Source organism: Betta splendens, chromosome 15 (genome assembly GCF_900634795.4).
Source record: "Betta splendens chromosome 15, fBetSpl5.4, whole genome shotgun sequence".
NCBI classification, from domain to species: domain Eukaryota; kingdom Metazoa; phylum Chordata; class Actinopteri; order Anabantiformes; family Osphronemidae; genus Betta; species Betta splendens.
The window spans coordinates 15,019,706-15,090,279 of record NC_040895.2 but is presented as its reverse complement, the minus strand read 5'-3'; the positions used below and the strand labels follow the sequence as shown (position 1 = coordinate 15,090,279).

At 45.9% G+C, this 70,574-nt stretch overlaps 3 protein-coding genes across 8 annotated transcripts; 1 reads left to right on the top strand and 2 right to left on the bottom strand.

Moving 5' to 3' along the window:
* Positions 1 to 4,492: 4,492 nt before the first annotated feature.
* Positions 4,493 to 14,251, bottom strand: LOC114870593 (adenylosuccinate synthetase isozyme 2). The gene is made up of 13 exons (XM_029175427.3): positions 13,967 to 14,251; positions 11,151 to 11,253; positions 10,755 to 10,823; positions 10,626 to 10,676; positions 10,435 to 10,501; positions 9,138 to 9,245; positions 8,845 to 8,926; positions 8,646 to 8,772; positions 7,636 to 7,790; positions 7,225 to 7,349; positions 7,002 to 7,099; positions 6,723 to 6,872; positions 4,493 to 6,642 (listed from the first exon to the last, which is right to left on the bottom strand). Exons 1-13 carry the CDS (start codon positions 14,153 to 14,155, stop codon positions 6,590 to 6,592), a joined length of 1,377 nt encoding a protein of 458 aa, XP_029031260.1. The 5' UTR covers positions 14,156 to 14,251; the 3' UTR covers positions 4,493 to 6,589.
* Positions 14,252 to 22,485: 8,234 nt separating this feature from the next.
* Positions 22,486 to 38,618, top strand: LOC114870594 (equilibrative nucleoside transporter 1-like). 5 transcript variants are annotated; one of them, XM_029175430.3, is made up of 14 exons: positions 22,486 to 24,168; positions 25,285 to 25,376; positions 30,684 to 30,774; positions 30,927 to 31,008; positions 31,434 to 31,615; positions 32,287 to 32,426; positions 32,925 to 33,059; positions 33,683 to 33,780; positions 34,085 to 34,166; positions 34,610 to 34,695; positions 34,918 to 35,026; positions 35,443 to 35,528; positions 36,644 to 36,843; positions 37,187 to 38,618. In XM_029175430.3, exons 3-14 carry the CDS (start codon positions 30,746 to 30,748, stop codon positions 37,296 to 37,298), a joined length of 1,341 nt encoding a protein of 446 aa, XP_029031263.1. In that variant the 5' UTR covers positions 22,486 to 24,168; positions 25,285 to 25,376; positions 30,684 to 30,745; the 3' UTR covers positions 37,299 to 38,618. The 5 variants fall into 5 exon arrangements, with proteins under 5 accessions (XP_029031263.1, XP_029031261.1, XP_029031265.1 ...); XM_029175428.3 differs by lacking the exon at positions 22,486 to 24,168 and having other exon boundaries at positions 24,229 to 25,376; XM_029175432.3 differs by lacking the exons at positions 22,486 to 24,168; positions 25,285 to 25,376 and adding an exon at positions 25,474 to 25,496.
* An 850-nt stretch (positions 38,619 to 39,468) lies between these two features.
* atl2 (atlastin GTPase 2) lies at positions 39,469 to 50,111 on the bottom strand. Of its 2 annotated transcripts, XM_029127080.3 has the most exons (16): positions 49,956 to 50,111; positions 46,605 to 46,771; positions 46,164 to 46,373; positions 44,957 to 45,091; positions 44,720 to 44,824; positions 44,590 to 44,640; positions 44,462 to 44,518; positions 44,188 to 44,280; positions 43,897 to 44,035; positions 43,689 to 43,816; positions 43,475 to 43,531; positions 43,330 to 43,401; positions 42,626 to 43,057; positions 41,969 to 41,983; positions 41,215 to 41,475; positions 40,840 to 40,992 (listed from the first exon to the last, which is right to left on the bottom strand). In XM_029127080.3, the coding sequence occupies exons 1-15, from the start codon at positions 50,026 to 50,028 to the stop codon at positions 41,368 to 41,370; spliced, it is 1,842 nt and encodes a 613-aa protein (XP_028982913.1). In that variant the 5' UTR covers positions 50,029 to 50,111; the 3' UTR covers positions 40,840 to 40,992; positions 41,215 to 41,367. The 2 variants fall into 2 exon arrangements, with proteins under 2 accessions (XP_028982914.1, XP_028982913.1); XM_029127081.3 differs by lacking the exons at positions 41,215 to 41,475; positions 41,969 to 41,983 and having other exon boundaries at positions 39,469 to 40,992.
* Positions 50,112 to 70,574: the final 20,463 nt, after the last annotated feature.

The window sequence follows — 70,574 nt, the reverse complement described above, 5'->3', positions numbered from 1 at the left end:
TGCACACTTTTAGCTTATTGCTGCGTCTGCTGCTCTTTCCGCGTAAAATATGAAATGTTTGACAACAGGTGTAACTATTAATTAATTCCCTTCTTCTTTGCCTCTTCCTGAACCTCCGCTGTGCGGTTGCATCGAGTCCTGGAGGAATTATCTGGAAAAACTTGCAGCAAAATAAAGAATTAGACAGAATCCGGAATTGAATAAAGAGGGAGCATGAGCTGAGCTGTTTAACGCTCTTTATGCATTATAATATGGCAGAAAATCACTGAGATCCTCTATATTTAAAGGCTACAACTCAATCAGAGCAGCTCTAGTTTCAGACACTGATGAAGCTCATGGGAATATGTAAAATAATAACTCAGCGGCATTAATCAAACGTGTAAATTATGTGTTATTACTGTTTTACTACTATTTCAAAGCTCGAACCAAGACTTTGATCTCAGGATGTCAAACTTTGGAGATTTGCGGTTGCTACAGGTGCCGCCTCCTTATGGGCCCGGTTCTCGGAGCGGCCATTTGCTGCGAGGCGTCGGCTCCTGTTGTTTGTCCAGTTGCCAGATGATCTTGAGCAGCGGCGCCCGCGGAGCGGGTTTGTTCCCCTGCGTCAGCCGCTTGACTGCTGACAGGCCCTTTATTCACAACGAGACAAAGCAGCGCTGCACCTCTGCTCGCACAGGTGTGCGTCTGCCTGTGTGTGTGCGCGTGTGTGTGTGCGTTGACTCAGGAGGGGAGGGGCCGTCGCTGGAAACCGAGCGCGGGGCCCGTCCTCCTCCTTCGGCACCGCAGCAGCACCTCCCGGGCTTCGAGTCAAAACAGGCCGACGCCATAAAACGCGGAGGAGCGCTGGTGGCGTGGCTACATCTGTCAGGGAGGCGGGGGGAGACGGGGGAGACGGGGGGAGGCAGGGCGGCGGCAGCTGCTGAGACGAGTCTGGACGCCGCTGACGCCGACACCTGTCCACGCTGGAGACATGCGGCCAGCAACAGTCCAGCCACAGCCCTTTAATAGATGGATGGAGGCTTCCTTTGTAGCCAGTGACTGAGGAGGTGCTGAGTTTGACTCAGTGACGCCTCATATTATTATGGGCTCCGTCCAAAAGCACCAGCGACCCGGTTCTGGAGCCCCACACACCATCTTTGAGGATGTAACTGGTTTTGGGTCACGTTCTTGTCTTTCCATCATTTAACAGTTTCAGAACCAGACCCGGGCCTCGTGGACTTCTGACCGTGCAACTGCTTTTACTTCATTCACCTGTCGAGTGCTTTTCTTTTATAAAAATAAAGATCTCTGTTGTGTTGCTGTGTTCGTGCAAGAGGCCTGACAGAAACACACCTCACCCAGCGCTTTGTAGCCCGTCACACCCCTTTCCTCTGGCTGACCCCCATCTGTTGCCTCCCTGGGGAGTGTGAGCATGCATCTGTGTGTGTGTGTGTGTGTGTGTGTGTGTGTGTGTGTGTGTGTGTGTGTGTGTGTGTGTGTGTGTGTGTGAGGGGTGGGAGGTCAGGGCTGGGGATAGGCAGGCGTTGGCCCCGGCTGCCCATTGATCAACAGCTGCTCGGCTTCTCATGCTGGGAGGACGGCAGCAGCTGGGTCGGAGAAGACAAAGCTGAGGGCCAGAGGCTGGGACGCGGGTCGGCGTGGAGGTTCAGGCTGAGGGTCAGAGCTACGGCTGAGGCCGGGGATCAGGTCACAGACAGGAGCGGGCCCTGAGCGGAGGGAGGGAGGGAGGGGCGGGCGGTCGGCGCGAAGCTGCCAGAGGAGCTGGACAGCAGCCAGATGCTGAGCAGAGAAGAACCAGGTTAGAAACAGGGATGACAGGATGAAAAGAATACAGACTACAGGGTTCATAGTGATGAGGACGCTGAACAACGCTGCATCAGACGTTCTATGTAAAAGATTTTAAAAAAAGTTTATTTTTGTGTTTTCTTGTGTCATGAGTGAATGAATGCAAGTCTTAGTTCAACATTATAACATCAGGGAAGTGACTATTTGTTATTTGATTTAATGCAGTTAAACCCTCGTTACATATGATGTTCGCCTCCTTCGGACCCTCCCCCTTCTGTCTGAGCCACGGTGGGTCTGCGCGGCTGCAAACGCACACGTGGCCGATATAAGAGCTGACAGCTGTTAACGCGGCCGGTCGTCACACATCTGCTGCGCCCGGGCTCTCTTACACTGCCTCCGCAGTTCAGGGGCCGCAAAGAGGAGGAGGGAGAAACAGAAGCAGGTGAGGAAGCGTCGGGTGGGACTTTACTGCCGCCGCGCATTCCAGAGAGGGGTCAGAGTCACGGGTCAGCGGCGCCGGCGCAGCAGATCAGGTGGAAGTTGACCCGGTTTGCTGCACGGAGCGGGTGGAGGCCTCACGAAAGCCTGGGTCCCAACCACAACTGGACCGGACTCAACACAATGATTGACTGTAACGCTTAAATGCATCCTCGGTGCGCTGGAGGGCGGACCGGAACCAAACACACCACCTGCTGAACTGTTCACACCCGCAGGACCAACAAAGAGACGGGAGGAAGGTAACATGAGCTGAGGGCGAAGCCGTCGGGCAAGTGCATAGTTTCCACCATTTGCTCGGCCGCTTAAAGGAATAGAGCGTCTGAAATAAGAACTAAGAGGATTAAATGTGCACAGCAGCGCTTTTAAACGCGCGTTGTGCGTTTCCACCACGCTGACACCGTCACATTAAAGCAGCGCTGACAGTTGGACCATTAATTAACCTTTAAATGAATTGCTTGTTGGGTCTCTCTCCTCTTGGTGCCGCTCCCGGTTCCGGTCCAGCTGCAGCAGGCAGCTGTTTCCAGTAAAAACACGCACATAAACCTGATTGTGCGCTACCTGCAGGACAGGAAGCTGTCGCTGCCGGTGAACCGGAGCTCGTGAACGTCAAAGGCCTAATTCCTCCCAGCGGCCAAACGAGGATTGATGGGTTAAAATGGGATCCTGGAATACGCAGGTTAATGCTGAAATGTAACACGAAGCAACCACATAAATAGTGCTTGTGCTCGTCACCCTTCATTAACCTGCTGTAACCCTGGTGCACTTGGCCGCATTGAAGCAAATCTAGGGCATCTCTGCAGTCTGCAGCCCAGTATGAACTGGTCTGTCATTCCCTACCAGCAGCATTTCCAGTCTCCAGACATTCACTCCAGACTATCGTCTTATCTTCTCAACAAAGGTTTTAAAGACGCGTCTCACAGATTCACATCCTGCGGCCTCTCACTGTAGTTTTCTTCCAGTGACCTGCTTGAAGGTTGTTGACCGACCCGGGGGAGTCCCTCAAAGCCCTGCCTGGGTGCAGGTCCCTCTGCGTGCTTTGCTGCTGCATGTATGTGAGCGCAGCAGAGCAGCGGGCTGAAGGAGAAGCTCATTTGCTTGTCCATTTACCGGGCTTCCCCTCTGCAGCACAATGCAGCGGCAGCCACCAGACAAAGAGGCCTCACTGTGGCATTCAAATGAAGGAGGGCCGAGGAGGGGGAGCAGCAGCGGGTGGGGGGGGGCGAGTGGTAACGAGGAGGGAGGGGCCACCGGACACAAAATTAGAGCAGACCCGGCCCAAATGAGGGGGCAGCGGTGCCCTCGCGCCGCACAATACACAATACTGGGCCGTCCGGGCCTCGCACCAGATGCCAGTGTGTGTGTGTGTGTGTGTGTGTGTGTGTGTGTGTGTGTGTGTGTGTGTGTGTGTGTGTGCGCGCGTGTGTGTGCGTGTTCAAGGTGACACTGTTCAATCCAAACCATGACCTCACGCCGGACAGCTGTGGGATTCCATCCGTGCAGCAGCGTTCAGTGCGCCGGTCCGGCCCAGAGTCCAGCCGGATCCCACTCGTCTGGGCATTCAGATGTATGAAAATGTGGAGAGGAAGCTGGGTGAAGGCAGGCAAATGAGCTGCAGGTGAGGACGCGGTCAAAGCCAACCTGTGGTCACATTAAAGAACACTAACAGGACGAGGCCCGTGACAATGACTTTTACTGTGTAAGACTTGACTCCGTTGTAGAAAATTCTGTCTGTGAGCCACAACCGTTGACAGAAGGTCTGATGTTGCGCTACGGTCCTCCGTTCAGTCATTTGCTATTAAATAGCTCCATCTAGTGGTCAAACACAAAACAACGCCTTAACGGGTTTATTTATGTCAGCTGATCTACAGGAAACGACTTGATTCATGTGAACACCATCTATTTTAATTGTTTAATTGTGGTTGTTACATTTGTAATTTTCTATTTACTTTAATATTAATCTGATCTCTGATGCAAATTCAACTCACTTTATTCAGAATAGTAAATGGCTTAAGCCATTAACATGTAATAAAAGTAATGTATATAAATCAAAACTACTACTATAAATGAGTTTTTAGCAGCATCTTATTAATAATCCAGATTCTCGAAACGTGTAAACTCTTCCACTTGTGGCCTTTCTGGTCATTCCACTAAAATTTAAAGGGGATAAGGAATCTAAATATAAAAACATGTTGACAATTAGGCCAAATTCTAATCAAAACAATTTTATTTTAAATTCCCATAGTTTCCCAAAACACCAAGTATCACATCAGGACACATGTAAAATGTGATGATTTTTCCAAGCTGAAAATGACGACTTACTAATAAATAAACAGGACACGATGTGTACAGACGTTCAACGTAGACCCAACATGCGCGTGTGTTCCATGTGCGTGTGAAGCCTCAGACATTCAGCAGGTTGGCAGTGAGAGCAGGCGAAGGGTCAGAGGAGCAGTGGACCACGTTCAGCCACCGCTAGGGGGCAGACGAGAGCAACAGTGGCGTTTTATATCAATGAACTCCTTCATCAATGAGTTATTTGCCTCTGACAAAGGCAGAAGTAACTAAGCAGGTTCCAGTAAGGGTTAAAGGGCTTTTACAGATGTTTTTAGTCCCACTGAGTCTACACTGAAAACAAAACCCTGTTAATTAAAGTCCTGAGAAACTGTTGGGCCTGTACAGAAGTCATGTCATCAAAACACAGTTAAGGCTCATCGAACTTTTACTCCAAAGTTACTTTTACTCTGAAGTTTCTACCTCGTATCAAACTCCACCTCATGTTGAAACGCTTTGCTTTGTAATAAAACCACAAAATGGAGTCATTCATAAGCGTCTAGGTTTTTAAAACAAAGACCGTTTCAGAGCACAGGCAAAGAATGTGATCATACCCCTCGACACTGGGAACATTACTTTGGCTCCACAATAAAAAAAAAATAAAAAATAAAATTTCCTCTCTCGTAAAACTAGTTTGGGGCTTATTAAAAGGTCAATCTATGAATTTGACGAGCGGTTTGGTGACATTAAAGATGCTACATTCTGATCACAAGTTATTGTTATGGCACATTTTCTGCTTTTATGTTCAGAGCAACAGTTAAAGGGTCGTTGCAACAGGGACACAGGTTTTTGGACGCTCTAAATAAATCAGTCCTTACTCATCAGTTACATCTTATGGTCCACGAGTATTTCACTTATTTTGACCAACCAGCAATTTATCTCATGCAAAACTAAATCACGTCAGTAATTCCTGCATCAACCTTTGCATATGAAACAGCCAACAAAAGCAATCTATTGTAATGTTACAGTTTCGTCATCTATTAACTGCCTAAAATAGAAACATAAGACTTATTTGCACTACTGTGCCACCTTCAACTATTTTATTTATCCATATTCGCTATCGAGGCACATGGATTCCTGCATTTATGCTGAACATCTTGCAGATCTGTGGGAGTCTGCGTTATGAAAGTGCGGCTCGAGTGAAAGACGGGCTTCGTAGCTGTAGTTAGTTTGACGCGTCTCACAGTACGGATTTCATTTGATCTTTAACAGGACACGGAAAAGAGATGGTCAAACACATTCAATGGTAATACGAAGAGTCCCCAGTAAACATGAGCCTTCTTACAGTACGGAAGATGTGCTTCAACATTCCATCAACTGTGTCCGGTGGAAGCAGACGCCGGCTAGAACTTTAAAACATTTTTTTTTGGTTGAATGACACAAGCAGTTTGTCTGGTGATGAACAACGGACACAAAAAAACACTTAATATTAAAGGATCCCTTTATCGCATCAGAATGTGCAGGACTGAACACCTGCACAGTCAAACAGAGCACATGTCATTCAGAACATTTAAAGTGCAGACGTTAAAACATATGAACTGATATAAACTGGAGTGAAACAGCACGTTTAAAACACAGCATAAATTAAGTTCCCCCAGGCAGCGATCCGCTGTCTGTGTCCCAGTGTTTAAATGTGAAGAGTCCGTTCCCTCGCGTCCACTGTCGGATCTGATGCTAGCTGGTGCTGCGGAGTACGTCTGAATTAAAAGGCGACACCATAAGCATGTTAAAAACAGAAGCAGGAGGGGAGTTCAAAGTGTTAAAAACCCAGAGAGACGTTCATACAGGGACGGACGATGGAGGGAAACGCTAAAAACCCACATGACGCTCGCGTCTCTCAGACAGTAAAGACAGGTAGATAGGCTGTGTGTGTGTGTCTGTGAGTGAGTGTGTGTGTGTGTGTGTGTGTGTGTGTGTGTCTGGAGTTGATTTGCTGCTGTGCATCCTCCTCGCTTCCGTTCTCTCCTCGCTCCATCTAGAACAGCTGGATCATTGACTCTCGGGACTTTCCCACTCCGATCCATTTGACTGAGGGAACAGAGAGGGGACATCACACTACCAGTTCATTTCTCTGTGCTCATGCCGGTGTTCTGTTGTGTAAGTCCTACCAGGCACTCCCACGTGCTCCTCCACGAAGCGCACGTACTTCTGGGCGTTCTCAGGCAGCTCCTCGAAGCTTCTAGCAGCCGAGGTGTCGCTGTTCCAGCCGGGCAGCGCCTCGTACTGGACCTCCACACGGTGCAACACCTCCTGATTGGCTGGCGCAGGATCAATGAGGGAAAGAACATCACACCTTCAGTGCAAACAACACGCTTGTGACATGCAGCCCGGCCCTGACCTGCTCTGACAAAGAGCAGTTTTCTGAAAATGTGAAAGGAAGCCCTCACCTGGAAAGTGAGGTATTGTTTGGTTGTCGACGGTGTAGGCGACTCCCACTTTGATCTCAGGGAACACATCAAGAATGTCCAGCTTGGTGAGCGCTAAACTGGGAAACAAAAGGAAAAAGGGGGCTTTAAGTGCAACCTCCCATCACTCACTGTTATGTTTGTTTGATCACGCGCACACACACACGCGCACACACGCACGTGCGCGCACACACACAAAACTCACGCAGTGAAGCCGTTAATCATGTGTGCGTATTTGATGAGCACCAGGTCCAGCCAACCACATCGCCGCTTCCTGCCCGTGGTCACGCCGACCTCCCTCCCCCGAGTCTGAAGCAGCTCTCCGATCTCCTGCAACGCGACACGAATGCAGACATTTTAGGTGACCAACACTGGAGATGCTGCAGAGGCTTTGTATGAACCTGCTGCAGACGCCACGAGCGTTTAGCCTCTGAGGAAGGGCCACTGGGCTCCAGACAGTTTCAGTTAAGAGGAGGCATCACAGACCGATTCATTCATCAAGTTATTGGCTGCAGTGCAGCCAAACCTCCTGCAGGTGGAGCTGTTTTACAGCACATTGTGGACGTGAGGTGGATCCTGCATGTGACTGAAAGCGCGTCCGTGTGTGTCCTCTTACGTTGCTCTGCTCCGAGGGGAACGCTCCGATGCCCACTCTGGTGGTGTAGGCCTTGACCACCCCGTACACCTCCCCGACGTTCTGAGGCGGCATGCCGAGGCCCGTGCACACCCCCCCCACCGTGCAGTTGGACGACGTCACAAACGGGTACGTCCCTGTGACCACACGGAGAGCAGAGACTTGAGGGCTTTTATTCAGTTATGAGTTAAAAAACAAACATGCCACAGAATAATCCTGTGAATCACTGTTTACTGAGACTGGATTAACTCCAAGTCCAACGCTTGAAGTCAACTGTCTTTTCAATAATTGTGCTGCCTGAGGTGAAAGAACCATAAACCAAGTGAGTTTCCTTGTTCCATCCTTCATCCGACCACACCCAGAATGTTCACGAGGCAATAAGTAAATGACCTCTAGCTCACATATTCACACCAACAGATCAGGTTTCCATTCCTCCAGGTCGGAGGACACCCGTCAGTCACCCCAGTGCTCAGAGCTGGTGGAACCTGGAGCTGCTTTGGTTCATGCAGCTGTCAAAGTGCTCATTATCTCAGTGCTGACGTTAAACATATCCTGTTTGTGTGACATTTGCTTTCATTTACTATCAAGCACAGACTCCTGGTGTCAGAGCGCCTGATTATCAGCGTGCGGGACGCCGTGCCCTGAAACCACTGATACTCCGAGCATGTTCAGACAGCGCTGTCGCGTCACGTGATAATGACAGAGCTGCTCAGTTACATGGCGTTCGTTTCGTTTTGCTGCTTTTAAAGACCGTTTAACAGCCGATGACACGGGTGCGTCTGTGCTCATGCATAACTGAGTGGCACCGAATGCGTGGTGGTGCACGTCAACCGTGGATGCCAGTAGCAGTTAGCAGACTTACCGCAGCGTCTAGACTGAGCTCCAAGCAGGCTTTTGCAAAGCTTAGGGCAACAACAACAGGTCACTGTAAACGAACTGAACTTTGAAAGATTAAAACTGCGGATTAAAAGCACGCTCTCGCATACACTGACCAAAATCTATGTCCAGCAGCGCAGCGTTGGCTCCTTCCACCAGAATCTTCTTAGGAGGACCGTGAAGGGCCTCATACATGTAATGTACTCCATCTCTCACCATGGGCTTGATCTGCTCCACGTAGTCCTGTAACACAAACATGCAGATGTGACCGGAGCACAGGCGATTTACTCAAAACCAGTCGTTTCTGTACCGTACCTTTAACTTGACGAGCTCGCCGTCAACGTCAATCTCCAGAGTTGGGTACATAGCTTTATATTGTTGGGCCAAAACTTTATACCTGTAACAGGCAGCACTGATTAGTACTGACTAAAATATTAGACAGTTAACAAAAATGAGTTAAACTTAAACCAAATATTTCCTCCTTAAAATGAAAGACTCAGCAATGGAAAAAGAAAAAAGACTGTAGGGTATTTATTAATCTGGGACCTAATTAATTAAGAATATTAACATGTCTTCAAAGACACTATTATTGTATTATTGTAACAGACCTTTCCGAGAACTGAGTGAAGTCAGCCAGCAGGTCACATATCCGGAGACCGCTGCGTGCTGCCTTGGCCGAGTACACTGGGCCAATCCCCTTCTTTGTGGTACCGAGGCTGAACAAGTAAGAACAAGAGTGCCATTAACACATTAAGTCTGCTTTTGAGATCCAATACCTTCATAGTTTCAAACATTCTTCATCTCATCCCTGTTCTGTAATGACCAATAGCTTATGTGAATCATGGGAGAGGTTTAAAACATGGAGCCTGGTAGCGAGATCTGCTCAGCTCCCAATGCAAACTACAGAATACAAATAGCCAGAGAGCCTCTGTGGTTATTAGGTTTCATCATTAGCAGCAGCCTCAGTAGAACATGTGTCCAGAAAAAGCATCCAGTCACATGTTCTAAAGATTAGTAGGAGGAACCGTTCACTTAGTACAAGTACAAGTAACAATATCACAATGTACCAACACTTGAAGTATAACAGTGAGTTCAGTGAAGTGAATTCATAATATTCTTGCTATGATGCTCCACACGGCTGAAAGCTCATAGAGACCATTCCATTAAGGTGAAAACACACTGCATCACCGTGTTTCACACACAGCAGCCGACCAGGTGTCTGAGCTGGTAATGACAGGCCAGCTCTGAGCAGAACCGCACCGGATCCCCTCAGGCTCGCTTTAACATTCCTCACATACTGTACGTTGGTATGGTTCGTGTTAAAGCAGCTTTTCTGTATCGGATTTTGTCCCTCTCCACTATAGCTTGGGTAACATACAGAACATACCCACACTTAGCCAGCGCTTTTATGTTGTAAACCTGTGGACAACAGCTGCACCTATAGGTGGAGGCAGCAGTGGACGGCAGACACTTCATCCACTTTAAAGGTGGTACATCGAGCTTGTTAGCAAACAGCGCCTTATTTACACACCCAACACTGAAGAAGCAACATTATCGTTTATGTGGCGTCATGCTTCTGTCCAATGTTTACTACAAACACATCCTGACCCCATATCTGGCTCTTTAACCACTAAATAACCCCGAAGTCCATCGACAACACTTGCACATGTTTATTTTAGGTTTATTGCGCTGCATGTTGATTACGTTGAACAGTGTTGTAGTAAGACTCTATAATACAAACAAGACACAGACCCTAATACTGTACCTACATGAAATCAAACCTAAGGGCAAATATGCTGGGTGTCAAAGGGTTCTGCTGTGTGTGTGTGTATGTGTGTGTGTGTGTGTGTGTGTGTGTGTGTGTGTGTGTGTGTGTGTGTGCTGCAGCATGAACATGGTTCTTACTTCTTGCCTGCTTGTTCCTGTCTCTGTTGTTCCTGTACGCCATCAACCGCTTGGTGGAAGTCAAACACTGTGGAGGGGAGAGAGAGGACACACACTCAGAGGAAGCAAAGCTTGCGCGCACACACACACGCACGCACGCACGCACACACAAATGCACGCAAGCACGCAGAACAGAACCTGGGAGGACTTACCAATATGTGCTCGGTCAGAGATGATCAGCCTCTTCTCCCAGTCCTTTAGACCTTCACACACACAAACACACACTTTATTTTCCATACACCAGCACGGCCCCATTGGCTTAAAAATTGTATCTTGCTCACTTTTTCCTTTGCGTTCATTTTTTTCTGCCTCTTCAAACAGGCCTGGAAGGTGGATCACGACACCATTGCCTAAGAAAATAAAAAATCCCCAAATTCACTTTTTGGATCGACATCACTCTTTATGGATCACATTGCTATTAATGTTATGTGCGAATGTACGGTCAAGTCATGGTCAGATGTAATGAAGAGATGCCATTGGCTAATAAATTTCCTGCAGATGAGCCCACGCGCAGCAGCAGTCATCTAAAGGAAGGCTCTAAAGGAGACGCGGAGCAGCGGGCTGAAGGCAGCCTCAACCAACTCATGGAGACAAAGGCGAGGAGAGGCGGCCTTGGAGCTGTGTGTGAGAGCCTTTCAATGAGCGTGTGTGTGTGTGTGTGTGTGTGTGTTACACACCGATGAAGGCTGTGACCTTGGGGTTGATGATGCCACTGGGGAGGAGGTGAAAGTCGTACTCCACCGAGTCGACCACCACCGTGTGTCCCGCGTTGTTGCCGCCCTGTGGACAGAAGACGCCGACGGTGAGAGACGACGGAGGCTCTGAACTTTCTAAAGGCGAACCGGATGCCTGGTCGAGTGGCAACATGCTACACACAAAACACGTGTTTCTGTCCGTTAGCGCGTAACCACTACTGTGTGGTTGCTTAGGACTCAGACAATAGAAGCGTCGCTCCGGTATAAACAAACAGACTAATACTTCTGCAAAAGGTCCAACTGGAATGGAACACTCAGCCTATGCGTTGAACGCGCTTTCAGCCGACACACCCAGACCTCGCATCCTGCCAAGACTTGAAAAACACAACTCTGCGCGTCAAGAGGGGGAAAAGCAACACAACATTGTGTCAGCATTGAGGGCAGAAGCAGCATCGTTACTGCGACTCGTGTTCTACTGCAAAGGCTGCAGCCGGGGGGAATAAAGCAGCATGTGCTCGGACCACATGGTTATTCCTGGCCACAGCACTGCCCTGAAGGTGCAGAGACCAACAGATGGCGGTGGGCAGTAGCCCGTCTTTTTTAGATACTTTTACGAACCTCTTCACCCCCCACACAGAACCCAACTCCGGTTCTTAGTCCCGTTTTCTGTCTGACAGGAACGTTGACGATTCACTGTGGTCTGAGATTAGAGGACGAGGTCCAGAGGGTTTGATTCAACAGACTGGAGGTGAGATGTTTGGCAGGTTTTTGATACAGATTCAGATACAAACAATTAGGAGATCTTCCTCCAACGAACAACAGTAAAACTAGTCCTGTGAGTCTGGGTCTTTGTCAACGCATGAGTCAGCTTCTCTGCAGCAGAGGCACAGGTCAAAGGTTAACTACTTAAATGATCTTTTCCCGTCAATGCCACGTTCCATAAAGCAGACCTCCTAAGTCCAGAACCTGATTAACGCGCTCTTTGCAACACGCCGTGAGAGCACACGTCGCAGCGGTGGTTTTACAGCCCGTGGCCTCCAAACACGAGCCGTTCACTGCACACGGCCTCTGTTTGCAGTGCATCACAATAATCGGCACAGTGGCGACAGTGCAGCAGAAATATGATTTAGATTTTTAGTTTTTTTTTAATCTTTGATCTCAGATGACAGTGACGGCTGAGGACGCCGTCGCAGGCGCCTCCTGATGTGAGCAGCTCTTTCCACTGCAACATCTGTGGCTGTAATTCACACCAAGCAGCTCTGCTGGCGAAGCCCCTTTTATAAAAAGACCTCCGCCTCGCGCTCCCAGGACGTTCAACGGGCTCCTGACGAACGTCCACGCAGCGCGGCGTCCGAGGGGGACGCCGCAGTTTATTTTTACAGGGCACAGTAAGTGGTTCAGGGAAGCCTGCGTTATGAGTGTCTGCTGGGCTCCGGCCACTAAGCAACAACACGTGGACTGGCAAAGGAGAGCGAAGGATCCGTCAGAAGCCTGAAATCGCTTCGTTCCTACAGCCCCAAGTGTTGAACTGCTTTTCACCAGCGATTACATGAGAAGCCGTTTGCTATTTCTACTTAAAACGTGACCTGCGACCGTCTCCTTCGCTTTGCTTCCTCGTTCAGTCTTTAATCATCATTTCCGGACAGACTCGTGCAAAGTGTCAACAGAAGCTACAGATGGCGTGAATCAAACAGGAAGAACGTCCAACAGTTGCGCCAACACGTACCCAAACTGAACTTCCCTGTTGACTGTAACTGCATGAAGCGTGGACTGACACCAGCGAGGTATTAGTCCATATATGACCAGACCTCAGCGTTCCCACACTGGAGAAATGGCAAATGGAAAACGCGTTAGTATGTGGCTGGAGGAGCTGTGGAATCATTCGGGCCGCTCCCTCCTCCTCCTGCTGCTGCTGCTGCTTCACCTATTCCCAACCGAGCAGTACCAGGATACGAGACAACAACTCATAACACGCACGCAGGCGGGCTCCAGTTCAGACGGAAAAGAAGCGGAGGGATTTGCTTGGATTGTAATTAAATTACAGCTTGTAGAAACAATCAGAGCCGTTCAACGCGGCGTCAACAATGAACGCACTCAAAAGTCTTTCCTATAAACCTTCACACTACACAGGAACACCGGTCTGACCATGATGCATTCAAAGGCAAAGAGGTGTCAGAACTACATTCAACCAGTCATAACGTTATTAAGTCAATATTACAATTTATTTCTCAGATTTTCTCAGCTGGAGGACAGAACACAGCAACCATGAGCTCTTCCTGCTTTAACGTAACTAAAGAAACATATTTACACAGTCAGGAGCCAGAAAAGTCACATAACCACAGCTGATGATGGTAATAACAACAATATACAGTAGTATAGCAGTATGCTAATCAGCTGGTCTGGGATCAGATCCCAGCCAACCTGCTGCACACAGCAGGGCTGCTCTGTGCTAGCTGTTAGCCGCTAGCCGTCTCCCGGTGAGGCGCTAATGGACGACGGGGCGGCTGCCGGGCGCAGATGCACCTGCTCCGTCCCCGCACCTTCACCCACGGGCGTCCGCCGCCGCCTCGGCGCGCGCGAGGAGCCGTGGGCGGCGCACTTAGCGGGACTCCAAGGTGACTTTAGCTAAACGCCGGGACGGCGGCTAGCTAGCGAGCCCCGGCGTTAGCTCCGCGGGGGCTCCCGCTTAGCAGCCGGGCGTCTTAGCGCGGTACCGGGGGCGGGCGGGGGGATTTCCGGGATCGAGCTGCACCGGGAGCGGCCGCGGAACGCGTGAATGGGAGCGTGAATGAACCGACCTGGCACCTGCACACCATGTCCGCGTCCTGAGCCAGCAGATCCACAACTTTGCCTTTCCCCTCGTCGCCCCATTGGGCCCCCAGCACCACGGTCACTTTGTTGCCGATGGACGGTGTCGGTGCGCACTTCGCCGGACTGTCGCTCCCGTTCGGGGCCCCGGCCGGTTCCTGACTCCCGCTTTCCGACATTTGTGCTGGGTCCCTGTCTCGCTGCACTTGTGCGCCCTCTCTTACCGCCGCACCGCGCTACTCGCTGGGAGGAGGCACGGCGCCGAAGTCAGCCTCCGATTCGTCGCTTCGTTTAAGGGGGAAGTTGAGGGAAACTTAAAGGAATCTGATGTTTTGATAAAAAGAATATGCTGTTCTTGTGAGATAAATCACGTTTACAAACTGCTTATTATACATAAAACATTAATAAATAATTAATATTTATGAAAACCTAATTTTTTAATTCCAATTGATACTACATCAAATATGGCCCAGGTAGACAACTGTGTAAACAGGTTTAAATCTATTAACCACAATGTTCAGTCAAAATGTGTTTTATTTCTTCTCAACTGTTACTTGTGTCCAGGATGTGTAACATCCTGTTGCGGTGGTTATAATTAAGTTGGGGCATCATGCAGGTCAAATTTACAACAGCACAGGTGTTTCAGACCCCTGGGGGCTCTATGCTGATTTCTTGTTTTGTTTATATTTTTTATATTTATTTTAGTAGTTTAACACTGATCTCAACATATTGTCCTTATAATAGATGGATTGTTCAGTGTATACATGTAAGTAATTATCTGAAATAATTTCATTCAAGCCCGTTAAAATTGTTCCAATTAATTTTATTTGGCTCCCTCTAGTGGTAATAAGAGATGCATGCAGGTTTTTCACTGCTCAGTTTAGGAAGCATTATCACCTAAAGGTGCTTGTATTTCACGTGAAAAACATTTGCAAAAATAATTTAAAAGTACAGGGTGCATCATTTTCAGTCTATCGGGTTTGTCAGACTCAGTTTGGTGAAGATGCAAGTTACTGGATGCACTCACGTCACGACTTTGAGCCCAACATGGAAGAGATGGTGAAGTGTGGACGAGAGGGAGCAGGTCGCCACTCAGGTTCCTCCTTAAACAGGGCCTGATGTCATTGCTATAAGCTTTGTGAAAAAGAGTGAAGCTGCGTGTTGATAATACGTCCCCCCAGCTCTGTGTAATAACAGGTACTGGAGCCTGTCCTCCTCTGCATTAAGCTGACGTTCATACCCACAGTCTTCCTGCAGGGGGCAGCAGATGCGCACCAAGGTCTGGTTATTGCTGCATAGACACTGAAACCTGTTGTTGGAGTCAGGCAAACATCAGCAAACGTTCGAAGGTCGCCCGTATTACACAATAAGAACACAAAACTGTGAAAAACATCTTTTTTTATTAGCTGGACACAGTGTTTATCCTCCCCTTTTAGAGCATGCTGGTGAAAGTGCAGTGTTTCACAAATTATGTGACCATAATAGATGAAAGAGTATAAATACTGTTCATCTGGCAATAATATGAGAAACTTTGAGTACTTTGAGTAAATAAATTTAAGACATGACCAGTAGATGGCGAGACAGGAGCCCAAATGTAAATCAGTGAGGGATCTTCCCACTCATATGTGACTCACTCTTTTCTCTTATTTAACGTTAAACATTTTGATTCTTGTCTTTTGGTTCTGTTTTTATCACAGATCTGAAGAGGGAGTTATGAATGAATGTTCCTGTCCACACAGTCATCTGCTCTTCAGTCTTTCCTCCATCAGAGTTGGACGAGGCCAAGCCCCGCGAAGGCCTTAAAGCTCATCTTGGATCACGCTCTGGGGGAAAGAAATCTCACACAGAACAGGAGCTCATTCAGGAATCTCTGTGTTTGGGAAGCTGCTTCAGGCGAATCAGACTTTAGAATGTAAAACTAAAGCGCTAATCAGGCCTCAGTGACCCTCAAGCCTAAAACCAACTCTGCTAATCTGGTTATGCAACCAGCCCTAAAGACACAGGATCACCAGCAAAGAAGCTGGGATCCTCCGGAACATTTTCCCACATGTCATCCTGTGTCCAGCCCTAACAGCCACGCTAATCTAACCAGATGACTTGTTCGCTTAAACAGCGAACACAGGCCGGACTAGCCTGAACTGCAGTCAAACTGTGGTATTTGCTGTCAGCTACAGCTATCGGAGCTAGGTGGCCCATGTTTCATGAAAAAAGAGGGCAAGAGGTTAATCTTCTGGGGTTAAATTATGCGAAACTGAAAGATCCGGAGGGATTTTATTCATGTGGGTCAGGTTGCGTCTCATAGATTAACACAGGAGAGCAGGGACACAATGGGGGGGGGTTCTCTGTGTGCGTTTGTGTTTTGTTGGTATGAAAAGTGACATTTACAGCCACTCACAAGCTTTTCTTTGCTGGCACTCGACAATCACGGGGGATTCCACTCTGCATAACTGGGTCATTGAGTCACCAACCCACTCGGCTTAGTCTCTGCTGGGCCGAATGAGTTTCTAGTACTGTATTTGAGTGGAATCATCGCATGTGGAGCCAGGTGTTGATGGGGGAGATGCCAGATGGAGGCTGGGGTGGACTCAGTGTGGAGGACAGCAAACATCTGGTAGAGCTGAATGCTGGCTAATGGAAAAGTGTGGTGTGACACTCCTCTTTCTATTGTTTTCATTATTTGTGCATTAAATCCGGGCGTCGGTTGAAGGAGACGCTGTCAGACAGAGCAGCGATACAGATGGTGTTATTTGGTTTCGCTTTGAGTTTGGAGTCCTTTTAGCGACGTTCCTCCAGTGGAGATTTAAAATCCGTGGCGTAAACTCAAGGACAGTTTGTTTTGTGGAAAAAACCGTGAAGAAGGCCAGATGATACATTTGCCATCCAAGTATGTGTAAATCACACGCTGGGCCTTTGATGCAGCGTCGAGCTCAGCTATTAAAAGCAGAGGGAATGAGCGGCGACGCTGGAGCTGCTGTTTCCTCAGATGCCCCGCAGGTCCGATCGCTCAAATAAATCCTGGCTGAGGAAGCAAGATTACTAGATGTTAGGTCCAATCACACAATAGTTGACGGTTTGACCACACTTTACTGTGAACATCACAGTGATAGCAGACAGGTGGTACAAAGGACAATATTAGACACAGGCAAATTGTTCAGCGAGGGCTCAGGAGAACCACAGACAAACTGCCAAGTGTGTGTGTGAGACGTGACTGGCTGCAGACTAATTACAGCGGCAATCTGGTGTGAGAGGTGCTAATCAGGGGAAGTGGGACCCGGTGGGATTATGAGCGTGTTTGTGTTTGTGAACGGGACAAAATGGCAAACACCGAGGTGAAACCGGGACGTTCCTGGTAAACCTGTGCACCCAGATGTTTGCAGCTGCAGCACCAGGCCGGTCACGAAGCCAGACGAAGCTGCCGTGTCAGCGTTTCCGCCGTCCGGTGTCGGCTCTGACCCGTTACTGACTTTGTTTAGTCACTCAGCATCTTGCGTTAGTCACCCGTAACTTGAGGCGTGAGTCAGGATGTGCTTCATTTCTCAACATTCAGCTGAACATTGTGCCGGTTGCCTGCTTTAACAATTATTCCTTTATAAACTCAGCTGCTTTCCATCGGAACCTTCCTCATCGCCCTGGTGGTGCAGATGGTTCTGATATCTGTAGATGGGGCCAAGCCAGGATTTGTTGCATACTGTAACCATGAGGGAAGCTGTTTATCCTCGAATAGAACTGTTGAATGAATAGAGACCCTTTGACTCAGTCTGTGGACTGACCTGGTGTCTGGCTTTGGACTGGGACTGCCTTACAGTAAGCAGCTGGTCTATTATTTGGAGCCTGGGCCCGTCAGGCACCCCCCTGCCTCACCCCCACGGTCCTGCAGCCCGTCTCTCAGTGCACGGATGATTGCAGAGCGGCGAGTGCAGCCGTCGGCGTGCCCGGTGTACCGTCTGACAGTAAGTCTGTGTTTCTTACTGTACGTGAGATTGGAGGTGAAGCCTGAAGGGACGGGGGTGGTGGTGGGGGAGGGCGTCATCTGTGATGCTCACAGAACGCATGCTGTTCGGGGGTCTGGGATGATGCAGAGGTTTGGTGCATGGGAGGCTCTGCTGAGCTGCAGCAGCACAGTCAGGAGGCTATCTGCTGATAACGGCGCTAAATATATGATATCAGCACAAACATATTATGACTCAAGGGGCCCCGGGCTCAAAAACGCAGCCGCTACTCCCCCCTCAACAAAGGAGGACACTCTGGAGCTTCTTTGGTCTTTTTTAGACACATATTCTGCACTTTTCCAGTGCAGACTGTGTGTTACTGTGTCGGCCGCTCGATGGCCCGTCCAGGGCTTTCAGCCGCTAAATGCACTGATGACGCAGAGAAGCGCTCGCATGTCAATAATGCCTGGTCGATGTTGTGATAGCTGCAGAGGAAGTTGAAAGCTGACCTCCCGTCGCCGAGGCCAGAGGTTGTGACTCGCACCCGGCCCGAGCTGAAGCGTCGCAGCAGGTGACAGCGTGTGACCGCGGATCCTTCTCACACACACACGCACGCACGCGCGCACGCACACACACACACACACACGCCGACTCGATGCTAGCGCACGATGCAAACGTGCATGAGCTTGGGACATTGTTGATAGCGTTCTGAATGACTCTGCAGGCTGAGTGCTCATCAGCAGAGCTCACGCTGAGAAAGTGATGTGAGTGTTTACCTGCAGTGAGCAGGAAGGCACTAATTCTGCCTCTCATTGCTTTACTTTGTACACAACTCTCATCATTCATGTGTGTTGACCCACTTATACAGTCCTGCCCCATTCTGCCTCACAACACATGATCTTCTTAGAGGACGTCGTGTCCTGAGACAAGGAGGTGACTAAAATTAGAAGGTTCGACTGAATTTGAACACCAGACAAGGCAGCAGCAAGTACAGGAGCAGGGTAATATGATGCAGAGAGGAGAAAGCAGGCGACAGACTGGATCAGAAGCACCGCTGTGTGTGGGATTCAGTGTCCTCTGTCAACTGAGGGATGATTCACAGCTTCATTTGGTTCATGAGCAGATTGTTAAATTGATCACAGTTTCAACAAACCACAAGCTCGATGAGGATGGTAGGAGTTAAAATGCATGTGGCTTAATATCGTCCTGTGGGCATCGTTGCTGGGAGCTTGTTAGCTTCATCACAAGGAACTAAAAGTAGAGGCTCGCTCACAGAACAGCTCTGAAAGACGATACAAAAAACACTTTAGGGGATTATTTGTTCAGAGAATGAGGCTTCCTGCGCTCCATTTAGTTTAAACACGTGGAACGTGTGATGATAAACTTTCCATGATCAAATAAGCTCGGGTTTGTTTTAAGATCTTGCATAAAGCATTTTTCTACAAATATACACAACCCAATGCCCAGTTTTAGGACGTGAATGAAAATAGTTTGGTATTTATCAAAAATATTATAACAGATTTATATTCATCACACCAGTAAAATTAATCCAAAAATATTTGCCCATAAAAACAGTGAAAATATGTCAGTAAAAAGATTAAAAAGCCCAAAAACAACATTTTTCAATAAGGGGTGAGATTATATAACTTGCCCATGTTGCTTCAGGGAAACTCCTTGCAATAATCAGAAACATACGCACCATTAACATCTCACATACCAGTGGAACATGCTCGTGTTTGCCTGTGGTTCTGTTTGGTGCTAAAATGCACTTATGTAAGACAGAATTCCGTCTCTACATAAAACATCAGCTCCAGCTAATCACCGGCCGCGTCATGAACATTAAACCCCATTCAAGCTGCGCGGGGCCTCGTGTGAGTCACTGTGACTTAGGAGCAGGAACGAGTGCAGCTGTGGTTCCGAGCCGTGCGCTTCAGCCTGGCCTCGCTGAGTCAAGTCACGATCACACAGCTTTTCTCCCATAGACATGTCTAAGGTCCGATTTCCTGTGAGAAGCAGCGTGGCCTGCACGTACGCAGTCCGACCCAGGAGGGCGTCAGCATCAGCATCAGCACAGGGGCAGAGTGGGTCTGAACCAGCTGACGGACGGACCTCGGTCAGTGGGTCTGAACCAGCTGACGGACCTCGGTCAGTGGGTCAGAACCAGCTGATGGACCTCGGTCAGAGTGGGTCTGAACCAGCTGACGGACCTCGGTCAGTGGGTCAGAACCAGCTGATGGACCTCGGTCAAAGTGGGTCTGAACCAGCTGACGGACCTCGGTCAGTGGGTCTGAACCAGCTGACGGACGGACCTCGGTCAGTGGGTCTGAACCAGCTGACGGACCTCGGTCAGTGGGTCAGAACCAGCTGATGGACCTCGGTCAGAGTGGGTCTGAACCAGCTGACGGACCTCGGTCAGTGGGTCAGAACCAGCTGATGGACCTCGGTCAGAGTGGGTCTGAACCAGCTGATGGACGGAGCTCGGTCAGTGGGTCTGAACCAGCTGACGGACCTCGGTCAGTGGGTCTGAACCAGCTGACGGACCTCGGTCAGTGGGTCAGAACCAGCTGATGGACCTCGGTCAGAGTGGGTCTGAACCAGCTGACGGACCTCGGTCAGTGGGTCTGAACCAGCTGACGGACCTCGGTCAGAGTGGCTTCACCAGAATAGAAACAGGGGGCGTTGGGGCACGCTGCCGTCCTGTTTATTGTTGTCTGTGAAGACCCTCGCTGTCGGGTCTCTGTGTGTAAACTGCGGCGTCACCTTTCATTGTGTGGTAAAATGACCCCGGCCTAAAAACAGCACTGCGACAATAAACAACAACAAAGCTATTTCTGAAACGCATTTGACTTTAAAGACATTTAAACATCTTTGAATTCTTATAGAGCGTGACACAGAAAAATAGGAACTTTTGGTTGTTTTCTCTAGGTTCAAAGTTCCCGTTTTTCCGTGTCACCCTGTACAAAAGTCCACAAGCTGCAGTAATACTGACATTAAAGCACATTCAGTGGAAATGTGGAGTCAATTGTTCCCTGATCCGTTAGAACGTGGCCACAGTTCCCGTGAGGCCCATGCGTCTTATTCCATTACGTGGGCCTCACGGTACCAATCAGTTCACTGCTGCTTCACTGATGCTATTTCTGCCACGGTTCTGAAATTCTGACCAATATCGAATCTGCTGTAACAGATAAAAAGAAACGTAAAAAGACGATCCTGAGAATGTGAAAAGCTTTGAATTGAACCTGTTGAGATGAACTTCATCCGGAGCATTGTTGTGCTGATGACTTCAACAGGAGGAGCGGATGCTTTGATGGTGCGTTGATGGTGTGGCATCAGTGAACCTGGACAATTCAACTTGTGCCACAGGAGGCGCAGGGTTAGAACAACTGACTAATGCTTTTAAATGGGAAACAGGATGTTAAATGGACAATTCCACGTTTCACATCCTGTTGTCCAGGATGGCAGCACTCCAGCAAAAACACCTTGTCCTGAGTTACCTTTCCGAATGACAACAGGACGGCTGAGAGCCTCCGATAAGGACTGATGAGGACGAGCGCGTTTGATTGACGATAATGAGATGAGCGGATGAGGACGGAGAGCTGACAGCGGGAGTTCCACCGGCGCTGAAGCTTTTTAACAGCTGAGACGAGTGACTCCACATGTGAGCTTGTGTGCTGTACAGTGTTAGAGGAGACATGCAGCAGAAACGTGTCTGATTTCACGCTTCAACCTTTCAGTGACATGCAGCTGACATGTGAAACCACATGCGTGTTCCTGCTCAGCCACGTTTAACACACGCACGCTGCTTGAGCGCTGTTAAGATTGGTACCGGCTAAAAAAAATGCATTTAGAATATTTATTATCAACATGTAACAAGTTGTAGGTGTTTACAGATGTATCTACAGATGTATCTGATGAAGTGGGAACGACATCTGCAGTCACACGATTAAACTGTCACATACAGAGATTAGTTTCACTCTCAATCTCCTGAAAACTAATAAAGAAATACAGAGATGGTTTTATCAGCTTAAAAGTGCAGGAAATACAGGAGTAGAGTGAGATCTGACCAAAATAAGATGTTTTGCCTTTGGTCGGCTGATGATAAGACAGTGAGGATGCCTCAGATGTTGTCACACACACTGAGCACATTCCTCCAGTTCTTTATGATTGTGGCCTGATTTAATCACAATCACAACGTGTGAATTGTTTACACACAGGATACTCAGTCAATGAGGTGAGTCAGGTCTTCCTTATTCTAACACACGCGATTAAAGCCGTCGCCTCACACGTCACGCCGGCGAGATGAATTTAACACTCAAACGCATCTATGACGTAGAGTAGGTTGAATCACGGGTTTGACCTCGGACACGGGAGACGAGATTAAATCCTGTCACCAGGACACACACACACACACACACACACACACACACACACACACACACACACACACACACACACACACACACACACACACACACACACACACACACACACGATGGGGGGCACCAGCAGCTGATTGATGTTGACTCCTTACTTTCTGCAGTCATGTCAAAGTGAACGCGTGCATGTTCGTCGACGCTGCTGCAATTTTTTAAAGTTTGCACCTGAAACCTTATCTTTTGTCAACATTTGCCAAAGACAGATTTTAGGTTTGCAGATAAAGGTCTATTCTGTGTAGACTCAGAGGGTGAGTGGTGGGAATTCAGCAAATAAAAGTCTAATTTCCATGGAATGTGAAGGACAGCCCATCACGTGTGAGAGCGTCAGTGGTTTAGGAGGTGAAGCCATAATGGACTGTTTCAAGCTTAGATGCTGGTTTGTGAGGAGCGGATCATCCGTGCAGCACCGGATTTCAAACTACGTGACCCCTTCAGACCACTCGCATTGTGCCGGAGTAAAGACAAGGAGGGAGAACACCCCGAGGAGTTTATTCCTAATCCTCCAAAACGGAGCCGGGCCTCACAAACTTTAATCCCACGTGGGATTTACTTCTCCATTTAGGGCCTTAAGAGTCCATCTGCTGGAATTCCTTATTCCACCGCGGACCTCTCAAATCTCAGCATGTGGTCCGAAGGCCACTTCCAGCCCCTTCATGTCATGCCCTCACTCGCCTCTCATGCCACAAACGTTACAGGAAGTTCCTCAATTAGACGTGTGTGATGTTTGTTTGCTCATGAACCAGTGGCCTCAATATGGGAGCAGATCGGGAGGTCAGAGGGAGCAGCCTCGCGTCGACAGGAAGCGTCAGAGTGATGACAATAGGAATTTGCCACCATGAGAAAGGAGCTCACTGAGCTCAGATGTGCCGTCCCGCAGGTGCCTCCCCGAAATCCGTTAGTGGGAACAGCCCCCACAGCACAAACAGCTGCGGAGCTACCGCTTAGACAGTTACGCTGCTTTTTTTAACTCTTATCTTCTGCAGTCATCTTTGTAATGTTGCCGCTAAGCCGTGTCATTCTGCACTTTTTTCTCCCTCGTCTCCATAGACAGTTGGAACGGAGACGCAGAACCTGCGTAGGTTCCACTGTGAGAACCGGAGACGTTCAGGTCGCATTTGTTTTGGGAGACACCGTCGTCCTTGAGCGTCTTGGGCTGTTTGGGTCGGAGAGGAGGCGGCCAGACTAGCGCTGCCTCATTCATGGTTTCCTCCCAAAACCACAGCCGGCCTATTTTAGGCCGTGCAGACAGGGTGTGGATGACCTGCCTTGGTCACGCGAGCAAACACAGCGAGACAGGCCCACATTTATGGTCTCCACGCTCAAAATGGGCCCAAAAACCTGGCGTAAACAACGTCGTGGAGCAAACAGATGCGTGTGATGTGATGGAATTATATATCACTGGTGTCTGTTGTTGTGATGTGTTTGTCCTTTTCCAGGCTCATTTACATTTCACATACTGCATGAAATCACCTGGGCAGTTCTATATATGTGGTTATTTGCATTTGATCACCTCATACCTGCTTTTTGTGCCAGGCGACGCAGACGCCCCCTCAGTCTGACTTTGCCTTGTGTTGTTGTAAATGTCTCACACTGTTAAACACGCGCTGCATCAACGTTCAGAAAACACAAGTGTGCAGGCTTTTGAGGGTTTTTTGCCAGTGTGCTGTGAGTCGCCACACTGACTCACAGCTTGTGGGTTTTTGAACCTCGTTGCTGATCCTTGGAGTGACCCGTTCCGCTCTGCAAAACAACTCAGAGCAGCAAATGAAATCCAGCCGTTTTCTTTCCTGCAAAACTCTCAAAGCATTTGAAATTCAGGCATTAAAGGTACGTAACATCTGTATTGTTGTGTCTTACTCTTAAAACCAAAGTAAATTGTTTGCTTTTCCTAATGTTATGTGTAAATTGCTTCTACAATGTGACATAAAAGTTATAAAGATAAGAAACTTCTCTGGCAAAAGCTCAGGTGAAACTGGGTGACGCAGCAGAACGATGACCATAAACATTAATTTAAATCTACCACACAATGTCTGTGGAGACAGACATGCCATCTTTTAGGCTGCACCACTTTAATCCAACACAGATGCTGCTGAATATCTGCAGGAGAGCAGTTCCTACAAAATGTTCTGCGAGGAACCTTCAAATGAAGCAGTTCTGTGGTGATAACCTAACCCAAAGCTACTGCTGTTCTCCAGGTTTATTAGGGTTTTAAAATATTGGGGCTGATGGTTTGAATATTTTAGTGACCTTGATGAAGTCCCGATCACATTTTGTAAAGCATTTATGGAGAAAATTCAACAATATTTAATTAACTTACTGTTGTATATTATTGTCCCTGTTCTTACATAATGTGAAACATGGGTCATGAGTCTGTCGTGACTGCACCACCTTCATTTGGCAATGACTGAATGACTTTATTACACCTTTAATGAAGTTGGGGTTTTCCTGATGTGCCGGTATAGAGATTAGTCATAAGCCGAGAAGTTAGTTAGAAGTTAAAGGACTGTGCCACATAGTGAAACTTATTTAGATTAGTAAGTGACTTTCCTCCACCTCCTCGTCTGCCCATGGTGATGGCTTCAGGGACGATGGGACCTTAAGAAATTCACTGTAATTTGCGTTCCTAAATCTGAACGCCCAGCTTTGTCTGACCAAAATAATCTGTAAAATTCGACTAAATACACGTGTATATTGAGTAAAGCTTGTCAGCGTGTAGACCACAGTCAAATAAAAACGTATGTTTTATGTTATTTTTTCAAACTATATATATGTATGAATACTGGATAGCATGACTAGACTCTGCCGTCATTCTACCTAATATAACAATGCGTTACATAATAAATAATTAATCTGCTATTATTATAATCCTACTTTATATTATGTAATGAAAATAAATATTTGTTTGGTCTAATTTCGTTACGTTCGTCTTTCCATGAGGTTCAGACTTACCGAGCAGTACGTAAAGGCACCGCCCGTTGAAGGGGGGCTCTCGGGACGGGACGACGGCACAAGCCTCCACAGACTGAGGGGACAAGGTAGGTGATCCGAATGCCACAACTAGCGAAATGTTGCTGTCAGTAGGTTGTGGTTGTTCTCCACGAGCCACGGGACCGTGGTGGTCGGAGTCCCGCTGAATTCGGACCGTTTTGCGGCGTGTGAGTGGGTAACGCACCGTGACCGTTAGTTGTAATTCAGAGGGGTTTCCACGCTTCTTCGTGCACCGTGCTTCTTCCACCCGCTAACACGGGCTGGACACGTTGGACCGTTCCCGGTGGATCCTCGGGAAGACGAGGTTCGGTTCGGCTCGGTCGTGGCGGGCGGCATGTGCCCCGTGTTGACTGCGGCGGCGGGAGTTAAACTTACCGCCAACTGCGGGCGCGCTCGTCCAGCTCCGCGCCAGTTAAGCTAGTTAGTTAATTAGCTAGTTAGTGAAACTCGTTAAGGTTAGCTTGTAGTTACAGCTGCCCAGGACACGATAATATAATACAAACAAGCTGAATCATCCATTACACTCAACATTAAAAGATCTTTGGACAAATAATTCTCATTATTTAATCTCCCCAACATTCATCTCAAATGTCCGTTTCAAAATTGAGGTATTTAACTTGTTGATGGAAACAGCTGTGATCAGTAGTAGTGATTTAGTAAAAACACGTTATTCGTATTCGTTTATTAAAGCAGGAGCGTCATAGTCCGATTAGACAGACATTTAGAGATGCTGGTTATAAACGGCGTTGGTGGTGAACTGTGGGGCACATGACTTTTTTCCGGCCGTGGTGGAAGCACATGTGCGTCTGGCAGCGCGAATGAAAGTTTCAGTAGTGGCACGTGGTGGCGGTGTCACAGGATCTGCCAGTAGTTGCAGTTGAAAAAGAGCCCATTTGGTGATTTATTTTGGTGCCATGTTGACTCAGTAAGTCTGGTTATAATGGGCTTCTCTAAATTCACGTAGGCCTTTGTAATGTTCCTCTGGTCACTTTAAATGAACCAGGGATGAACAACAGTGCATTAAGCTGGAGCGTTATTGTTTGATGCCTTTTTAATGACTTTAGGGAGAGATTTGCAGCATCCCCATGAACTTTATCCCGGGGTTACTGTAACGTCTGCAAATGCAGAGGGATATATGCGAGTATAAGCCAGTGAGTGTTTGCCTGCCTGGCTTCATGTCGCACGTGCTCGTGCTATTTGTGACTGCGCTGACCCTGAATGAAGGAGATGAGCAGACCAGAATGGCGGCTTTGTTTCACATGTGACAGCTGATGGGATCACCCGCAACTGGATTCACATGAGCGTCTGTTATAAAGCAGTGGGAGTTCAGGTTTCCAGTCCGCTGGGATCACCAGTGTTGATATTAAAGCCATTTACAGGGCTCATTTTAAGTTTCTGTTGAAACTCACTCATCCAAGATAACATGGAAGCACAACCCCCCCTTATTCTTTCTCATTGAAACCCATTAGCACTGCTAAGTGGAGCTGCTCCTGCCATTAAACAGACAACCTGAACCAACTGAAAAGACAAGCTGCTGGAGATGGGCTTCAGGCTTTGTTTTGCCCGGTCCGAGTGGCGGGAAATGATTTGGGGCTTAAGTGGGTGGATCAGGGTCAAGACAATGGATTTATGGGGCTTTTATACTCCCTTCCTATTGTGGCATGGATTATTTTGTTTTTGTTTCCAAGACTTACTCTTAGAGCCACTCAAGCAAGGAATATAGTTTTTTTTATATCAAAAATATCAAAAAGTGAAATTAAAAGGCATAAATTGTAATAATGGAAACACTGACCTGTATCAGTGAATATTTAATTTTGCCTGATCATTGGGATTAACAACGGTTGCTTCAGTTCTACTTGTTTCCACTAAAAAACGCTGTAATGTTTAAATGACTTCAGCCAAGAACACGGGGAAACACCAGGTTGCTGTGATCCTGTTTGAGATGTGCGACGTGAGCCAGGATAAATTACGCTTGATTGCATTTCTGACTCCAACCTTCAGCGAAATAAAGGTCCTGTCAGTGATGGTGATAGTACGAGGTTTGTTTGAATAAGTTTTTTTTTGGTTTTTACATGTCTTTGTCTGTCGGAGCAATAGATTTACCACAGCGCTACCTAGGCCCGCTGAGTCGGCCCGCTGAGTCGGCCCGGTTCGACCATGAATGCCTCTCTGTCTCAGGTTCCCTCTCTTCACAGCTTATGTTCCCCAAATGAGCTTTGGCTCAGATGTAGAAGTTCTTTAAACGGTGGACTTTTGTTTTCTCTGTCAGTGGGATGCTGGGGTTGACAACGACGGCCCGCGTTGTCAAGCTGTTTGAAGGGGCGGCTGTGAGTACTCAACCCCCCAGGCCTGGTTCAAAGCAGTGATGGAAACCGTCTGTCCAGCAGCTTCCATCAGATAATAGGCCCAAAACTGCTATACATGTAATTATCACTTAAGATAATGCATCTATGTCACAGCATTTTTGATAATATATTTACTGTATGACCCACATACTGTAGTTAGCACATTCTAGTCTTTTAAGTTGGTCCACACATGGGGCGTCTGTATAATGATAAATATATACAGTAGCACTACTTGAGAACAGGTACAGACATAAATTGCTACTCCAGGGAATGCGCCTGCACTAAAGCATGAATCCAGTCTGATATTGTTGCTCATGATTCAGACTTTTCTCAGTCTCCTCAACGTTGTAACATTTTGGTGACATTTATGTATTTTGTTCCTGGAATTAACTAAAGGTCACCTGTGTGTTTCTCCACGAGTCTGTTTGTCTCGACTTTTTTGCTCCTCGGGCACAATAGGAACAGCTGTTAATATTGTCCTTGAAGGAAGGGCAGGATGAAATGTAGCGTGAAATAGGAATCGAGCTTGTAAAAGTCTGTCTACTTCGACCTGAGTGTCCTCTGCCAGAGCTGTTGAGCAATCATCGTGTGTGAGTGATATATTACAGCGATTTGAAATTGGAAACTTGGTTGGCAGGCGCAGATGTGAATGACTTGTGAAACATCACTGTACAGTATGGTTTTCTGAGCCCAGCACTGGAAGCCCTTGTTAAAAGCACAATGTCCATGTTGTGGTTTTCAGGAAGAAGATACAGAACTGATGAGAGTTATTATGATATACAGTATATACAGAGCTCACCCCCCGTGTTCCTGTGTCCTAATACACTAATACAGAGCACAGAGTTGGTTGCTATGTCTGTAGCAGTTTTCAAGAAAACAGAATTTGTCACCAGGTAAGTAAAAGGAAAAAAGTTAGTGATTTACCTCAGTTGAGTCCTAGACCGGGAAAACGCCTTGATGAGAATGTTAGCCTTCTGTATACTGGGAAATGCCCTTGAGAAACCAGGATATTCTTCCCTTCCCAACTGTATATTTATTAAGCAAGGTAAAACTCTTCAACCAGTGAAGAATACACACAACTTCATGCCAATCATATATTAAAAATTTACTCAATCATTTTTGTTCACTTTTTTGTAGGAAAAAGCCCAAGGCATGAAGTTTAAATGTAGCGGAAACAGGTCTTTGTGTGAAGTTGGTGTGCTTAGTTTGGGGTTTTCAAGTTGCATACTTAAAATGCTGAGCGTAGTTTTAACCACTTTCCTGATGGGATAGAAAGGAGACTCATCTGAACTCACCTCACCCTGTTTGGTCAGACATCAGAAAAGGAAACCATGAATTACATTAGACTTTGTTTCATTGAGGCACCTATTTTAGGAGCTGGATGTTGCAGAGGGGGCAGCCAGTTAAAGTGAAAGGAAGGCTGCCAAAACAAAGTTTTATGCTACTTCACAGACTGTGTAAGTGCAGTGGGCAGAAAACATGTGCCAACTGGCTCATTTTGTTGACATGTTGGGCAGAGAGACATCGGTGCAGGAATCTGGGCCATAGTTAACCCGGGGTGTGTGAATTAGGGTGGTGTCTGTAATATCAATGGCTACGATAAAGACTGGCTTTACTGCTTGTTTACAGGGCTCAGTTTGTGCCAAAACAACCAAAGGCAGAGGTGCGTACCAACTAATCTGCCTATGTGATTATGAAAGAGGCCATTCAAAGCTGGTCGAGGCATTGTCAAGGCAGAGGTCTGTTAGAGCAGGCACTCAGCTGAATGCTGACCTCTATGAGGTTACCGTCTGTGGTCTCCTGGAAAACTACTGACATGCTTCCCAACTAAGAACTATAACGGCTGAACACAAGCGTGTGAAATTGTGTGGATTTATATCAGGTCCTACTTATTATTCACCCAGTGAGTGTCTAATGGTGAGTGTCCAAACAAAACCATATTCTTCATTCTCCAATTTTGTACAGTCTTGTGTCTTTTGGACCTCTGTCCCAGCCGACGTGAATGGCTTGATTTGATACCAAATGTCTCTGACTTCTTAAAGGAAAAAAGCAAATGGATGTAGAGAAAAATGATGTAGAGGATTTACTTGTATAAGAAAACAATGAAGGAAGCAATAGACAAGAAAAGCAATTATAAAGGTGCCTAAATGAGGTGAAACATTAAAAAAACACAGGAAAGAGAAGCAAATTGCAGGGAAATAGGAAAATTTGAATTGAATTGCAAAATGAGGTCACACTGAAAGTAGAACAGACGATAAAACCTGTGCAGTGAACTTACTCTAATTGGTTTTGAACGGTATCTTGACAAAATTGAAATAAATACCGCTGCATCCTCTTTGCCTGTAGATAATAAAACATGGGGCTTCACATCTGCCAACACAAGTGCCAGGAGTGTAAGTGTACGAAGGATTTGTTGGAGGGTAACAGGGTTGTGAGATAACTGGAGGGGGGGGGGTGGACGCAGGATATACGTAGAAGAAGAAGACTGGGTTCAATGAGCCGCACAGTGGGCTGCTCTTTAGCATCATTACAAAGACGTCTCGTGTTCCTGAGTGAACTCTGCTATACTGTAAGTAAGTTGATCTATGAATATCTTCTTTCTTTAAGGTTACATTTAAGGACTTACCTTTTACTTTTACAAGCTATGTGTTGCAGAAACACTGCAAGGCCGCGTGTTTCTGATCAGTTTTAAGGTCGTCTCATGCAAATGTTCTGTTAAATGGCAGGACCAGGTAGGAATTGAATGTTTGAAGTGACATGCTGTCTCCAAATGACTCCTCATACAGCAGCAGTGGTGTTGGCATACAGCAGATTTTGAACTGATGCTCTTAGTTGAATCGAGGTGTTGTCTTTATTTCTCACTTGCTATGTTTATTCATGCAGTAACTTGGCTACTAACAACCTCTAAATATAGAAAGGAGGAGCAGGTGGCTGCTGGTGATAAAAGTGTCAGTGGTAGCACACTCAATGCTTTATGTGTTAAAAACATGTGTTATCTGTGTATCGCAGACCCGGTGCCCCCCGATCAAACCCCCAACTGAACACGTGCCTCCACCTCACTAGCAGGAACCATGACGGCCATCAACGCACCGCGGGACAAGTAAGGGAAATATTCAAAAGATTAAAAATTTTAACAAACAAAAAATTATACTTGGTGTTGATTTTTTTTGTCATTTTATTCAAAGTGGGATTTGGACGAGAGCTTTGATGGGAAAAATTTGTCTTTTCACACCTTGTTCTGTCTTTTCCCAGGTACAATGCAGTATGGATCATTTTCTTCATCCTGGGTTTGGGAACCCTCTTGCCATGGAATTTCTTCATGACAGCAACAATGGTAAGGTGGCATAGTTCTCTGTGAGGCGTTCGCAGGTGACTGACCTCAGGCAGAACAAAGAAAGTACATAGAAAAGCTCTGTCAGTAATCGCTTTCTTAGGGACGAGTTCCTTTTAAAGTCTGACTCCCCGTAGAAGGAGGTCAGCTAATTTAGAGGAAACAGAGATTGTTAGTTTACTTTTCATTCCCAAAACACCTGGCTTCACTCAGGATGGAGGGTCTGACTCCACTGGGAGGCTCTGCACCACAGTGGTATAGCCCCTTTAATCTCCAAGCTGCTCTCAGAACAGGGTTAACCTCATCCTCATAGGCTCCTAATCCTACATTCATCTCTGTTGAGTTAAACATGGCTGCACTGAAACTGATTAGAAAAGTATTAACTTGTTTTCAATAGTTGTTTTAATAAATTCCTTATTTCTCTCCAGTACTTCACAAGTAGGCTGAAGGACTCGCCCACGGACCAGTCCTTCAATCAGTCCACTAATGAGACATCGGGTCATGGTGATACCCGTAACGTCCTGGAGTCGAAGTTCAACAACGTGATGACGCTCTGCGCTATGGTGCCTCTCCTGGTTTTCACCTGCCTCAACTCCTTCATACACCAAAGGTATCACATAACATGGGGTTTTTTGTGTGTTTTGTTTATGTATCACAGCACCAGAAGAAGCAGATCTGGAAAAGTAAAAAAAAATGTCATGTTAGATTTTTAAATTAAAAAGCTGCTGACGTGGGATTTGTTGGGTTTTCTATATACTTTTCTGTACCCCATCTACTGAACTGTGGGTAAATGTGTGTCTATATGTCTCTAGCTTGTTTGTTTTAAATAAACCAGACTTAAGAGAGATCTGTGGTGGATCTTGACTGTGACTTACTCTGCATAAACACAGAGGAATGCTATTTATGTGCGCTTTCTTCTTCACCTCCGTGTTTCTTAAATGTTTTCTCTCTGTTTCCCCTTTTTCTCAGTACAGTGATTTAATTCCTGCTGACTGTTGTATTGATTGCAAAGTTTCCGTTTATTATAAAATAAAGAAAACCAGCTGAGCTGACCTCATGTACTTTTTTGCTCTCTGGCACTTTCGGTTTGGGGATGGCAACATCCTTTTATAATAGAAAGAGCCTGTTTCTCATAACCAAACTTTTTCATATCCTCATGGCCATTGCTCTTTATTTCTTTTTAAATGACTCCTTCCTACAATACAGGGTTCATATTTTGTAGAGTTTGTGCTCCTAATACTGGCTTATTTAAATGTAGATTCTTGTTTTTGTTTGACTTAGGATTCCTCAGAAGCTGCGGATTTCTGGCAGCCTGACAGTCATTCTGGTGGTTTTCCTGATGACAGCTGTGCTTGTCAAAGTGGACGTAGCTCCACTTCCCTTCTTTGTCCTCACAATGATCAAAATTGTCTGCATCAACTGTGAGTTTCAAAATACTAGAATTTGGTTGTGTCTGATGATCTAACAACAATCAACTTTGATTGGTTTGGAAAGTTAAAACTACAAAGAGAGTTCCATTTGGGTGGAAAGGTCTAATATGCAGAAATGTGGGTTTCAACAGATGATGCGTTGTCTGCTTTGATCAATGAAAGCCTTGTGACTTTTATTATGAATGCATGCTTGCACCTACACACTCCCCCCTCACACTGAGCTTGAGACCACAGTTTGTAATCTAGCTATGATAGTTTATTTACAGTCCCTCACTGAGCAGCAGGGATAGGCTCAACAAGTTTGATTTGGAGTGGAGGGTTCTAGTTCACACATTCCTCTTTCAGGACACACACATCGAGGTTTTTGCAGCTATTTAAGGCCTAAACTGGTAGCATCCATTACTGTGGTGAAAGGAAATAATAAAAATGTGTTTATTTATTTGTATGTGTCACAGTGACATCCTCGTCCTATTTCCTCTGTCCCTCCAGCTTTCGGAGCCATTCTTCAGGGCAGTCTGTTCGGGCTTGCAGGGATTCTGCCTGCCTCCTACACAACTCCCATCATGAGTGGACAGGGGCTTGCCGGAGCCTTTGCTGCTTTCTCCATGATCTGTGCACTAGCCAGTATGTCTCTTTTGTTACATGACTAGACAGAGGGTTGGACAAACAGTTTTGTTTGGCCAGTAAACAGGGCAGTTTGTGAGATTGAGAAGAGCATCACATGTGTAGCAGTTTTAGCTGTAGTAGACAGATTAGAGCTGATGTGTTGGGGCGGCCATGAAGGTGAAGTATGGTTACATTTTTATAGGTATTATAAATGAAAGATGGGCAGTTTGTTACTCTACTGTGTGAATATACTGTACAACCACAAAATGATAACCAGAAGGTTAATGCTCAAGGTCTTCACATACACTTTGGTGACTGAATACCGGGTGTTACAATCCCACAGACTAGAAACAGTTTGATCACTATTAAAGTGAAAACACATGTTGGTTTCAGATTCTCAGGTTGAGGTTTATCCTTTGATTGTTAAAAGCGCATGATAGCAGGTTTCAGAATATAATTAGTGAAGGAATGTATAATTATAATGATCAGTACTTCCAATTTGATGATTCTTTAATGCAGGTCTAATGAAAACAGCATTACTGGTTTAGAGAAACATCAAAGTATTTGCCTGGGGAGAAGCTGCGTTAATGCCTGTCATTTTCTTTCATACACCAACGTCTGTGTTTCGTGTTCGCCTGCAGGTGGGTCGGCTCTGCAGGACAGTGCTTTTGGTTACTTCATCACAGCCTGTGTTGTTATCCTCTTGGCTATAATGTCCTACCTCATTCTGCCCAGGATGGTAAGACTTTACGCCCTGAAGACTGTTTTATTAGGCGTTAAACTCTGTCCTGTTGTACTATAAATTATTTGACTCGCAGCTGCCTTCAAAACATGCACTTCTTTGGAAACTGTGCTGTGAGGGTTTAGCAAAGTGCTTTTTGGACGTGTTGTGTAATGTTCAGTGCTTTTGTTTTTCTATTTGGTCCAAACTCTGTGAAGTGATTGAAAACATATCTGCCAGTTACAATTTACAACATCTCGGGGAACATGGTGTCCTCTGTGCTGGCTGTACTTCATCGCTGCATTGTCGTTTCTGTCAACAGGAGTTTTTCCAGTATTACATGGAGAATAATGGATCTGGGCCTTCAACTGATGAGGAGAACAAAATGGACTTACTCAAGAAAGGTAAATATGCTCACAGGTTGACGCTGTGGACATGTAACTTGCTTGTAACTAGCTCTAAACATTGCATTTATGACTAAATGTGTCTCATTATTTGTATTTATAGTTTGTTCCTCAGTTTCATATTTAGTAATGACAGAGCCTGGAAATTCCAACCTCTAAAGCCAAACCTTGAAAGTCTTTCAGTAAGAGTGTCTCATCAGTGCTTGTACTTCAGAAAATCCTTCATCGTCTATCTGAGCTATTCATCTGTGTTCTTTTGGTTGCTTAGCATCTGCCTTACACCTGAATAATCATTAAAGTGAAACCCACCCAAGTGACAGACCGCACTGAGTCTGTGGCACCAGATTTAGTTGTAGGGCACCATAATGGAAACAACAAGTAAACCCCTGTGAGTAAACTCACACAAGGAGCATAACGACAGAGGTGGTTTGTTTGCTTCTTAGACGGTCCAGCAGAGAAGCGACCTGTGGTGAGTCTGACAGAGGACGAGGTCAGACCCAGCGTGTCTGTGTTAAACATCTTCAAACAGGTGAATACGCTCACACTGTGATGAACACACAGTGAAGCCAAACAGAATCAAGACCTTTCTCATCTGACACATCTGAGATGTGTTTAATTTGTTTATTATTTTTTGCTATTAAATATAGATGTTAAAGTCATTATTAGTCAGCTACTCAGAGATAACTGGACTAAGTCTTTTCATGAGACAGTCATGTGATATTGATCTGTATCTTCTGCGTCATCCCTTCAGATCTGGGTGATGGCTCTGTCTGTGTGCTTCATCTTCACTGTCACCATTGGAACCTTCCCGTCCGTGACTGTTGATGTCAAGTCCACAGTAGCAGGTGGAAGCACCTGGGGTGAGTTTCACTCAGACCTTTTCCAGGATTTGTCTCAAACCTCAGACAGTTAGATTTGATATGTGTGATACAACTCTGCACTGTTTTCCTGACATAGATCTTTTTCATTTCCTGGTCTTTGTCTAATTTAACGCTGTCATCAGATAGATTAAACTCAGTTCAGTCAGTAGTTCCTTAACAGAAGGCTCTGGTCAAAAGCTTTTTTCTGCTGTGACTGCAGCGTAACTCTGAACATTTGAAATGAAGCACATTGTCACTTACAAAAACTACCCAAACACCCAAGGATTTGTGAGCTTTTCGGTGTTTTCATAAGTGTCTCTGGGTCACTCTCTGCTTTCCCAGAGGTTCTGGTCCTGCTCCTACTAGCTTCCAGAAGAGATGTTGTTAACGTTAAGTTCTTTCTTTTACTCTTTCAGAAACCTACTTCATCCCAGTGTCATGTTTCCTCCTCTTCAACGTGATGGACTGGGCTGGAAGAAGTCTGACGGCCGTCTGTATGGTGGTCAGTAACAACATGAATAAAACATTTTACCAACCAAAGTCCTGTTAAACTTAACTGCAGGTTTAGGGTTCTCTCAGCTCTGGATGGTGTCTTTTTGGACACAGCTGAGCTTCAATAGTGAAAATCTTAAAATAACACATCTATTTAGCTACAAAACGCTGCATTCTACCAATAGTTGAATTTAACAGTGCAGTAACAACCATCGTTTTAACTTTGGTACCACACACAAAAACAATGAATCTTTCACAAAACACATTTGTTAATCTGTCTATAAACACTTTGCCCTTAATGTATTCCTCAAGGAATGCATTTTAAAATCCAAATATTTATTGCATTCTCCTGTTAATGCTATTTCGAAAGTCTTTGGATGCACAAAATGTTTACATCCTGAGAGGATGAGTGTGTTTGTAGCCTAAATTCAGGAAATGACAGATATCTAATAGGGTGAAAGATCGTGTGTGTGTGTGTGTGTGTGTGTGTGTGTGTGTGTGTGTGTGTGTGTGTGTGTGTGTGTGTGTGTGTGTGTGTGTGTGTGTCTGTGTCTGTGTGTGTGTGTGTTTGTGTAAGGTTATCCATGATACTTGTGTCTTAAGAAGAGTGTTAGACAAGAATGCACATCTGGATGTACAGTATAATGGCAGCTTGGTTGGCGTTCTCCATGCTTCCATGCTTTGCGATGAATTCTTAGCCAACCACTGAGGCTCCTGCTTTTCCCAGCATCTAAAGCTTCAACTAATTTGTGTGTAAATGTTTTTCTTTTCCTTCTTAAATATTAGGTTTGATCAAGACACACAAATTAGCTCATTAAACAAATAATGAACAAATAAACAAACAAGTAAAATTCCCTGTGAGCCAGAGGAAATGACTATATTGAATTAGTTAATTTGTTTCAAGCTGTAATCAGACTTTTTTACTGAACACATCTAAACATGGCATGTGGAGTATTAGAGCAGATAACAACGGTCAGCTGCTCCTGCACCATGTGAGTTTATTTATGACACTGATCACAAGCTGCTGCTCTTTCTCTCTAATGTTACATATACCTTAGTTTATGCTTCTTCAAATAATTTTTGGACATCCAGAAATCAATTCTGTGTTCCGTGTTTCTGTCACAGCCAGGTAAAGACAGTATCTGGCTTCCGGTCCTGGTGGGTCTGCGGGTCATCTTCATTCCCCTCTTCATGCTGTGCAATGTCCAACCTCGTTACTACCTCCCTGTGCCCTTTGAGCACGACGCCTGGTACATCATCTTCATGATCTTCTTCTCCTTTTCCAATGGATACTTGGCCAGCCTCTGCATGTGCTTTGGACCCAAGTAAGGACACACACACACACACACACACACACACACACACACACACACACACACACACACACACACACACACACACACACACACACTGGTTTTGGAAGGAACAAAGCATTTCTTGGCAGGGAGACTTTCAGTCTAGTCACTGATCTTAGCGGGCGACCAGCAGAGAGCTGCACAGGGTATCCAGGATGGATCAAGCGTTGTCTGTTCTGCAACCCCTAAAGCTACAATGAGATATATTTATATTTGTTATCCAGTTAAACATTAGATGAAACATGATTTTCTCAGCTGTAGGTGTTTATACTGCTGACAGCGAACCACCTACTCAACTGTCGTCTCCCTACAGGAAGGTGGCGCCGCATGAGGCAGAGACCGCGGGGGCCATCATGGCCTTCTTCCTGTCCCTCGGATTGGCACTGGGTGCGGCAGTCTCATTCGCATTCCGGGCCATGATCTAAGCTTTCCAGCAGAACCTTCAGTAGATGTAGATACGACCACCTCCACCCCAACAGTCATGACTTTTACATGGAAGGAGGTTTCAACATCTGGACTAACAGTGCTCCTCTACTTTCGGACTGAGTGCAGAGAGGAAGATGAGATCTTGTCCTCTGAAGTGTACAGTAGAGACTCAGCCCGTCGTCATGACAACAGTATATTAGCTTCTTTTTCTGGAGGATGTATCCCGTGATTCTCCTGATCAAAGAAGCTGATTCTCTGAAATAAGCTGAAGAGTTCGCAACAAGAAAATCAAACCAAAAGTAAAACATTAGTATTCATTCATGTAAGAAATAAGAGAAGCAGTATTATTGGAAGTGCATATTATCCCACAGCCTCATCCTTAAAATGTTGCAAAAAAATCTTTTAAATATTAGATTACATTTATTACGTTGTACTATTATAAACATTTTTATTTTTTTAAACTAGCCTTTTAGGTTCTTTAACAGGATTTCTTTCAGTGACTTGCACATGAAACATAAGCGATACTTCAACCTGGACTTACTGATGCAGCTTTTTAACTCTGATCAAGCCAAAAAACAGACACCAGGGGAAATGAACTTTGAAGGGAGATCGTGACGCATCAAACAGCTAGTGTGCCGTGTTCCAACCAGTCTGTGTTTGTGAGCTTCCTCTTAACGAGTCAGTCGTCAGTGGGTTACTTTGTCGTTGTGCGTGTGGGTTAGTTCCTGTAGTTTCATATAGTTCTGTCAGTTTGTTTACCTTGAAGACAACCTCATTTATTCACAGAATGGAAAGTCACATTTCTTCCCAAACTTTGAGCTCACGTATGAAGTCTGTGTTGTTTGTCTTCCTGTGTGAATACGTGAGATTTGACCATGTTGAGCACTGAATGCGGCTGAAAGCTGTTGTTGACATGAAATGTGCCGCTTAGGGAGATTCATTCTTTATGACTTTCTTGAATCTGTGCCACTTCTCATCCAATGTTCATGTTACAGATGTTTTATACCAGAAATTGTTTTTAGCATCTAGCTTAGTTTAGATTTGATCAGCAAGAGTTTGTTGTTTCCTTTACAATGTTATATTGATGTTTAGTTGCATTGGTGTGGCCTTTTGACTGGTTTTATAAAGCTCTGCTTCAGTTGTACACAGAACTATTCCTACTACCATCTGCTTACATGGCAACAGATTACCAGGTACATCTGTTTTGTACTTAGTGGCGTCAGGAAGTCAGACATGGACCAGTACAGCGTTACCCATTCACTATCATCACTACAGCCTAAAAACAGTTCTGTAATAAAGGTAAAACTGTGTATTTGTAAGACTCTGGCTCCCTCACTTGGTCTTGTTTTGTATAATAGTAATCATGAATTAGAGTGAAACAGCAAAGAGGAGTTATGTGAGAGAATGAATGAATGAATTAAAGACACCTGTGATGAGATGACTAGCAGGTGTCAGAATGACCTTGGTGAAATGTTTGTAGCACCGGTGAACAAGGGTTTTCTATTGTTTGTCTTCTTTACTGTGAGAATCAACAAGCAGCAAACATGTGAGTGTAACAGCAAAAGTGGGTAGTAAATTACATTTAGCCCACTCAATACTTTATTTGCAGACACAGATTCAGAAATATGAAGTAAAATATACAATTGAATTACTTGTGTTTAAAGGTGTATATATATATATATATATATATATATATATATATATATATATATATATATATATATATATATATATAGTTATTAATTTTTCTCTAGGTATCGTCCCACTTTTTTATTACTAGATAACTTGAACAAAAAATTGATTAAAATTTTTATTTCCTTTTTTTATTTGAAGCTTTTCATGAGTAAAACTCAACCTGAAGAATTTGTTATACATAAAAAAGCATTTTAGATAAAAGCAAAAAATCCAGACATCAAAATCTGGTAGTTGAGCACATACGTACGTGTACAAACTGACCTGTATGAGTCACCTTCTCCACTGGCATAAGCAGAAGACAGTAAACTGAATGTAAAGCTGTGAGTTTGTTTATGAACTGTATTGTTTTTTCTTTATTTTACAGGAAGTAGAAGTGTTTTAATACTTTTTACTGTGTTGGGAGCTGTCTGTGTAGCTCTATTGAGGCTATAAAGAGGTTGTGCTTGGGACCTCCTAAAAGAACAAACCCAGCGACAGAGTTGTAATGATGATTTATTCTTAAGGTCGACATTTTATTCAAAAATAAATTACCAGAGAATTTTTAAAAGGCAGACAGACATCATCTCCAACCCACTCACAGGTTTTCCTTCTCAGAATCCACATTCACCTAGTTTTTCCTTATCGTCCTTATTGAACTACTGTAACTAATCATTTAACAAACCAGAATGTTAAATTGATAAAAAGGAAAAAAAAACAACCATCAGCAAATGATTTACTACAAAGTGTATACAAAGTTTATTTAAATACTTAATCCCACGTCCATGCCGGTTTGTAATTTGAACAAATGTACAGTATGAGACAGTGTGGACGGAATCAAAAGTTCAGACAGATGAGACCAGCCGTTAGTGTGCTGGACAAAAAATGATTAAGATTCCTAGAGTAAAAATCAATTTGCTGCTTTATGGGAGGAAGATATGAAACATAATTTAGTGATTTGGTTTTAGAGAAGGTCTGTTGTCAGTTAAAGAAACAGTTTAGCAATTTAGAAATAATGCCACAAAAGCAAGAAAATCAGTGTAAGAGAAGCGAGCTCACCATGCAAAAGCCAAACGCTGGTGGGAGACACCAAGGCCACAGAATGCGTGTCTACAATAAAAACTGACCAAAAGCTGTGTGGCTCAGTCTCCAACAGTTTTAGATTCAGTACTACAATCACAAAATACTAAAAAAACATTTTAACAGAGGCTGAACTGAACCCAGAGGTTCTTCAAATGCTTCCTGGTTTCAAATTTAGTGCGAGAATGGAGGCAAACATTTGTGAACTACAAGTAAGTCAGACAGTTTACTTCATGCAGATGCAGTGCAGTTTAACTAGTGACACAATCAACAACCACCTCATTAGCTCTGATTTGTCACTTGTGCTTCAAGGAAACTGCCTGAAGAGGATGTAAACTGAGCTCCGGACTATCTTGCCTGTAACATGAAACGATTAAATGCACAAGTGTTTCAGTTTGCCACCACGGTTGGAAGCAGCTGCCCATAGCGGTGTCAGTTTCCCTGATTTCTAACAGTCCTGGAGCCAGTGCAGTCTGCTACCAGCAATCGTGTCGGGCTACAGTACAAGCTACAGCTAAGGATCCTTCGTCACAGCATGGCACACGAGGACATGGCCGTCCCTCAGCTTCTGTTTTGGCGTGAGGCGATGCTGCCCGTTGCACTGCTCGTGCCTCTCATTCATGTGCAAGTTCTGCTCTGGAGCACTGGGGGGCGATGAAGAGCAGGACAGACAGCAGACCTATAGGTCCACAACAGCAAATAAAGACAGGGCAGCAGTGTGATAGTCTGTGTTTTGGGGCTTTGGTGTTGAACTAGTTCCATTATTACTATGATTGTAGACATTCAGTGAGTGGGAGGGAGATGAGGGAGGGATGAAGAGCATCAGTGAGTCTTTAACTTGGTGTGTTGTGAGCCCTGTTCTGTCAAGCTGGCTTTGATGGAGTTGACCACCGTCTGTCTGACGTTGTCTTCCATATATTGTTCACTTAGCGGCTTCAGGACCTGCAAGAGAAGGATTTCACGTAAGAACAGGCCATACAAGTCATTACATTTTTAAAAACTATAGGAAGAAACTGAAAGAGAAATAAGTTTAACCTTAAATAAAAGGAACTTAAGATTCATTGTTCAACATGCTGACAATGCAACAAAACCAGACTCACAACCTTTACAACAGAAAAAAAAACACTGAAAACCACACATAAGCAGAATAAGAATGTTAAAAACCATTCCGGCAGACTCCTGGTCGTTGAGATCCTGAGTTGGGCCAGTGCTCAGTGTGTGTGTCTGAGTCCACGCCCAAAGGACGCAGCAAAATCAACAAGTAAGTTTAATATGAGAAGAAAATGTTACAGTCTGTAAATGCTGGTCGACCAGCAGCTAATTAGTCTTCTTATAGTTGTTGTTGAGAGGAGGCAGAGCTCTGAGTCCCAGTGTTGAAGAGAGAAGCGATAAGGGTCTCAGAGGCTTCAAAAGTTGGGAAAAAACCTGAGAGGACAAAGCAAGGAGGAACGGAAGAGTTAAACACGGAGCGACAGCAACACGGGAAGGAAAAGATGATGAGCAACAGTAGGACATGGGGGGGGGGCAAATTCCAAAATGTAGCAGCTTCCACAAAGGCCTACACAACTGTCAAAGATAGAAATCCCTTAGTCAGTAACCTCCTTTAAAATCTCAATTTAAAATTCAGTATCTCTCAAAATTCAACCAAACTACAGTTGTTTTTGATTGACAGAATCATAGCTTTTTCAGCAGTGCTGGACCAGCTGCTCATCAACATGTTTAAGGGGACAGTGCATAGTACTGGATATGTGCAGCTGCAGTCACAGGTTTGGCTCTAAGCCTTCTGTAGTGTCACATTTTTAAACACAATTAGTTGCAGTCATTGGCGTCCTGATTATAAGAACTGGTCTGCTTATTTACCAAAAGAAAAAAAATGATCCAAGACAAGATCAGGACAATAGGAACCAACACCCCTCACCTTTCTGACAGCCTTCTGTAAAGCAGGAGATGGAGGAAGAGACAAAAGCAGAGGAAGGAGGGAGAAGTAAGAGCAGACATGAAGGCTGTGTTTGTGGTGAAGCTCAGTATAAGCACCGTGACATAACTGTGGTCAACTACCAAAAGGAATGAAGAAAGCATGAAAACTAAAAACAGGAGCTTCAGAAAAGAACGCAGAGAGAACGAGAGGCTGAAAGGTGAAGATGGCTTTTTAGATGTGAAGACAACTGAATTCAGTGAGAGAAGAGAAATAAAAAAAAAACAAAACAAAACTGGAGGGATCTGGTCTCTGGCTTTTTAAACACCTACAAACAAATAGCAGCAAGTGTAAAAGTCTAATGTACAAACTACAGTAACCATAAATATCAAAAAGAAGACAATGACCTAAATACCTACTTATCTAAACAAAAACTTAATCAAGACTAAAAGCAAGTCAGAGTGTGGTAATAGAATCAGTGACACGAATACAGAACTGAAGTCAAACAACAACAACAACAAGAACAGATGATCACATGCTGGTAACCAAAAACCAGCAGCTCCTTGTAAAGTTAACTAGATGTCAGGTCACTGACTCTGACCCACATTTAACTGCCCAATAACACATTCACCATGTCAGTGTTAGATTGGTTAAACATACCTGTTCCCAGAGCGTCTCCGCCACCTGATCTATCATCACTCCCAATTCCCGAAACTCTCCAGAATACTTGACATAAGCCCAGACACAAAGCGACAGCAGGGCCACACCCATGACCAGGTTGGCCAGAGAGGCGAAGGTGCTGAGGCCGATGAAGCCCGTCAGCCCGGACACCACGTAGGTGACGAACATGACGACGAAGAGCGTGGCCGGTGTGCGTGCTGCATAAAAGATGTTTTTGCCATCGTTGTGTTTGGAGAAGTTGGTGTAGGCGTCGTCCAACTCGGCCTCCAGCTGGTTCTGGTAGCGCTGGCAGAACTCCTCGCCACCCATTTTCTTCACAGAGCGAAAGAAGCGCACAGAGTGCTCTCGAATCTCCTCGTGAGAGCGCTCCAGGTCTGCTGGAGCGATGTACGGCTTGTCTCCTCCGCAGACCTGAAGAAGAAAAACAGTGTGAGTTACAGAGCAAGTAGGACGAGAAGAAGGTGACTAGAGATGTTAAATGTAGGAATGTCTGGAGCATCTGCAATTTAAAGCTTAATAAGAGTAATTGTAATTCTAATCAGACTTGCATTGAGCCTTTGAACATTGCTTCCTTAATCAAACTATCAGATAAGACTATTACATCACATTCTTGGGCATCAGCAGATATTGTGTGATTAAATGAGTGTAATGCATGATGACTGTGAAAGGAGGAATATTCTTGCCTGCTCCATACTTCTGCTGTACAAGTCCTTGGCTCCTGCCACAGCGGTCAAATTGTTTGCTTCTGCTGTTGCCTGAAAAACAAGACGAATGCAATGATGATCCATCCTCATCTAAAATCACCTGAGTTAAAGGAGAGCACCTTACCTGCAGCATGGACTTTGGGTGAGGGAGTTCCTCACCTTGGTAGATATTTATGTAAGCCTACAAAATAAAAACAGTCCAGTATTTTCTGTGCAATGTTAATAGTCTGGCAGTTTTTGTATTTACTCAATGATGTATGATGTAATGACGTAAAAACTGAACTAAACTAAACAATTTGATTTGAACCACAGTATGTTCAAATCAAATCTCACTGCACCTTGAAATACTCCACAAGATCTCTGCAGGTGACTTTGCTGCCTCCGATTTCCTTCTCTACCAGTTTCTCTGGAGCCAACAGGAGAGGAACCAATTTGGCCAGCTCCCTCTTAAAATCACTGTCAATGTCTGAAACAAACAGACAGCGGATAACAGTTTAGCGCTGCGCAAGTTACTTTTCATTTATTTGCATGTTTCTGTCCCTTTACCTTTCAACCTGCCATCAAAGTACGGGTTTGTGGCGACCTTGAGACCAGGATGTGGCAACAAGAAGCAGCTGATGTTGGAGAAGCAGGAGTGAATGTGTTTCCTCACATTCTGTAACTCTTCATGTTGGTTCTCTTTCACCTGTGTCAGCAAACAAGGAAATCCTCTAGTAAGGCCCATCAAATTATTATTATTTAAATTTAATATTAAATATTTAAAGCCTGTGCTTGAATGTATTTATTCTCCGATCTGCTGTAAAAAAAGCTTTTTTAATTGATTTCATAGATTCTTGCCTGTAGTCTTTTTTCCAAGAAGGCGTGGCCTCCTTCCAGGCCATAGTGGTGTTCATAAGGGTAACTCCAGTCTCGAATCAGAAACGTCAAAGACTGAAACACACAAAGACAAGGTGTCTTTCATTTTGGGAATCAAAATTAAGATTTACCAAATTTAGGTAAAACAAATAAAAATTAAGATGACTTGCTGTGCATCTAAATATTTCAAAGAATTTCATGTTTAGTTATTAATTAGGACAACACATCATTACACAGAAGCCAGGAGCAGCCATACCTGGAATGGTTTCTGGTAGATCTCTTCCATTGCAAGTCGTCCATATTCTGTGAAGAGCTAAACAGGAGAGAAATAAATAAGTAAGTCTAGAAACCTAAAGCTGCGGTGGCTGAAGAGTTTACACCAACCTGGAGGTGCTGCAGGTCATCCTCCTGTATGTTCTGGGAAAGGTTATACACCTGAAAAACACAGCATAAGCCCCACTTTGACAAACTGTTTCATAAAAAGAAAGTTTACTTTCTATGTATTCAGTTTCACCTGCACAGAGCTAGTCATTGTGCTGAGGGCAAACACAGTGGCACAGTCCTTTATGGTGGACTGGCTGTCAAATGCTCCCTGTGTGTCGACGAGAATGACAGCAACCTGTTGGGGTCAAGTACAATAGATTTTATTTTAAATGGAGTTAACAGTTGAATCAATATATAAGCTGATATTCACAGTTAACATGTTCTCATGGCACCCGAGAATTTTTGGCACCGTTTGACAACTGTCTACCTTACTGCCGTCGGGTTTGTCAACCACAAATACTTCGTTCCACATCTGAATTCCTGTGGTCTCCCTCTCACAGCCTCCTCTCCAGGTGAAGCCAGTCAGAGGCTCGTCATCACCTCCTATCCACGACTTGCTATCCTGCACATAAAAAGGTGAGATGAGAAGGAGAATGGGGTTCAACAAATAAATCTCACTCAGGGGGCACTGGAGATGATGTTAATGATTGTATCCTGGGCAACATGTGGGTCTGACCATGCTGTCAGTAGCCTCATATGACCAGTACAATGATGGCAGCATATGTAAACTCTAACTGGGATAAGTATTAATAAATATGTACTTATTAATCTAATAAATTACACTGCATTATGGCATTGTTTGTATTTCTGATAGACAAATAAGGAGATTCCTTGACTACAGATAGACACACCTCCAAAAGCTAATAGTTGATTTGCAAGCCAAAGTACACACTGATTTCCCTTTCTGATCTCTGCAGCACATGTAGGCACAACCAAACGATTTTGATAAGTTTAATAAACTTGCCAACACCAGAAAAGCACCAGCTGCATTACAGTACAAACCTCATTATAATTAATACAGGCTGAACAATAGCATCATTAAAGAAAAGCAGGAATAGGTGGATCTGGTCAAGCAATATGTGCCCATGCTCAACAGCTGAGACAATTGGTCACGCCTCTGCTTGTTGCGCGCGCGCGTGTGCGTGTGTGTGTGTGTGTGTGTGTGTGTGTGTGTAAGGTTATCCATGATACTTGTGTGCTGCTGCATGGTCTGGAGGTGTTGTGGTGGGGAGAGCATTTATATATAGTCAGCACCCTGCCTTTATTTATGCACATTATAGCCCATCCCACTGAGCTGGTATCTCACCATGAGAGTGAAGATGAATTACTTGTTTTCACTTGTCACATTCGGGCACACATGCCAGTATGAGCTGTAATCTCATCTGCTGGGCTTGTTCTTCTAGCCCATCTGTTTTCACAATCTCAACTGACTCAGAATGTTGTGCAGTTTTAGGCATAACAGCTGTGCACAGACACCGCACCAGTCACGAGTCTCAAATTCATGACTAACATTTATACATTATGTTAAATTCTAACTGGGACTCTTATTATACTCTTATTTATACATATTCATACAGATTCAGAGTCATAACAATAACTTGACATTATGCACAGAACTATCTATGTTTACTCACCTGTCTGTGCATGTAGCGCAGCATGAAGTCCAGCAGGAAGGACTTGCCCTTGCGGAAGGCCCCGGCCACAGACACGACGACCGCATTCAGGTCCTTCACATGTTCCTGTAGAAGGATCTTCTCCAGTGCTGCAGCATCCAGCTCAAAGCTGTGCTCATCCTCATTGGCCAGGACGATCTGGACGGGTCTGGCCTTTTCCTCCACCACAGCCTGAAGACAGGAGTTTGTAATAAATCAGGGCTTTCCCTGGCATTGACAGAGGCTCAAGTGATTACATTGTGCTGAAGAGCCAGGTTCTATTGAGAAAAGGAAATTGAAAGTGAATAGCTGAGATTGGCCGACAGAGCATCAAGGGAAAAATGAGGCAAGAAGAAAACACTCAGGGTGATGTAGCATGAAGACATAATTCTATACTTGCTTGTTAATAGACAGGAACATTACCTCGACTTCTTGAACGTCTTCTTTCAGCAAGGGACTGAGGTTGGCATTTTTGCCCGAGTTTAAGGCCATGTTCTTGGAAAGCAGGTCATCCTCCAAGTCTTCGGGTTTGGCTAAAGGAGGCTTCTGATTATGCCGAAAAAGGGGGACATCCTCCACGCCACTCAAGCCTGTAGATGACAGGACAAAGGTGAGGAAGAATTAAAAACAAACTGTGTGGTTAGACAACACCCTGCTGTGTTCACATGAAGATAGAGCCAGAGGGAGAATGTGGAGGCAGGTTAATGTGGTATGCCTAAAAGGTTCTGAAGCATTTCTGTGTAACAGGTGAGGAAGTAAAATGCTTCATGCGGGTCCAACTATGGACTGGAATCATTAAGTGGAACAAATCTTTCCGCCTGAGAGACTGTTGTTTTGAGATAAATCAAAGCTAAACGCACCCTATATGGGTCGAACTGTAGACAGGAATCTTTTCAGGATCCTATACTGGGCCAAATGCTGTTATCCACTGTGGTCTACCCATCTAGGTCAATCTCAAAAATAGCTTGAGCTGAAAATCACAAAGGGCCGGCATACAGGGACAAATGCGGTTATGAGGACGACGTTTTAAAATATGTTCTCCATCAAAGTCATTCCCAAAACCACAAACTAATAGCCTACAGTTTGCATGAGGGCTGTACCTATTGATTAGTTTTAATTAATATGTGGCTGGTTGATTGATTTATTGTTACTATTACACAAAGTCCAATGTCATACTCCTGATTCACACACTCTGTGTGACAATCCCTTGCTTATGTACTAAACAGAACTGGTAGGACAAGTACAAAGCATGGCTCATTCAAATACTTTAAAGATTAGCCATTCAGCTGTAGTGAGATGTAGCACCACGTTCAAATCACATCTCAGCAAACCAACACCACTCATGTCTTTTAGTTTGGTTTCCCTCTTTACAAACCACTACAGTAACTTATAGTATAAATATTTAACATTACCAATGTCATCTGTTTTCAAAGAAAACATAAAAAGATTAATTACACAAAGTTCTAGGTGTCTATGTTTTAGAACTTTGAATACATAGACATCATTAGTGTTTGGAGCTCATTTGTTAAACTGAAAGGGCAGGCTTAGTTTTTTTACTTACTAAATTATGAAATAACTAAATGCAGCCTGTAAAAATTCAAGGTCAAATTCATGGGAGAGTAGTTCTGAGGCCTGTGATCAAGACTCTATCTAGAGGCCAGAGGTACAAGAGCATACTGAAAATGAACTTGAAGTTTAGGTCTCCCTGAACAGCAGCAATGTTGGGCCTGCTGTATGTTTGAAAAACTGCTGGAAGCAGGGGACAGTTACGGTAATCTGCTCAGCACACAAATTAGCCCTGCATTCCCCCAGCGTGTGGCAGTGCAGATTAAAATCATGTGCGGAGCAGCAGTCGCAGCAGGATGGAGTGGCACAGTCTGAGGAGAGACACACAAAGACACCATTCTACTGGGGCTGAACTGGAGTCAGCACCGCAGCCGAATGCGAGCGAGAAACAAAATACAACAAGCCAGTCACCTCTGCTGATGTTTGCACATGCTACTGCAGTACATGATAAAGTGATGCACTGTCCTGCTCCCCGGTTGGCAGAAATAGAGGACAGGACTAAAATTAGCTGCCTATGCTTATCTTTTAGAGGCACCGAGCAGATGTTAACTGGCCTACATGCATTCCTGCCTGTACTGTACATACACACAAAGACACGCATGAATTTGTACAGCTTGATATTGAAGGAAGATATACTTAAGGCATTTGAGGCATCTACTGTAGGTGCATTTAACTCTTTCAGCTGTCTAAATAGAGTTTTCACACATGTTTGACTCTTTTCAAAATTCCAAGGAAGGAGAAAATTAAAAAAAACAGTGCAAATGTGCCACAAATGGTTACTCTAGTTCGAGTTAGAATGTGTGTTTAGAAATCAAGGGGAATCATGCCAAATATGTTTGATGCAACACTATTTCTCCTCAACACTTTTTCATTTAAAACATTTCAACAGTCTTTTTGAACCCTTTGACATCCAGACTACCAATATTGAATATTTAAAAAAAAAAATTGTTACCAGGCAACATTGTTCATTCTTTTTCAAAACAAGCAGACTGCAGAGACCCAGTCTATGAACGAGTGCAGGGAATCGACATCATCCCATTAAAATGCAGGTACACTAATTCTCTTCACACTAGCGCTAAAAGAGCCTGACTCAGCATCTCTGCATAAGTCAAGGAGGGCAAGCGTTTAGCTGCAGTAGGCAGACAAATAGTCGGTCTGTGGGGACAAAGGGCAGATTAAGAGCAGCCAACATTTAGTAAATGCTGTTGCCACAGACTCGGTTGCTTCTATTAAAGTAGGCATAAGGGTTATCATGATAAAAGACTCCTCACCAGGTCTCAATCAGGAGCCTTGGAAAACATTTACCTACTGTACCAGTCAAGCAGGACCTTCTTAACAAGCAGCTGCTGACGAAAGTTTCAGTTTAGAAATTAATTGTAGCAGCGACATAATTTTATTTGCTCTTTTAATTATTAACACTTCTATTTTCATCTATTTTGCGCAATATGTTGGTTGTGTCTATCTAATATCTAAACATATTCAGCTTGTTGTCAAATTGCCATAAAAAGCTATAGAAAAACATATACATTTAAAAAAACCAAGAAGTTACTCTATATACATTTCCCGCATTTTCCTTTGACAGCATGGTGACGTCACTGAACTTGCCTTTAGCACTTTTTACGTACCAGCACCTGACAGGTAAAGTTAGTTGTATTCTGTTTTAATAACATTATAGATTATAACGTGTTAATAGTATTAGAGTGATGATAGATCTGCTAACGTCACAGTCAACGCGGACTGTTTTAAAGTTCCTAAACGACGCAGGTGAAGCCGGTTCACGGTGACAGTGGAACAGCTGACGGGTCCAAAGGCGAGAACCCGCGGAGCCGCTGGTTCTCCGAGGTCCGGGACAAAGCGTCGGCCCGGGACAGGTGCCGCTCAGTCTTAACGGACACACGGGACGTTCCAGCGCGTTTAGACAGGAAACAACACGGAGCGACTGGAAGCCTCCCTCGTCCGCTCACTTTCACGCAGTTTGAATTTGTTGACGCCGCGTGGGAGTTAAACGAGGCGTTGAGCGGCGGGAGGTCGCAGCCGCGTCTGACAGGACCGACAACAAACGTCTGGCTAACCGACGAGCGAGAGTTTCCCCCGGACGAGGACAAAGACGACCGCGACTCAAACGCCTCCCGCTTAAACAGCCTCTGGCTCCACGCTCCTCATCTCCTCTGTGAAACATCCACCCGAAGAGCGGAGTCGCCACTTTACCGTCGCGTACGCCGCGGCTCCTGCAGTTTGGCTCGAAGTGATTTCTGCTCCTCAACTCGCTCACCTCCGCCATCTTGGACTTACACTGAAGCCTGACGTGGCTGACGTCAGAGATTCTTTTCTACTTCTCGCGCTGCCTGGTGACGTCACACTGTCCTAAAAACACAATGAGAAAATGTTCGCATATTAAGAAACAACAACTCCACATTTATGAAGGAACAAATGGAGTGAAATAAAGTGAAGTTCTGCAGAGCAGTCTACAGAAAATACAGGGTTAATGTGTAAAATAGTTTACACAACACTACATATATGTCTACTTCTAGTATAAACATTATGGTCAAGACACGTATTTTAGTTTGCGGTTTAGTGTCTGAGCTTTTAATGACAGATTAAAAGAATAATATTAAAATAGCAGCAGTATTGTAGGTGTGTATGAAACCCTGGGTGTGTTCTTAAAATTGCATCTCCTTAACATTAACAACACCAACATACAAAAATGCAGTCATTCATTCTTAATAACCTACATCAATTTTCCCAACAGAGCCCCGTCTACTTTGATTTAAGTTTCAGAAAATGATTTTACTTTCAGCAAAAATCTGATGGGACAATATGTTTTGACAAAACAGATTAATTCAAAGATAAACTAATGGCTCGTTGCTTCTTTTTCTTTAAAGGTGCATGTTTGCCTTTATTAACATGTTGAAAGTGGAGTGAAGGAAATTGGATCAATTTCTTGTGCGCCGGATGGAAGCATTTTGATTTGAGTATTGCTCAGATACAGTATTGTTCTGGTGTCACCCTGTCTCCTCTTCTGGCCACTGGCAGCTATAGTGCTGTTTGTCCTCCCCCTCTGGACTCATTACCTTGACAAAGGTTAGTGTTGCTTCCACTGATAGATGGCCACACTAAAGATAAGGCCTATCTCCTGCCTGTAGCCAGATATCTGTGATACAGTAGAGATATGCTGTTCTCCACCTAATAGCTTTGTGGTGTTTTAAGTGCTCTTAATGATGATAAATGCCAAACAAAAAGGTCATAAAGCCCTTCACCTCAGCGGGCCGACTCACTTCATGTGTTTACCCAGCTGTCTGCATGCAGAGTTGTGTACTGACATTGTCGAAGGGCTGGCCGCTGACAGGAGGGTAGCGTTCCTTCAGGCCTTCAAATCCTACTGTCTGTGAAAACCCCGTTGGCCAGTGATGCCCGGCATCAGCTCGTCTGTCAAGGCATTTCATGTGCAAATTAAACTGCTTGAGATTTATTTTCCTGCTTTTAAGGGTTTTTTTCTGTTAATGAACCAAAGTGTAGGAACACTGTGAGTCAGATCAGAATTAGATAGAAGTCTGGTAGCTGTGATTGGCTCCTAGTCAAGTGCTGGATCAACACATGCTCTCAGAAGGACAGCCCCAGATATCCCGGAGATCCTGCTCCATCCCAGGATTAGATGTGACATTTGGGAGTCACTGAACCACTTGCCTGTATCCTGTGTGCTAATATACATTCACAATAACAGATGCAGCTTTGTGTCAATGAAAAGCAGGCAGATGTCTTAATAGAGGAAGAGCAGGTTGAATATACTGTACATTAGTATACAAGAGAAAAGCAGTAAAGACTCTTATTTCCTTACCGCTCTTACCTCTATAATACTCACCAAATACATTGTGTTGCTGGTTCAAATATTACACTAATGGTTTATTTGGGTTTTAGGTTCTCAGTGACATCTGACCTCTCAAGTTCCCTCTTTAAAAGAGAGAGAGGGGCGATCCAGACCTGTGGCGTTAATCTGCACCAGCGCTCCTCTATTCTTAGCCGGTCCCATCGGCCGGCAGAAACATGAGAGATGACATGGCTCGATAAATTTAGAGAGCAGGTCAGTGAACAGACAGAGAAGACCCCCGTTACCGTTCTGAAGCCCAGATGTGCCAGCTGCATGTTTATACACAGCAGTAGCTGTGTTACTGTACAGAGGAGCTGTCTGTCTGACTGCTTTTGCTCTGAATTTTATTTTGGTATCTTTTGGAAGAAGTAGTAACCTGCCTGTTCACTCTGTTTATCAAAAACCAATGTAATGTTTAAATACCACTCTCAAACAGGCTTTACATACTGGAGAGTTCTTCACACTGATTTGAGTCGTAGGTTTGAAATATTTCCAGACGTGTCAGTCATGATTATTAAACAAAGCTGCAAACTAAAAACTAAAACATTATTTACTTCTTTTTAGCATGGATGCAAACAGTGTGTTCAAAACTAATGGTAAACAACACTTTGTTTGTAATTTGTGGGAAAAGTTCATATCTTATAGCACCTCAGCCTAATTCTGATTCTGAACCAGGACGTTCCCACATTCGGGAGCCTGTGAATACAAGCATCCTCCCACACAGGATATCTCTTGTGGGCTTTTACATGAGCCATCGCAGTGACATCGAGGTCATGTTCAGTTTACATATTGACCTTTAAACACTGCAAGTTAATAGGAGTTGTCTAAATAAAGGCTGCAGATAAAATCAAAAGTGAAGGTAATAGATTATAACAGGGGACCTTTTGCATGAAGTGATCAACAAAGCCACATGGTGGCAGCATGTGCATGGCTTAGGTATCATGTTGGGACAAGTCATATTTTACCTAGTTAATATTGTTGATCATTTAATTTATTTCTTCCAACTTTTTACGATGTCGATTTTGTGTTTTTTGCAAGAGATGTGACCCAGTTACAGAGCATATATTAGTCAAAATACTATTTGATATGTTGGATTAGAGAATAACACAGGAGGTCTCGGTTGGTGGCAGTTCACATCCGCTTTAAACCACAAGCCACACACAGTTCAAACCAACTGCTCAGCTGTGATACATCGCAGCCTTCAAATACATTTCAAGTCACTGAACTCAGCTCCATTTACATGTAAATACGTCACTGCATTTTATTTAATAGTATTTTTTATTTTTGTTTTTTTTTTGCCTTGATGTGTGTTTTTGTATTTGTGTTTGAACAATGTAATTGTGTCTGATCTACATAACGTCTTAACTTAAAGACTGTTGTTTGATAAATATCAGTTACATTTCGTTTTTTTGATATTTATTCATTTTTACAGCCAAAAAGGAACAAAGCAGAAGACGCCATTACGTTCTGATACACACCACATGCTATGACACACGCAGTGAATGGAATTTCAGATAATTTAGAAATTATAACCTTTCAAATAAATAATTATCATTAATACCCTGTATTTGCTAAATGAACAGAAAGGAACTGAGTTGTAACGTGAACAAAGTGAAAGTATCTGGTCACCATTAAACTATTCACTCACAATAATATTTATATGCAACAGAATTATAATTCAGATGAAGCAGTTCATGAGGTGAAAGGTGGTCCTGGCTCATTCTGTCTATAGCGAATTTAGTAGGACATCAAGACGAGAGCTTCTCTAAAGAAGAAACTCCAACATTCTGCGGCACAAATTTAAACTCATATTTCACTCTTATGATTCTAAAAACTCTAAGACATCTGTGACAAGGAGCAACAGCTGGACACTGTTTTATTGTGATTTGCTACATCAAAATGACAAGAAACCACTGATTGAATTTCTAACAATGTGCTGTATTTGATGAGCCTGTCATAGGTCTTTCTTTAAATGCTTAAAAGCAACTACAGCTAAAACTTTTGGACAAATGTGGTGGAATAAAACATACAATAGGTTTAAATTGAGGTACTGCAAATGAGGAATACTTCTAAATATACACATTTTGTAAAAAATATATATTTTTTTTCATATTAGAGAACTTAGCTATACAGTGTAATTACAGTAGTCCCTTTGATTCTAACACATCATTGGTTTCGTCCAGTCAGCAACAGGTCCATTGTCCCTTCGTTCTGACGCCTCATACAGTTTAGTTGAGTTGCTGAATCAACAGCATTGCTGCCAGGTTGCCATGGCGTCTGATTGTTGAGTATCATGTCACACGCTCCATCACAGGCGGGCATCCCTCCGAGCCTGCAGACGATCCCATGGTTGCCATGACGTCTACCTTGGCAACCGCAAGAGGCTGGCTGAGGAGCCGGCGGAGGTCGGTGTCGTTGGGCCGCCTTGTCCTAAGTTACTTCTGGAGACATTTTTATTGCGGTTCTGTACTTGATGGTGGTTTTAAACGAAAAGTAAAGATGCTTTTGACAAAAGCAACACTAAAGTGTAGTTTACAGTGTTTACCAGAGTTCACAATTCATGTAATTTAGAAATTTGTGAGCAATTAGATCACCTGGAGAGACTTGTACCGGTCGGTTGTCGTCGGACCTTTTTGCAGAAGTGACCACTGGTTATCGGGACTGGGCCCATTCCAGGATCTCGGTGTCTCCAGGACCCCGAGCCCTCAGGGGCAGCGGTTTGAAAGGGAAGGCCTCAGAGGAGACTCCGGGGCCGGGCTAGCTAACGCAGCAGCAGGGAGCCTCATCACTCTCTCCACACTTCTGCTGTCAGCGCCTTTGTTTCAGCGGCATTACTCACACACAGCAGCCGGCCTCCCAGGTAACTACACTGCTGAGCCGGTGCTGATGGAGGGCGGGACAGCGCTCAGCCTGTGAAGCTGAGGCTGAGCGCTCAGTGCTGGGACTGGACCGGGCGCCCGTGTGCAGTGTTGAGCAGGAGATACGAAAACCTGATTAAAGCTGTGGGAGCGTTAATGTGACTGTACACGTGTTGCCTCTCCTTTATTTAACGAGAACAGCTTTCTAGTCAGGACATTATTATGTGGATTTACAAAATGCATCATACTATCCAGGCCTGAAGCAATTAAAGAAATATGACATCGACCTTTATGTTTCTCATGTTCAGGTCTTGTGGCTTAATGACAGATTTAAATTTCCCCTGTTTATCTACCAGCAGAGCGACTATGGTGTGTCTGAATCCCTCAGATTTGCTTTAATGACACCGTGTCTTCTGCTTTCCTTCACACCTTTCCAGTTACTTCTACTCAAATTCACCGCCTACCCCCTGGTGTCATGGCATATAGCAAGGAACAAAACAAACCAAAAACCACAACAGCTCAGTAAACAAAGAGGTAACATGTTGAACATTCTTGCAGGAGTCACGCTGTGTTTTTTAAATATTCTCGTTTTTGTTCTAGATGTTTTAGCGTTTACTCAGTAATTACCTATGTTTTAATTCTCATCGACCAAATTTGAAATACCAAGAGGAAATATGATGATTACCACATTTTCATGTGTGAACACTCTTATCAATCATTTCCGAGCAATTTTCTCTTTTCTTCAGAACATAAACTTTTTTTCTTCCCTCAGTAAAAAACACAAATGAAGGCATTCATTTTTCACAGCTTTGGCCAATGTAGCTGCAATCCCATCTATTGTGCTCTGTTACACTATATAAACTCACTTTCCACATCTTGACTTGACTGGCAGAAAGGGCCTCAGTGAGGATCATTTCAAAGTCTGAGCTTGGTGTAAAACATTATAAGTATTTCTCTTAATATTTTGATTTTGTTCATTCTAAAGGCTCCAGACTGATGCCCAGGACATGTGATGCATCATCGTGGATACTGTACGTTTATACCTGCATTAAATGTGCGAACACGCAGAGCCGGAGAGCTTCCTGCCAACATGCGTGCAGCTCCATCACCTCGCGCTCGTTCCGGGAGCAGCTTTGTGCGCCATCAAAGGCCCTGAGCAAAGAGACATGAGCCTTAATTGTTGTGCTTTATCAGGGGGATAAAGGCAGGATGGGCATCAATTTAGGACGCCTTTATTAGACTACAAAGTGTGACAGACTGACGGGGAGATAATTGGCAGAGGGTAGAGGAGGATGGGATAAAAGAGGGGAATGATGGAGAGATGAGGAGGACAGGGACGTGGACGGAAGGAGATGTGAGGAGGCAGTTTGGAGGCAGAGAGGAGCAGGAGCTTCTCTGGCTGAAGCCAACCAGCCTGTTTTACAGGAAAGAAAAATAGGGAATGCATTGAAAAATGCTCTGAGAGGAGTTTAGAATCAAAAACTCTCCACCGGTAATCATTTAAAATGCCTCACACGTTTCTTCAACTCAAATCCAGCTTTGATTTATTTCCCATCTTTGTCAGTGACAAGGACTTTTATGCCGAACATAAAGTTTAAATATTTCATTTGTTAAACGCTTAATAAACACATAAAATGTTGGCCATAAAGCTCAGCTGTTTGCCAACAAAGCATCGCGTTTAAAGACCTCGCTGACACCTTGAAGGATTTGCGTATTTGAACGCTTGCACAGCGGAGAGTCGCGCGTTTGTTGGGGCGTTTTATGGGATTTCGAGGCTTTGTGTAGCGTCACTGTGAACTCGCTGCTCGTCTTCCCTGCACTCCACAGCTTGTTAATGTGACAGGATAATGTCGGCCTCCTTCTACTGCATCCCAACTAATGTGTTTGTATGATTAGACTGCGGCCATAGCAGGACTGTAAAACCAGAGCTGAGCATCATTTCCAATCTGTCCCCTACACAACACACTTAACTGCGTCATTTACTTTTGATGCATGCGATGAAGTGCATCAGAAGTGCTGAAAGTCCGCCGCGTCCTCCTTAAGACGCGTCAGATCGCTGTCGGGCTCACGCTGTCATTCCCACCAATCGCACGCGCTCTCCCATCGTCCCTGAACTCACACAGGCCCCCGTCCCTGTCCTCTCATGAATATATGATTGTTTTTATGTGCGCAGTGAAAAGGCGTCGCTGAGTTAAGTGGCCTTGTTGTATTCTGCTTGGACTCTAACGGCTTCTGGGGGGGTGGGGGGGTGGCGGGGGTGGATGAAGGAGAGGCTTGCGGCACCGTGCCTAATCAGCCTTTCTCGCCAGGGTCAAGACTTTCTGTCTGGGTCTGCGGTGCTCGCTGCCACCGAGGACTCGCCCATTCAGGCGCACAATGTCCCTGTCAGTCCCGACAACACTTCCTGCCTCTGCTGGCTCCAGCCCTCGCAGGGATACACAATATTTCACAGCTCCCAACAATGGCCTGTCTGCCTGCACCCACCATATGCTTACTATGGGCCACAATATTGACACACATCACTAATTATTCAAGAAGCAGCGACGGCGAGCGAGAGGAGCTGAGGAAGGTGTCTGCACCGTTCTCTCTGCAGAGTCAGGTGACGGTAGCGTCTAACGCCATCAAATTATTATAAAGTATTAATCAGTAACAGCTGTAGTTTACTGCCGCTTATGAGTAAAATCTCTCACTTCTGGGGTGTGGTGTTTGGAGGATGTGATCAATATTGCGGTGCTTTGTGTGAAGCTGGAGGACATCTGCACTACAGTCCTCAGACGTCCAGCTCACCTCTGTCCTACATATGCCTGCTTTTATCCCCTCAGGAGCCTCACAGCAGTGAATATCACAATACTATGGGGTACAAGATGCAGATGATGAGAAGAATTAATTATAATAATTTCTTTATTTTTGTCTTTATTTTTTATTTTTTTATCCTTCTTTAATCTGATTAAAGTGCTAAAAAACATGTGATGCAACAAAAATTAAATCCACTGTACAGACATAAATCAGACACTAACATTATGTTACACAAAGGTTTGTATTGTACTTCTCAGACTCATTATTGAACAGTAATAATTAAAATATCAGTATCTCCCACTCACATCTACCTAAACGTAGCACAGTTCAGTTAACTGAATCACGGCGTCCTCACTCTTCGACCCGTCCGTGTCCTTTAAATTGCAACGTAAAATAAAACAGAACTACAATTGTTTTCTGGAAAGTCAGCTAATTACCTGCTGTCTGCTCTACTGTGAAATTGTTCTGTGATTGTTTAATTGAGCTTCAGTTGCTCTTCCAGTGTGTTATTATGTTTTACCTAATGCTGAATATTGAAACACACTGGATTGAACTACCTTTTTTCTTTTCCATCACATCCTTGGCAGGAGGGAAACTTGTTTTCAAAATTACCAAACTGCGCATTCTTTTACTCAGACTGGGGACGAAGTGGAGATGAAAAACTTTGCGTTGCCGCATTTCGGGGGTGAGCGTCGGATACAAAGCGGCGCGGGGCGGTCGGCGTGCGGATGAAGACGCCTCTCGACAAACGCGCCGCTCCCGTTCCCATCACTCCTCCCTCGCTGGTCAAAGCCCGTATCGTCCTCGTAGGAGGCCCCGTCTGTCAGGGCCCCCCGAGTGGTGGGAATGTTCTCCTGTGCAGCCGGCCATGACAGGCCCACGTTGGGACCGGCCTCACGGCTCCACTCCACAGGGCCATTGATTGACAGCGCTCACTGAGGGAGGCGGGTCTCTTCCCCTGTCCGTCAAAATGCCAGCGGAAGATGGAGACGCTCGCCTCCTCGCCTCCGGGCGGGTGGAGCTAGCTCGCTGGCTGAGGGCGAAGGTTGCCCCGGGTCCAGATGTTCCTGAGGGCTCCGATCGCCGGCCCGGCCCGGCCCGGCTCGCTGTGACGTGCCGCGCCACATCTGTCTGGGCAGAGGTGCGCCATATTGGCGTCCATCTGCCACGCGGCACTGCTGCGCTCCCGCGCACACGCCGCGTGCCCAGAATCTGCCCATTTTAACCAGGGCCATAAATAGTGTAATTCATGGGTGTGAAACAGCGGGTTTTTAAGAGCGCTCAGAGGCACGGAGCGGCGCTGGAACCTTTTGGCAGCCGACGGACAGATTTTGCGTCGCCTGCGAGCCGCGTGACGCCCTGTGAAGTGAGCGGCGGTCACGCTGCGGCGAGGAGGCGGCGGCGGCCTGCTGCCGCTACCACGGCGCCGCTCGCCTTCGCCCTCTGATCGTCTCCGTCCTCCACCATCTGTCTCCACCAGCGCCGTCTCGCTCGCTCGCCCGGCCCGTCTCTCCTCCGTCCGTTCGCAGCCAGGGGGGCAGTATGGGAGTGAATGTCACCCCTGTCCCAATGTTACTTAGGGGAAATTGACTCCTTAGCCTTGGTGCTGTTGGCGGCCATATGCTGATGTTTTCATATTCCAGAGAAACGAGAAGAGGGAGTCGTAAACGGCTGCAGAAATCTGAATTACAACCGCGGCTTCCGCTGGCAAAGAGAGGGAGCGGCCCCTTCTGTCACAGCAGCAGCGCTGTTATCGCCGCTCCCTCTGTCCTACAAAGTGCCACGGGCTTCTGCAGCGGCGCATCAGCGCCGACGCTCCGCCGGCGGGCGGACGCGCGGCCTTATTCACGGCATCTTGAGCCGCGCTGTCTTTATTAAGCATTCACGGCCGGGCGGAGGCCGCTGCAGGCGCCGCTTCCAGCTTATCTATATTTCATGCTTTTATCTGCTCTCGGCGTTTAATTAGGCAGTTAGCGGCTCGTTAAATTCTATCGAGAGCAAACTTTTGCCTCGTTGCGAAGTTGTGCTGATGTGGGGCTTTTCGCGGCGATGGAGGCTTTTGATTACCTCTGCATCATAAGTTACTGTTGAGTTATGTGGTCTTTGTGCTTTAGCGCCTCTTTCTTTCCCCAGACAAAGTTATCTTCTGACATTTTTGAGACAGATGGAGAAATAAATAGTTGCCAGACAAACGCTTTTATACCCCATCACCGCAGTTTTTATTTGATACATAGGTATCGAGTCACAGCTCTAAAACCACGATTACGGTAATTAACCTTGTGAAGTTTTTTTTAGCTCAGAGAAGCAGAAACATGCTGTGAACGCAAGGTGAACACTTACTGTATAATCTGTTAACATGTCGAAACCCCTTCAACGAGAGCGATCCAGGACGGAACCAGAGCAATGAGCTGAAGGATGCTAGAATGGATGCTATTTGTTTTTCTCTTATATAATGATTGAACCCAGGTTCAGACATGTACCTTGGAATGAGCTGGAGGCTGAACTCAGGGCTCGAACCTCCAACCTGCTTCTCATAAACAGACCAGGTGATGGGGGACAGGTGGACCCGCGTGCATGCCCCCCCGGCCCGGCCCGGCCCGGCCCGTCATGGACCCGAAGCCGCCCCGCGTCAGCGGCCGTTACGTAAGCGCCTACGCGGCCGCGGTGGCGGCTTGTTGCTGATGGTCGGCGGCGGCGCGGCGCGGCCCGGTCCGGTCCGGTTCACCGGGCGGCGTGCGGCCGACAGATGCCCGCTCCAGCTGGTGCAGGGGGGGGTTTATCGCCTGGTTGGAACGCGGCTCCTCACACCCCTCCACTGTGCTGGCCACCGTCGCCGTGTTTAATGAGTCACGAATTGCCTGTTTGTCTTCTGCTCCCTGCTGTTTCCGCACTCCCCCTTCCAGAACAATCCCTGAAACACATGCTGCTGCGCTCCGCAGAGCAGCCAGACAGCCAGGCTCAGCCAAACTGTTGTAAAGAACAAAGTTGTCATTTTTTATTCCTTCCCTTTTTTCTCCTTTTTCCTTCTTGGGCATTCATCTAAGAGAGGGACGGGTTGTGCTGTAATAAAGATGCCTTTTCAGATGCTGCGCCTGACCTCGCCAATATGGCTACCCCGAGAAACCAGTGCCCATTTGAAGCCCCTGACAAACACATAAATGGCTCTATAATTGGGCTGCTTTGTTGTGTGAGGCACTGGCTCATCTGAAAGTGCCATTCAACACTTTGTGCTAAATGGAGTTACATTATGACAACACATGGCAGTTGCTAAAGGAGCAGAAACTGGCACCGTCATAAGACATTAGCAGGTGGTGTTGACACAGAAATCATTTGTTTTAAGTCACTAGAAAACAACTATTTGAAAAAGGGAAAGTTTTCCCGCAGCAACTGAGCAGATCAGAAATCCGTCCTGAGGCCAGCGATGGAGAGAGAGAGAGAGAGAGAGAGAGAGGAAGGAGCCGCCTCGGTCCAAGCGAACACAGGGAGACGCTTGGACGGCCATCAAATGGACACACACACACACACACACACACACACACACACACACACACACACACACACACACACACACACACACACACACACACGCTCACAGAAGGGGCGTTTGTAGCCCGTGTTAGGGGATGTTGTTCAAGCTGCCCAGAGCTTTGCCTTAATCTCACCTGTTTAATCTGCAGCGTTGGGCAACAGCTTCTGTGGAAGGAACAGGTGGCTCCAACAACTGCTGCTGGACAAACTTAGAGCGCTCATTCTGCAACAGTTGATTAAAGCGCCGGTCTAATTGGAAATTCATACTTTTATATTCTTTAGAAGATAAGCTTTTATGGGAAAGAAACTTTCCTGCTTCTTAATAACGCTCCCTGAAGGATTTCTGTGCTTTGAATTAACTTTTGCATCTGTCATTTCAATAACTTCTCTCTTCACACTTAGCTGCGAGGTCCAATGTATGCAAACGCTGTAAGCTTCTGTATATCGGAGCTTAGACGATAAACACATAAAGTGGCTCAGGAAGTCTGGTCATCAGGAGAGGTGAGAACCATCCCTGGAATCTTGGCAGCGTCCGGATTCGGCCCAGTGCCGTGAAATCCTCCGCTCTTTGTGGCCGACTCTGGGTTCTCAGAGTGGCATTCTTCTCATTGAGCAGGTCACCGAGACAGAAGCGGCTGCGCTGAAAAGATCCTCCGTGGGGGGAAACAATGGCTTAAGGCAGCCCATAAATGTCTCCTGTTCAGCTTCGGCCCATTGACTCCTGGCCTCCCCGCCAAGCAGGGTCCTGTCAAACCAGCCCCTCCGCCTAACAGCTTAATTAGCAGAAAGGACAACAATGTCCAAGCCTGTTTCGACTGAAATAAAAACAAGAAAGGACCCGAAAGATGCTCTCTCCGCCTCTCATTGTTCCCGTGCGGCCTGTGATAAGAGAGCGCTGACTTTTCTGTTCAACTAAGTACAAATAAAACAACATTCCGACACCGTTCCTTGAAGAGCATGACGACGGGCTGACGGACAAGCGAGGGGGGACGCCTCCGCTCCCATGATGGAGGCTCTGCTTTCGGACAGTGGCTTTCTGGTTCATTACTGTACTGTGGTGTTATCCTGTTACAGCTCCCATCATATGTCCAGATTTGAGAACTGATGCTTGGTGTGAACACGTTTGCAGGAAAGCGAGATGATGAAACCTCCACGGTACAGAGGAAGTGCAGCCCTTCTGTCTGGTGGGTACGATTGGAACTCAGTGCGTGAACAGTAACAGTGATGTGATGGTTCGAGCATCTCAAAGAGAGACTCGACCTCCGTGTTGTCCTTCGATACTTGTTTACTTCATCCTCCTTCTTTCTGTCACTCTTCACGTTTGTTTTGTTTTTCATCTCTTCCGTTTCCCGTCCGGTTCTTTTACCAACGCAGCCTCCGACGCGCCTCACACCTCTGCATGTATTTTCTATCCGTGCCATTAATCTCCTTGTCTGTTCGTGCCCCATCTTTCCATATCTCCCCGCTGTCGTTCTTTGTTTTGCCGCTTTTATCTGCGGTTCACATCAAACACTGGCACCAGATTGATTCTCATGTGAACAAGGCTGCAGTGGGGGGCCAGGGACCTCTTCCACTAGCTTTGAAGCCCCTTCCCATCCTGTTCACCACCTCCCGCCCCCCTCAAGCTTCCACATATAACACAGACTTTCCACACTGATAAAACACATGTGGTTAAATGAAATCAACCACCCTGTATTATGAAGCACTGACATTAGCTCTAAATAAGAAAAACTATCTTTCCTTTAGTTTAAAACACCATATGTGAATATTGCTGCATTATTGTTCACTTGGATTATTAACGTTACTAAAAAGTTCAAGTTTATCATAACAGGTTTTGGGACAAAGCATTCAGACAATATGCCCGTGGTTATTTTACGCCTGTCGTCTCGCCAGCGCTTTGACGAGCCGTCAATAAATCCGCCGGAAACAAGTGATGCTGAGGTTTTTTTTTTTTTGAATGGGACCGCGAAGCATGAAGTTCAGGCCTGGGACAGCCTTGTGCCTCACTGCGGCAGCATTGTCAGCTTCCTGACTGCGTGGAGACGTACAACCCACATAACTCCTTTTTTTAACAGCGCGTCCCTTTGAGCGCGTCCGTGGCTGAACCATATTTAACCTTTCTGTGTCAGACCACCCGCCAGTGGCTGGGCCTCTGGCGGCTCATTCACCACCTCCGCGGCACCGACAAGCCAGCCGAATATGATATAGAGCCGGACCTCAGACGGACCACAAAATTTATTCCCCACGAAACCCAAACATCCTTAGATGTGTTGTCCGCTGGGCCACAAAGGCTCCGTAGGCCTCAGCAGCCGTATAAATTAGCCCGAGCTCGAGGTGCTGCTGGGTTTTATGTAGAGAACGTCCACTCGCTGCTCTTCCCATGATAAAAAAAAAAGTTCCCAGGTTATGTCACACACGGGGGGTCTGGCTGAGAGCACAGGGGGAAGCAGAGGCTCCGTCACTGCTTTCATCACGGGATGATGATGAAGTCAATGATTTCATTACATTTGTTACATAAAGCTCATTCAAAATGTATTTTTATATAATGTTCTTCCGCCCGTTGCTCTTAAAATAAATTAAGCTCATGCTGTGAACTGAAGTCTATTCCAATTCTATCTGTATATTTGACTATATTTGACTCATTGCACAGGACATGCAAACATTTAAAAACTATTATCCTCACATTTTGTTGCTGTAGTTACTCATCAGTCAGCGACTCCTCGGTCTATCTTCACTTTGTCACCTCCCTTGCCTTGTCATGACCTTTGCCGATTGACACCCAGCACTCCCGGTTAACTAGAGAAGTGCCAGACAATCCCAGTGGGTTAATAATTACTCTGAGTCGCACAGTGTAGGAAGCCTGACCCCAGGGACGGCACAGCAAGCCACGGCAGCCCACGCTAGCACTGATAAATGGGAGACAGTCCCCGTGGCTGCCCTTTGAAAGCAGAGCATACCTTCAAAGTGAGCGCAAAGACTTTGATACTGACTGAGAATGCCTCAATGAGGAGTTATTTCAACACGAAGACTAACTTCATTATAAAATTTCCCATTTGCAGCATCGCATTTGTTTCAATTAAAAAATTGAAGTCCTGGGTGAAACTGAATTTTTTTTTCTGAAGGTGACTATGAAGCAACTTTCACCACTGTTGTACATGTGTGTATGTGTGTGCGTGCGTATGTGTGTGTATGTGTGCGTGTGTGTGTGCGTGTGTGCCTGCGTGTGTGTGTGTGTGTGTGTGTGTGTGTGTGTGTGTGTGTGTGTGCCTGCATGTGTGCGCGTGTGTGCGTGTGTGTGCGCGTGTGTGTGTTTCTGAGCCAGAACGTCCAGCAGAGCGAGAATGACTGAGCGATGCAGAAGCAGCGAGGCAGAGGCCACGGCTTTTCTCAGAGATGAACATTAATAATATGAGCAGCCACAATAGCGGCACTGAGATCAGAGGGATCACCTCCATTGTCCCACCGTCTCCTACTGACACCGCTCCGCTGAAGGAAGAATACCAAGAATAGAGGAGCATAACCTGGCTGCTCACCATGCCCTTCTTTCTGAGTGCATAATGGCCTGAGCTCCTCTGCTATGCCTTTAAAGTGTGTGCTGGGAAGACGCGACGCTGCCAGTAGGTAAAGCTCAACGTCACCGCAGACGAGGGGAATGACTTATTGTCTAATACAGTTCAGGCGCATGGTTGAGTCATGCCAGCAAATTTGATGTTGGTTGTTTTGCTCAAATTTCCAAAACTGTAATTCCAGCAGATCAATAAAATACAGCTAATCACACTTTCACACTATTCATAAAGTTTGATTTACATGCATTTCTTATTCATGGTTCATACACTGCTGTATGAAACCTAATCAAAACAATAGTCCACTGGATTAATACAGTACAAAGCAGTGTGAAATGAGAATATTTAAAAATAAATAAATAAATATGAAATAAAATACGTATATAAATATAGTAAAAAGAAAAGCACAAAACCAAACTAAATTGACATTTTATTCAAACAGTTCTGTAATAATTATTTACATTGAATTTGTGTGGCGTCTGTGGAGATGTGTGGCGGCACCACTGAAAGCGGGACCAGTGTAGACGTGCACATCAGTGTTTGACATGGAAAGCTCCAGTCATTTGTCACAGGCTTGGACCACTTCTGAAACAATACCCCGAGGTGGAGAGGCCCAGGCTCTGGACTTCAGCATGTCCTTGATGCTGTCTACGCTCGCATCCGCTGCTAAAAGGCGCCCGTGTCTGCAGGAGGCCGCATCTGAGCATCTCCTGCGTCCCCCGTTGTCTCTCGCTGCTTCTGAATGTTCATCCAGCACCCGATGAACCTGATGCACGCGCGCCGCGAACGCCGGAGCTCCACCGCTTGTGGAAGCGCGGCCGCTTTGGCAAATAAAGAAGATGAATGTGTAGAAATCTGAAAGCAAACAGCCGAGATTGTCAGCACCGCAGGAACACGATCGGGGCCAAGTGAGTGATTATGTCGCTTAGCTCGCTGACAGATCACTTAGCGGCTGCCTTCAGATTTGCCTCTCCTCGCGCCGCGCCGGCCTCTCCGGGGACGCAGCTTTCGTCCAGAGCCATTTTTCAGCCAATTTATTTCTTGATGCGGTCGAACCTGGGGCGTCTCCCGCTGCGGAGGCTTTATGTGGTGATTAATGACGGGTATTTAGCCCAGGTACCGGAGGGACCCGGGGCCCATCTGCACAACACTGACAGGTACGACCCTGCACTCCGGGAGCAGACAGCGCAGGCCTGCAGCCGGCTGGAGCGCAGCGGACAGGTGTGAGGAGCGCCTCCTGCACTTCACCGTGCAGCCAGGTGCCTAAACTGGAGGATATTCCACCTTTCTGTTTCCGAGCCGTTGCACTGTCCTTGCGGGTTTTCCGACAGTTTCCTCCAGCAGATATTCAGAGGGCGGTATGTTCGTGCCGCCTGAAGCCATATTTAGACATCCATTATACGCTTGAACGCCTTGTCTTCTTCGCTCCATCACTGCCCGTCCCTCAGCAGAACAGGCCCGGATGCCAGAAGGACCCTAATGAGATTAGGCCGCGGACAGGTTGGTGGCCAGTAGCTGTCACAACCGCTCTGCCGGCGCGCGGAGAGACGCCTGCGTGTGACGGACAGGTCCGCGCCAGCGAGCGAGTGTGCGGCGGCCGCCGCCGCGCTGATGGTGATTAATGAGCGCGGTAATCCGTAATCTCGTTCTGTCGTGAGCAGACCGCGCAGCACAAACAAACACACATACACACACACGGGCTCAGGTAACACACACACCGCTCCTGGTCGCATTCCAGTTCACCATCCAATCAGAAAGTTCTAATTAGGCCCAGATAATTGATGGCTTATTCCACACAAACTGTTTCATTTTTCTCCTAAACCCTCGGTTGTTCCAAACTTATTTTTTGACTTAGCACCTCAGCACTCGGGGCTAAGATCTCCATAATACAATGCTAATGATAGGCTGTCCATAAAGAGGCAGTGTGCGTGCACAATGCTCGGAGCCCCGTGGCCCCAAACCCCTTTGAAGCCCACTGAGATCAAAAAACAATGCTCCATGGTGCACAGAGTAGGTGAGGAGTATGGGCCCGACAAGAGAGGAATGGTTGGGAGCAGGGAGGAGGGACGCAGGACAATGCCTGCAGGACAGGGCCGCTGACTTCCGAAGATAAAATCATATTTGGAGGGGCAGGCATCCAAAACGCCCCGTCTCCCTCCGTCTCCCCTCCCGCCTTGCCTCCTTTCTTCTCTGAATATGGACAATGACTGTTTGCGTTTACAGAACCATAAATCAGAGGTGCCCATTGCCACAGAGCAGCTGGCACGTTTGCCAATAATTATAATTATTAATCATGCCGATTTCACGGTCTTCAGCGGGACGGCAGGAGACTGCACGGGACAGGGCACGACTGGCGCCTCCGGGAGCGCAAGGCATGCTGGGAAGGGAAGGGTGGCCTGCAGAAGAGGTGGGAGGAGGGGGGAGAGAGAGAGAGAGAGAGAGGGCTGGGTGGTGGCGATGATGAACCGCTAATGTTAGTGATGCATCAACACGAAGGAGTCATTTAGCAGCAAGGCTTCACGTGGGTTTGTGTTGGTTTCAGAGCCTTTATTAAACTCAACTGACAGCAACTCCAGAACTGCTTCATTTCTACTCTGTTGCTTAATTTGGGCGACCTTATTGTTTTTTCACAGCACGGTTTCCTCCCATGACGCCAATTTTCGCCCCGTCCTCCTCTACGAGCCGGATCGTAAAGATCCAGGTGACGGCTCCGAACGCGGAGCCTCTGGAGGACTCGTGTGCGTGTTTAACTACTCGCGGTCGTGTGGGCAGCTGTTGCCGGTTCCCTCCTCCTACTCGGGCCCTCTGCTAAGCAGCTGCCCAGCAGAGCTGGTGAGGACCTGCCAGCTTGTGTCATCTGCCTTTCACTGCACTACTGTAAATAGGAGGACGACTGTATAATTGGAGCGATAACTAGAGGAATATGGTGTTTGCCTTGTTAAATGTGTGGGTCTTGGGAAGCCGGCCATGCCTGTTCTTCTGAATGCATCACAGGACGGACAGATGGATGCTGCGTGAGTGTGACCAACAGAGACCCGATCTCTGCTTGTGTAAAGCCACCAAATACCTCGAGAGCAGCGGAGCCCGGCGCTGGTCTGAGGTCAGCACATGTCTGTGCTGGCACAAACATGCACCAAGCAGATGCGGCTTTCGAGTCGGGGGACGCGAAGCAGCTCTAGGGGAAGTTCAACAGCAGAGAAGAAATGTATTGAGTGGAAAATGCACCTCTCCGTTACCAGCGGCTTCATCTGAGTGTGGCAGTATCAAAACACTCTCCCCGTCTCTGCAGGAGGTGGGAAAAGTGACAGCAGGTTTGATGGATGACCTCCAGGCAACTGTTCCTCTCCATCTCCATCCTTCCTTCTCCTCCTCTGTCCGTCCCTTTCCTCCGACTCTCCTTATTCCCTCCATGCATAACACAAGTCCCCCGGGCAGGCGCGGACAGGGGGCCGGTCTGGGAGGCCAGACCCGGGAACAAAGCCCTCTCTGCCATTCGAATGCCCCCCCCCCGAGCTGCTGTTCTCCAGGGAGAGTGCTCTCTGATGGGCCGGGGCTGTTAATAGGCTGCTAATGAGGAAACAGACCTCTATTCTCTGCTAACATCAAGACAGATGGACGCACACGACATGTTTGTTTTAAACTTCCTACTGATATGATGGATTATGAGAAGGAGAGGGTCCGATTCGTCCGAATGGCTGGATGTCAGTCCTATATGTAGGTATTTTATGTCATGCATTTATTACAATTGTGGTAAACATTACTATTATTGCATAATAATATAAACAAAAATCTAAATTCATAAATGCATATTTGTTACAAAGGAACCTCCATGCACATATGACCATTTGTACTTATTTGAAGTTGATTATGCAAAATAAACAATAAATAAATAATAAATGGTTTAATTGCGCAGCATAGGAAGGAGTTTCCAGCTCTCCTCCGACCTTAAGCCTCTTTGGAAGCAGCAGGCTGTAAACTCTGCAGGCCAGATGTGCTCCACACACGCGACCGATGCCGTTAGGAGGCGAAGTGTGCCCTTTCAAACGCTTCATTGTCCGGTTGGTGGCGTCGGTTGCACCAGGGGGACTGACAGGAGCTCCGCACCGAGGTGCCGCGCTCACACTGGAGCCCCGTGCTGCCTCTGTATGTGGACAGGAGGCCCATGCAGTGCTGCCTGTGCCGGGCAGGCAGCCTGGCTGTGTCCAGCAGCAGGGGGCATAACAGACAGGTATTGATATGGATTCCTCCCCAGTAGGCCCCAGCAGAGAGCCCTGGGCCTGTTAATGGGCCTCTAACGGGATGACCGGCCCCTGACGGCCCCTGACGGCCCCCACCGACTCCCAGCGCTCACGGAGGAGGCGAGATGATAACAGATGGAGCTGGAAAAGACGCTTCCTGCTCGACGGGCAGAGGAAGGTTTGGATGAACGGGGGGTGGGGTGAGGCTGAGTGACAGCTCCCAGTTCTGCCTGTGTTTTCCCTCTGAGCTGTTGAAGTTGTGCCCGAGCGCTTCTCAATCTCAACCTCCCCAAACTTAGTTTCGGGTCCGGTGCAGTGATGAAGCGCTCTCTGCAGCTGCTGGATTGCAACAGGGTGCTGGATGAATGGGCGTTTCTCCCCGGTGGTAGTTAGTGTCATGGTTACCAGCTGCTAGATTCCAGCGCAGCATCCAGTGGCCATTAGCTCAACATCTGCTGCTGCTGACGTTTTCAATGCAGCCAACCAGAGCGCTGTCGCTTTTACGGCGCCGCGCGACCGGCTGGACGCTTTGTGCACGGAGCAACTTTCTGTCGTCGCTGTTCACGTTCTGTTAAAAACCGACACTGACTCATGTTCCGCCCGCAGACGTTGAGGCAGACGATCAGAGTGATTTGGTCGACCTGAGGCTCAGAGCTACAACATCACACCATCATTCAGAAGGAAAAAATAAAACATCTTCCATTACTATGAAAGGGGAGATGCTGTGTCTATTGTGACTTAATGTTCCAACCTGTTCACATTAATCATCGTTTAAAAGAGCAAACAAAGACAAACATTACACAAGAAGCAATGAAAATAAAACTTCAGCTTCCACAAAACAACATTCCCTTTTTAAATGAACATTTGACCGGGCTCGTTATTGCCCTCGTCAGCGTAGAGTAGATTTGTAAATGTGCTCGTGCCTTGTTGGATCATTTTGCTGTGATGTGCAATAAAAATCTAGTTATATTTTGAAATATGCAGTAGTCAAGCATGAAATGACTCTCTGCTAGCAGAAGGGTTCCTCTCTGTCACACACACACACACACACACACACACACACACACACACACACACACACACACACACACACACACACACACACACACACACACACACACACACACACCATCAGACGCCTTAATGGCTTATGTGAAACCTCCGATTACACAGAGACAGGAAGGATTCGAATATTACAGATGTTGAACAAGGTTCAATGACATGAATGAATTTGGAGATCATTGTTTCCGCCACAACGCTATCCACTATCCATTACAAACACACGCGTGCTCGCTGCAGACACGCACCCCTCTCGGCACATCACTGTGTCCTCTCTGATTGGGTGAAGCCTCCAGGGAGTCATTAAGTACAAAACGTTAACATCTGCCAGACATTACCGAGCCAGAGCAGTTGTGATTTGTCCATATGATGACTCTGGCCCATGCAGACATTGTTTATGTGTGTGTGTGTGTGTGTGTGTGTGTGTGTGTGTGTGTGTGTGTGTGTGTGTGTGTGTGTGTGTGTGTGTGTGTGTGTGTGTGTGTGTGGCTGCCCACTGCTGCTGTCACTTCTGGTTTCACACCCTTGATAAGGCCTGTTTATAATTAGAGCTGTGTGTTCCTTGTGTGTTGCCTCGGTCTTCTGGGCCGGGAAGCTTGTGGTAAAACTCTTCTAATATCGCAAAATGTTGTGTATTATTATGTGCTTGTGTGTCATTTAGACAAATGGAGATCCATTCAGATTCTCTCATTTGCAGCCTGAGCAGTGAGACGCTGTAGGTGACGTTGGCGAGGATGGAGCTCGAGTCTGAGGGTCCACTGACAGAGAAGCAGGTTTAAAGTGTGGGGAATAGAACCCGCAACCCTGACATCGAGCTGCTCTACAGTTGTCTTTTCTTGTGCGAACATTGGGAAAGTGCCTCTAACACACCCAGACTGATCTCTGAGGCGATAACTGCGTCTGCCTTCGCCCTCTCCACC

Bases quoted from the DNA above. Each gene is read 5' to 3' on its own strand.
- LOC114870593 (XM_029175427.3), bottom strand. From the start codon at position 14,155: ATGTCGGAAAGCGGGAGTCAGGAACCGGCCGGGGCCCCGAACGGGAGC. The intron at 9,246-10,434 runs GTAAGAACCATG...TTACTTGTTCAG, and splicing joins CAGGAACAAGCAGGCAAGAA to CCTCGGTACCACAAAGAAGG. The intron at 8,773-8,844 runs GTACGGTACAGA...TTTGTGTTACAG, and splicing joins GCGAGCTCGTCAAGTTAAAG to GACTACGTGGAGCAGATCAA.
- LOC114870594 (XM_029175430.3), top strand. From the start codon at position 30,746: ATGACGGCCATCAACGCACCGCGGGACAA. The intron at 34,696-34,917 runs GTGAATACGCTC...TCATCCCTTCAG, and splicing joins TGTTAAACATCTTCAAACAG to ATCTGGGTGATGGCTCTGTC. The intron at 35,529-36,643 runs GTCAGTAACAAC...TTTCTGTCACAG, and splicing joins TGACGGCCGTCTGTATGGTG to CCAGGTAAAGACAGTATCTG.
- atl2 (XM_029127080.3), bottom strand. From the start codon at position 50,028: ATGGCGGAGGTGAGCGAGTTGAGGAGCAGAAATCACTTCGAGCCAAAC. The intron at 46,772-49,955 runs GTAAAGTGGCGA...TGTCATCTACAG, and splicing joins GAGCCGCGGCGTACGCGACG to GCTTGAGTGGCGTGGAGGAT. The intron at 44,281-44,461 runs GTATGGCTGCTC...TGTGTGTTTCAG, and splicing joins TCTACCAGAAACCATTCCAG to TCTTTGACGTTTCTGATTCG.